This window comes from Labeo rohita, unplaced genomic scaffold (assembly GCF_022985175.1).
Source record: "Labeo rohita strain BAU-BD-2019 unplaced genomic scaffold, IGBB_LRoh.1.0 scaffold_552, whole genome shotgun sequence".
In the NCBI taxonomy this organism is placed as follows: domain Eukaryota; kingdom Metazoa; phylum Chordata; class Actinopteri; order Cypriniformes; family Cyprinidae; genus Labeo; species Labeo rohita.
Genome location: NW_026129475.1, coordinates 1 through 52,463, shown reverse-complemented (window position 1 = coordinate 52,463; position 52,463 = coordinate 1). Strand labels below are relative to the sequence as shown.

The 52,463-nt window shown below is 38.7% G+C and overlaps 2 protein-coding genes across 2 annotated transcripts; one reads left to right on the top strand and one right to left on the bottom strand.

Moving 5' to 3' along the window:
• Positions 1–11,595: 11,595 nt before the first annotated feature.
• On the bottom strand, positions 11,596–12,754 carry LOC127161114 (uncharacterized; the record flags this gene model as incomplete). Its single annotated transcript, XM_051103771.1, has 3 exons — positions 11,596–11,831; positions 11,922–12,203; positions 12,580–12,754. Coding segments are annotated over 3 exons (624 nt in total), but the record flags the coding sequence as incomplete, so codon positions are not given.
• Positions 12,755–15,982: 3,228 nt separating this feature from the next.
• Positions 15,983–36,788, top strand: LOC127161115 (vascular endothelial growth factor receptor 3-like). The gene is made up of 6 exons (XM_051103772.1): positions 15,983–16,101; positions 20,852–21,184; positions 22,723–23,001; positions 31,401–31,682; positions 35,807–35,932; positions 36,414–36,788. The coding sequence occupies exons 1-6, from the start codon at positions 16,056–16,058 to the stop codon at positions 36,485–36,487; spliced, it is 1,140 nt and encodes a 379-aa protein (XP_050959729.1). The 5' UTR covers positions 15,983–16,055; the 3' UTR covers positions 36,488–36,788.
• The last annotated feature ends 15,675 nt before the right edge of the window (positions 36,789–52,463 follow it).

Sequence of the window (52,463 nt, the reverse complement as noted above, 5' to 3'; positions counted from 1 at the left end):
GCGGCTTCATGTACAAGCACACGGCTCGCGAGCAAAGCGCGCCCATGATCATGTTCTCGCCAGAAAAACATGAATCAACAACAAAGGCTGTAACAGCGTGAGCATAACTCCAGACTGAACACAACGGTCGTGTTGATCGTATGGGAAGGTAAGCCGCAACCAGGATGGCATGGAGGGAAAGATATGTTAATCAACACACAATCCCACCGCGCTAGCTCTTTCAGAGAAATACCTTTTTTAGAAGGAAGATTCCTCTTCAAGATCGCCGTCGACGCACGCAGGGGAACTCTCACAACACTTATCTGTGTATGAGAAGGGAGAGACCGCTGCCTGTGCTGCAGATCCAACGACGAAAGAGGTGAATGTTGCCGCTTCTCACGCAGAGACGCTGCATTCGGCTCCGAAAAACAGAACGAGTGAGCAGATGCACAGGCTGCCCTACTTGTACCCGGATGGCCGGGGCGTGGCCAGCTGTGAAAATCTGCACACCCAATTTCATTGGCCTGTTTTCTATACTGTCAGAGGTGTTTGGGCTCCCAAGAGCGACCCCCTAGTGTCGTACACTACTCGACACAACTCGGAGTGTACGACAGATGGGGAACGGCGAAACTGTCACTGTACCAGCTCACAGCAGTCTGGGCCGTATTAGGCTAGCGAAAGTTTTGTAAAGAAATGAAAACAAGTCGCACCACAACAATTTCTCGCACTCGCACAAATGCTTCCAAATATATTTTGAGGTCGAGCAGATTAAATTTGCTTTAACCACGCATGTGGCAATGCATTGTTTTGTTTTGCTTACAGCCATGTAAACATGTAAACGAACTTGTGTACATGTAAATGAACGGTGCTTACACTATTCGTACTTTTTGCAACATGACAACATTTTTGTAATTTATAATCTGTATAGGGACGGTGCATGTCGTAACGTTAGGAGCTAGCGACAACGTATGATGACGTATGACAGTGTAGTAGTGGTGTCCCATTTCTTAGGGGAACATTTTTAACTCTTCCCCTTCCCACTTTGTTTCAAGGGGCAAGGGGAAGTGGCGAGGGGTAGGCAAAGGGGTAGAAAATAGAATTGGGATTGGGCCTTAATATGGCTTAATGTATTAAGGTGCTGGTCATATAATTAGAATGTCTTCAAAAAGTTGATTTATTTCACTAATTCCATTCAAGAAGTGAAACTTGTATAATGTATACATTCATTCCACACAGACTGATATATTTCAAGTGTTTATTTCTTTTAATTTTGATGATTATAACTGACAACTAATGAAAGCCCCAAATTCAGCATCTCAGAAAATTAGAATATTGTGAAAAGGTTCAGTATTGAAGACACCTGGTGCCACACTCTAATCAGCTAATTAACTCAAAACACCTGCAAAGGCCTTTAAATGGTCTCTAAGTGTAGTTCTGTAGGCTACACAATCATGGGGAAGACTGCTGATTTGACAGTTGTCCAAAAGACGACCATTGACACCTTGCACAAGGAGGGCAAGACACAAAAGGTCATTGCAAAAGAGGCTGGCTGTTCACAGAGCTCAGTGTCCAAGCACATTAATAGAGAGGCGAAGGGAAGGAAAAGATGTGGCAGAAAAAAAGTGTACAAGCAATAGGGATAGAGAGAATTGTGAAACAAAACCCATTCAAAAATGTGGGGGAGATTCACAAAGAGAGGACTGCAGCTGGAGTCAGTGCTTCAAGAACCACTACGCACAGACGTATGCAAGACATGGGTTTCAGCTGTCGCATTCCTTGTGTCAAGCCACTCTTGAACAACAGACAGCGTCAGAAGCGTCTCTCCTGGGCTAAAGACAAAAAGGACAGGACTGCTGCTGAGTGGTCCAAAGTTATGTTCTCTGATGAAAGTAAATTTTGCATTTCCTTTGGAAATCAAGGTCCCAGAGTCTGGAGGAAGAGAGGAGAGGCACAGAATCCACGTTGCTTGAGGTCCAGTGTAAAGTTTCCACAGTCAGTGATGGTTTGGGGTGCCATGTCATCTGCTGGTGTTGGTCCACTGTGTTTTCTGAGGTCCAAGGTCAATGCAGCTGTATACCAGGACATTTTAGAGCACTTCATGCTTCCTGCTGCTAACCAACTTTATGGAGATGCAGATTTCATTTTCCAACAGGACTTGGCACCTGCACACAGTGCCAAAGCTACCAGTACCTGGTTTAAGGACCATGGTATCCCTGTTCTTAATTGGCCAGCAAACTCGCCTGACCTTAACCCCATAGAAAATCTATGGGGTATTGTGAAGAGGAAGATGCGATTATGCCAGACCCAACAATGCAGAAGAGCTGAAGCCCACTATCAGATCAACCTGGGCTCTCATAACACCTGAGCAGTGCCACAGACTGATCGGCACTGCTCAGGTGTTATAAGATCAAATTAGACACACAGCGTCTTGTCTCCATTGGCATTGTGTGGATTGCAAGTGACGTTGCAGGTAGCAGAGTGTGCAAGTGGGGACTGTGACTGATATTGTATTTTAGTTTCTTTTTTCTTGTCTTCACCACCTGCTGAGAGATTCACTTAAAATAAATAAATAAATAAAATAACATAAAAAAATAATAAAAGTACTGCACTGACGTCACTTGCAGAAGTGCAGATGTGTAAGAGTGCAAGTATGAAAATGCAAGTGCATGTCTGCTGCCAGACCCTTCTCGACAGCGTGCTTCCGTAACCGTGCACGTGATTGTGTAGGAGAACGTGCTTAGTTTAACAACAGCTCAGCTGGTTGCATAGTGTAGTTAAGTTTCACTTCCTTGATGAATGATATTTCCTATAATAATAGTGTGCTAAATCATTATGTGCCTCTCAGTATATATTGTCTGTACTTAACAGTATTTACTACATTTTACTTTTTTTTTTTTTTCATTTTTTTGTGGTGCTGTTTTTTTCCTTTCTTTCTTTTCTTCTTTTTTTACTTCTTTCTATGTTGCAACACTTGTTTGTTTCAGTCTATTTTCAATCATTGTCTCAAAGGAAAATCATGGCTTTCCCCCTTTACCTGTCAATCAACCGCACACGCAATAGTAAACACACTGTTAGCAGCAAGAGACGTTTGTCCACTCAACAGTAACCACTTTCATTTGGGTCATTCTGCATTTACACTCAGACCACAGCAGGTTTCAGTTTGACTCAGAAACAGAGCTAAAAGCATATAGTGGAAACAAGATGCTTCTTGCATGAGACAAGCTTTTTTGTGTGTGTTTGTTTACTGTCTTTTATGTCACATTAAAGTGGTTTTAAGGGGATGTCAACCATGTTAGCAGGAAAAGAAACATTTTTTTCCACACTAAATCCACAAGCTCAGACATTGAGACATTTCTTTTTTCTTTTTTTTGTGGTTTGGTCTTTTTTCGGTTTTTCATTTTGCTTCTCACTTTTTTACTTAGAAATCCAGTCATCATGATAAATCATTAAGATAAAAGTACTCACTGAATGATATCTGTTTTCTGATCTAATTGCAATGTCTGCAGACCGTCATGGTTCTTGTGGTATTTTCAGCATCTTCTGTTCATTGTCATTACAGGCCCAAGGGAACAACATTAGCAGTATTAACAAAATCTCTCCTTAATTTCCAAACCTCACGAAAGAAGCTGAATGGAGAACACTTGAAGAACTGACTTGACTTGTTTATAAAATTTACAAAATTGTCTGATATATTGAAGAACTGCAGAGATTTCAGCAAACATGTGCGCTTTACACCATAAACATGAGGTAGTGTTGGGTCTGCTTGTATAGCTTCACAGTGTCGCAAGTGTGTCTCTTTAGTGCGAAAAATAACATTCGACTCATCTTCACAGAACACAGTTTGATAATCTTCCCTTTCAGTAAGGCAAAACCTACAGCTATGCCGAGCTCGAAAAGATTCAACAAATCCAAAAAGGCAGTGCAAACCAAGATTATTTTCTGTTATTTGGACAATACTGCCACGCACAAAACTAGAGGGTCCTTCTATTCCTGTGGACTACAGAACTTTTATGTCATTGACAATAGGTTCTAAAATTGAATCAAATCCATATGTTTTTATGTCTTGGGAATGAAAAAGTGCACATCAGTGTATGTTGGCTAAAGACGAATTAAATTGTGGTGGGAAATTTCTTAACGTAAAATATATACCTCCCAATTTGTGGATGCCTTTTTTTGACCCTAATGGATTGGCACATTCAAAATCATCGTAAAACATTTGAATCTGAAGTGCATTTTTTTTCAGTGGAAAACGGGGTGGCTCTTTATGTATAGTCCATCTTCAATATCACAGTAAATACCATCTTTATTAGGTACACCTGACTTAAAGTGCCCCTATTATGCCATTTTAAAGGTTGCTAATATTGTTTTAATAGACTCCCAAAACAGGTTTACATGTATGCAAGGTCAAAAAACATTTTAGTTTTCTCCAAAAATAGATTTAATTTTACCCCATTTCTAAATGATTCATAAACGACTCGTGCGAAGCAGTTCGAAGAATCAGTCTCTCTAAACCCCTCCTTTCCGTGAGCCCTCACTGCTGTGATTGGTCAGATGGCACAGTCCTTTATGATTAGTCTATCGCGTACAGCGTGTCGGAGAACGAAACGCCCATTGCCATAACTGACTGACAGCCCTGGATACTTGTCAATACATAGAAAAGATGGCATCGATTTTACCATAACAATTCCAGCCAGAGTCTGACGATGAAACGGCTGAAGTAGCTGATCGACAAGTTAGCACGGGCTACCATGGAAAGTGCTCGCAATTTGCTTTTATAACTGAACCGGGCACACCTCTATGTTGTAAACTTCAACATTGTATAATGCATTAAACGTCTTTTACACCGAGCGCGGAAAGCGTTGCGCTGGCCGCTGGGTTCAGTGCAGCCCTTCAGAGCGCAGCGACAAAAGTTAATTTGAACAACTCATTTGAACTTTGTCCGCGGTGTGCGCGCTCCGCTGCGCGTCCGCTTTGGTCGAGACTGAAACAAGCCGTCCTCGCAGGGCGGAAGTCATTAAAACGAATGGGTTTCATAGCACAGCGCTTTCCGCATTCGGTGTGAAAGCCTCTTCGTGCGCCATTCTTTATCATTACTCCAACTAATGAGACAGACAAACAGTCAAGCTGCATCAATCACAAATTGTCAGACTACAGTGGGTCCACAGCTGAACAACAGAACTACACAAGCGTGATTTAGCCGGTTAGCATGACATGTGCAGGGTTGTTACACAACATAACATACACAACTACGTATTTTGAATGATCGTTAGAAAATACAATCTTTGTAGATTCATCATCTTTTGGAAGTGAATATAAAACAGTTTTACTCACAGTGTAGGATACAGCGTCTTCCGTATAATGTACATGTAAATTTCCATGTGAGGTAAACCAATTAAGTGAGGTAATTTATGGGTGGGCAAGTTGTTCGCGATGTAGAACCTGGGTGGACATTATGCAAATCTGTTACTTCGTGACGTGTGGCCGTAACAGACAAAGATTTGAATTCCTGACGACTCGTTTAAGCAAATGTGAGTCGACTCTTTTTTTTGATAGACAATAACTTTATGTATCGTGCACTGTCGGCTTCACAACTTTGCAGATAGTTTATGTTCACATACAGCTACATGACACACTGCATGAAAGATCATATTTGAAAACGCATAATAAGGGCACTTTAAACCTGAATGAGGTCTTTGGGTGCATTAAAATGCTCTGTAAAGTTTGAAGAATTGGGACATAGGCAAATTTGTCAGTCACTGGAACTTGCTCATATAATCCAGTAGACTTGTTTTTTCTATTGTCAAATCTGACACCAAGTACTTTCTGAACAGGCTGGACAATTCCCCATTTCCTTGAAAAATATGAGTTTCGTTTAGACATGGAATTAAGTGAGGTAAAAGGGTTCTCAACTGTCTCAAATGACTGTTCAACTTCACTTTTAATGTCTGTGTTCTGTGAGGATAAGCAACGAAGAGCTGTCTCTTTTACTTGGTCCTGGATGTCCTGAACTACTTCTTCCATAGACGTAACAAATGTATTAATAGTAGTCTGACTTACACCTGCAGCTTGCAGTTGTGCTATTGCTGATGCACACATATCCGTGGTGTTTTTACTGGATATTGGCAGGGAACTGACATTTGAAGATTTAGCCACATCAATACTACTAGATTGCCCAACAACTGCTTCATGAACAGCACTATCTTGAACATGTAATGGAACTTCATTACTTGCTTCATGAACTCTATTTAAATGTTTGCGGAACCCAGAATATGTTCCAAATTCTAAACAGCATCCTGCCTGTCCACATTTTAGAGCTGATGGTGGAATTAGGTGAAGTAAAAGAAGAATCGAAGCAAGACTGCTACCCCATCCTAAGAGACATGGTTATTTTAGGGGGAAAAAAACAATCAGTAAGGTACATAATTATGTTATTAACTTGTTAAAAACCAGCTTACCGTCTTCATTTGATTCAGTGTCCACAGCTGATTCTGCACAGTGAATCAGGTCCTGAAGTTCTTGGGAGGAGTTAAGCCCCTTGCTCTGCTGTATGACTTTCTGCATAAATGTAGTTGGCCACCTCTCTAAAAACTTAGCTGCTGTCTTTTCACCAAAAAGACAAGCAAAATCCAGCTCAATCTGTAAAACCCACCAAAGCAGAAAAAAAAGCAACTAAGTGCAAATTTATTATCTTTACAATGAATAATAAATATAACAATATATCCTCTATTGTCCTTATTTCACAGAAAAATAATCTAAATCACATTAAAAACTCAAATGTTCTTACCAGGCCTTTGATATCCAAATAACGTGGAAATTCAGTTAGCACATCAGTGCATCTGCTTGGGTCATGAATCATCTTGCGACGATACTGAAATGTCTCCCTCATCTTGACCTTTACTGTCACCTCCTCTGAAGTATGCTTCATAAGAAAAACAGCTTCCCTATACTGTTCTTTGGTCAGGATAACTTCTGTGCTGGATGAAGCTTCTCTCTGCGCAGATGGGCCACCACTGAAAGACTGGGGGACACATCTACGGGTCTCTGATGGTGCGCTGTTCCTCTGAATGTTCTTAATTTTCCATGACAAGTACCCTTGTTCACTTTGAGGGTCATAATAATGTTCCTTGAAAAAAAATGTTTAAAGTAAAACAAGACATCCATCTACCACATAATTATTTAACTAATTTAATTAATTTACTTACATATCCAAGCTTTGCATATGGATCCCTAAGATATAGAAACAGGGCAATGATTCCTTGAGCATACAATTCTCTTACTTGTTTGGGTGGAGATGAGCTGTAATATTATAGAGAAGCAATCAAATATGAATTGAAATTTAAATAATTAAATATTATTAACTTTTAAAATTCACTTTTCCCAACAGTTAACACATTACAGTTTATAAAATTGCATTAACAAGATGAGAATTTGAGTGTCACAGGCGTTTGCTACAGAAGAACAAATGTCACATTAAATTTTGTCCTGACGCCTTTGTAAAAGTGCTCATTCACCAAAAAATCAGTTTTGTATTTTTCCACACCTGGAAGATCTTTATAAATTTTTGATTGCATCCAAGAGCTTTCTAAACCCCTATAAACAGAAACGCGACTACAACTTTAAAGACCCGTGTCTTGCATGACCCATGTAATGTAGTATAACCATTGTGATAATATTCCATGTGGCTATAGTGGTTCAACCTAAACTTCATGAAACTTTAAATCCTTAGTGTGTGTAAAAACAGACTATTAATATTGTTATTTTTTGCACACAAACTACTTTTCTTGCTCTATAAGAACCACTACAGTCACAAGGACTATTTCAAAGACGTTTTACCAACATTCTTGGCCTTGAAGTGGCAGCTGTTTTTCTGTCTATGAGGGGGACTTTATCACAGATATGTTCATTTGTTTTCTGAACATGAGAAAGATCTTACTCTGTGGAATGACACAGGGTTAAGTAATTAATGAAAGAATTATCATTTTCACTGAATTAACCTTTTAATGACCTTAATGATCTTTTAAAAATCATGTCCTTTAACTAATTTTGCTTTGGGCTAGGAAATCATGACCACTGGAATAAAGAATACTTAAAATACAAATTACCTGTGCTTTTCAGTCATATCTGCAGCAAGAATATTGACCATCTTTCTCCTGTTGCTGTCAGATAAGCATTTGGTTTTGTTGTACTCTCTGATGATTCCATCCCCACCAGGTTTAGTCTGCAGAATGTTTTTGACCATCTGCAAAGTTACAAAGCACAATAAACAGCACAATAAACAACCCATGTCAGAAAACATTCTGTGAACATGATTGTGTAGTCACATTGTGATTCTGCACCTGGATCAAATCTCCAACACATGAATTTGGTAAACTCGACTTAACTTTTGCACTTTAGTTTCATGCATTAACACAAAAGACACAGTGTGATATTTTCAGAAAACAAGGCACTTTCTTCAAAATGTTAATTTCATCAAAACATAATAAAAAAAAAAAAATAAATAAGTGACTAAATTCTAAATTCTTACTGAATAACATCCAAGGCACAGACACACACTCACAATTCCTGCTTCACCTTCAGCTCTCCTCTTTCTTGTAGGGCTGTCATCACTTAGAAGAACGGTGTCATCAGATTCATTGCTTGAAATCTTAATAGAGCTTTCTTCACTTGGCACTGGAAGAACATGGGTCAATTCTGTTGACAAAGAATTAACAAAACCTAAAATTAGTCTTAGTCTTGTTAATTTGAGCTAAGTTTCCCGAAGTTTAGTTGTTCCCTACAATTTAATTTTGAAAAAGTTCTGGAGCATGATTGAGCTGTCTTGGCTGAAAATAAATCTTAAAATATATCAGTGTCATTATTTTACATTTACATTCAGTCATTTAGCAACTGTCAAATGAGAACAACAGAAGCAATAACATCAACAGAAGTGCTTTAGTGGTTTAAGTCCAACAAACTTGTCTCGCCTGTCCCAGCGCAAGTACATGAAGCTAAGTGTTTTTTTTTTTTTTTCGGAAAATGTACATGCCTTATGTTTTTAAGGCATGTTTGTAAAAATATTTCAATGTCTTATTCAACTATGACCTTTGCAGGTAAAATAAACAAATTAATAAACAATGAATGACAAACTGTCAAACCCTGGTACCGCTAACAAACTTTTCATTTTTTAAATTTACAAAATTAAATACCTGTTTGTGATCGCAATGTTATCTGAATTGTGTTTCCTAAAAAACATGTTTACACGTGGCTGTGAATGTGTGCGTGGGTGTGATCTTAGACCCGGACGCGGTGGTGAAAAGTTGTATATTAAGTCACACTTAACAAGTGGATTGCATGCGCCTGTCAACAATGATCGACAAGATATGAGGCTGGTTGAAAAAAACGGCCCTTTACGATTTCTGGCCTGTCATTCGGTGCATCTCGAGCTATTTAATTCCCTGTCAAGTCATGCCATTAGCATTAGCCCTTGTGCTAATCCCATCAAGTGGCTTTGGTCCAGCGCTCAAGCAAAAGACACTAGACGCGCGTGCTTAATAAACAAATAATGGAAAAGCAGTGCAGCTCAACCTTTATACAAATTAATTTACAAAATAAACTTAAAATTTTACTTCCCAATCACAGTCAACATGCAAATACATTTTAATTAAGTTTAATTAAGCCTTAACGCGTGATGTTTTGATGCTCCCCGGACGTTTGCAAAGCACAAACAACGCGACATGTCACTTGCCTATGCTCAGCTACGTACATTTTGACGATATACATTACCATTTGAAGAATCTGGCAATAGTATCTGGAAAACACCCAAATTCGGTTGCTTCAGAACGTCCTCAAAGACATCCTCGTCTATTTCAGTGCCAGACTCATCGTAAAGCCTGGCCTCGGGCCTTCTAGAGACACTGATGCCGAACTTCACAAAGACTGTAAACGAACCGAAATAAGATTTAATGTAGTGGCAAATGCCACCGACGTTGTCAGCTTAATACATATTTATTATATAATTACAAATGCAATTACCTTCATCCAGATAATCGGAAAGTTTCAAATCGCTGTGAGAAACTTTCACATACTTCTGTTCATTTCTGAACTTAACTTTGACAAGCATCTTCACTCCTAACAAAGTATTTAGTGAGTACTTAAAAATATATGTTTTTAATTTAAGTATAGAAAGAGAAAGACCTCACCTTGCAGCTGGCATGTGGATAAAATGGCGTTTTCGTCTTCACGATGGGTAAGAGGGGAGGGGCAAAGATAATTTGATAATTACCCCCTGGGGTCCTGAACTCTGAATGTCTGATTCATCAGTGATTCACTGACATTGACATCAACACCCAGGCCCACCAGAGCAGTGAGAACCAGTTAGCATGCTGATTTTGGGAGTCTGGGTTGTAAAAAGATCAATAATTCTGTGAATTGCAGGGGAATTTATGGAACTTTTATAGCCTACTTTATTAATTGTTTTTAATCATTCTCTCAAAGAAAAATAATGAATTTGCATGTGAACATCAATCAACCAGATACACACTCTAATTAACACATTGTTAGCAACAAAAAACCTTTGTCCACTCAAGAGAAACCACATTCATTTGGGTCAGTGTGCTACTAAACTGACCTGAATTCAACTTTGACAAAGATAATGAGCAACTTAAGACTCAAGACTCCCACTGTGAATGGATTAGAAAGCCTTCAATTTTCTGACAAATGGAAAAAGGATTGCTGAGGATACATGGCGATGAGGTGTTAAAATGTATGGAAAGAGTCTTAAAAAAGGTCTTATTAAATTTATCTCCATTCTTTATATACCCTGGAGTAACAGCTCACTACCAGTTACAAAAGACACTGTAACAGTCAGTTACAGGCAATTTTAGTCACATTTTTCATCAATTAATTTCTTAAATTATCCTTTGATATTTTAATTTAACGTGTGATTCCCGTTTATATCATTGTAACCACTGGCCATGAGCTTTGGGGCTCTCACTGAGCATATTTATTTATATAGCATAGTTTATTTTATTTGAGAACAACTACAAACTGTTTATTTTATAAAGTTTAGTTTTTGAAATGTAAGTCAATAACAATATGCTGAAGCCAGAGCCAATGGGGAAAGTCTTTGCGTGATGAGACCCCGCCCCATTTTGGAGGTTCTGCCCACTTTTGGAGTCCCCGCCCCATTTTGGAGATCTCCAGTCTGCAGTTTTATATACTTGGATCTATGGGATGATGCTGGACCAAGAAGTCCTGTTCATGGCCCCAGGACTTAAAGGATCTGCTGCTAATGTCTTGTGGCCAGATACCACAGGACATGTTCAGAGGTTTTTTGCAGTATATGCCTAGACACACCAGACCTGTTCTGGCTGTTCGAGGAAAACCTAACCAAAATTAGGCAGGTGGATTTAATATTGTGGCTGATCAGTGTAAATACAGGTCTATCTTTATAACCTTGTAGCTCTGTCCTATAGCTAACAAAAGACGCTAAAGCATACATTACAGAGAGTGGATTTCAATGTTTTATTTTGTGCATTTGTATTATATAGCATTTATTTATCATATTCTTAGCCTTATGGGTGTCATATTTGCATTAAAATACTTAATCCACCATTACCATATGATAAGGATGATTATTTCTGTCTCAAACAATAGTTTCTTTACTTAGAAAACAAACAAACAAACAAAAAACATTAACATTCTTGTTTACAATATTCTTCGGCATCTTAAGATGATGTTTGTTTTCTTCTCTCCTGTTCTGGATTTAATGTCATAAACCAGAACAACAATGGCAGCCACAGCAGCCACGCCCATCAGAGCAGTGACGACTAATCGGATCACAACTTCAACAGTATGGCAACCATTGACAGTATCTGAGGAAAGAAATAAATTCTCAGTAACTATCACTAAAAAAATTAATAAATACATAAATAACATAACATATAACATAACTCCAGGCCTACCTGAACTCAGCCAGTTGAGATCATTAATGTCCAGGTGTTGAGTTTGGTTGCTGATGGGATTCTTCAGCACACAACTATAGTTATTTTTATCCTGATATTTCACCTCCAGAGGTAAAAAGAGACTACTGCTAAGATTGGATGCACTGATGCTGGACAATAAACTGTTTCCTTTGTACCAGGAGAGAGTCACATGACTCACATTTACCACTGAACATAGCAATGAACATTTTGATAAAGGATTTTGTATACAGTAACTAGAGATGACAGGAATGGGCAGCAGAGCTGGAAAACCCAAAACAAAGAATGACAGTAAGTAAAAGTGAAGCTTTTTTGGGGGATTTAACATGCTGAATCAGAGTGCAGAATTTTGTCAGTCAGTAAGTGTGTGTACTATCATTCACAAAGAGCAGTGCTGATACAGTCTTTATGTTTACTTGTATCCTAACATTTTTTAACATATGAATTACAGTAAGAGACCATAAAAAAACATTTGTTTTCAGAGACTAATATAAAGTTTATTATTATTATTATTTTATGGATAAATGAGTACTAGGAATTAACATGAGTATAAAAAGAAATGACTCTATAAAATAGGTTAAACAACAACAACAACAACAACAACAATAACAAAAAAAAAAAAAAAAAAAAATCTACTCACCATAAACAGTAATACTGTAAATCTCGGTTGGCACCTTATTTCCGACCTTGATACTTAGTTCATATACTCCACTGTGTTCATGCATGATGTTTGTGATGGTAAGAGATCCAGTGTGATTATCTAGGTGGAGTCTATCTATGAATTTCCAGTCATCACTATAATATGTAGAGAATATACCGTTCACTCCCTTGATTCTAGCGATGCGAATATTTCCAGACCTCCACTCTATGCTGTCATATCCCTCTATGTCAGTATTAGATTCAAGAGTGACAGAATCTCCAACCATTACTGATACTGTTTTCACTTCATTTGTCTCAGCAACAAATACACCTGAAGAACAATATGAAATAATAATAATAATAATAATAATAAAAAACAACAACAAAAATTGCATCAATACAATAACGTTCAATAACGTTGTTAACATTACATTACAATTAGGTGTCATGAATTAACAAATCTGACTAAAACATCATACGTGTGATTGTGGTGACGTCATAAAACGTAGCCTACTTACCAGCTAGATGAAAAAAACACAAACAGAACAAAACAAACGCTTGGATCATTTTCTTCAAACGTTATTTGAGATAAATCGCATAGTCTGCAGACGATTTCGACAGAACGTGTCTTTAATTCTGCTTAACAATCAAAATAGTATCTGTGGATAATTTGAGGTTTAAAGTCAAACAGAGAAACCCTTCCTGTCGACGCCCCTCCGTAAATGTGTTCGAGAACGCGCTCAGTTTACGCGTTCAGTTTTGCGTACGAGAACGCGCTCGGTTTAACAGCTTAGCTGGTGTGATAAATAACGTTGTCTGCAATCAATCTGTGGTTTTCAAGATATTCAACAGAATGACGCTCTTGACCGAGCTTTACGGCAGCCTTTACTTTATTAGATGCACTTTTTGTTCTATTCTCTTTGTGTTTGCATTAGATTCCTTTAACTCCTGACACACCGCTCTCTTACTTGTAGTGGTGCTGTGTTATTTCTCTGTGGGAACATTTGTTTGGTTCATTCTATTGTCAATAGTCTTAACGTAATCTGTCTTAAAGGAAAATAATGTCTGCTCATTTACCCGTCAGTCAACCGCACATGCAATGGTAAACTGGAGCAAGACGTTTGTCCACCCAACAGAAACCACATTCATTTGAGTCATTCTGCCACTAAACTGACCTGCATTAAACTCAGACCTCGGAAGGTTTCCTGATTTAGAAACTGAGCTGCTATAATGCATTCAGTGAAGTAAAAACAGCATTAAGTTTAGTAGACAGTATTAACGGCTTATTATTATTATTTTTTTAAATTAAATTAAGTCATAATTTCTAATTATGTGACACTACATTTAGTATTTATAACTAGGGGACACTGCAAATCATCGCCTCCTAGTGTTCTGAAATAAGAATGTCTGTATAATCGGTGACGGACCCCACAATTTTAAGACCAGTGCTTTAAGTGGAAAAAAAGAAGGGCCGGTGGTACTCCACCACCCCCTAAAAACGATAGATAAACAAATAAATAAATACTTTATAATTTTCATAATTCAAATTGTATGATCGTGCAACAATCAAGAAATCAGTCAATAACTAAATAAACGTCTTAAATACAAATATTGGGGAATAAGTACGTCTTGACTGTACCTGACTGTTACTACTATATGGATTCATTCAGAATCTTTTAAAGCCAAATACATGCTGAAAAAAACAATTTACTGGCATCTGGACTTAAGTCACCTCTTTGCATTAGCGTTGTTTTGAAACCACTGTTTGAATGCTTTCGCTTACTGGATCCTTGGACTTTACAGGAGTTTACTGGTTTTAAAAACTCTGATTGCAAAAACCTGCTTCTTTTCCTTTTTAAAGGATTGTTTTAGTTTTAATGTACTGATGCGTGAGCTTGGTCTCATTAAAATGCATATCAATAGCACAAATTTCTGTTTCTATTTAGCATGCTAATCATACACTGAAATTGACTTTGGCGTGCATTTGATACACGTGCAGGGTAGAGTGGGGGAAAATACCCCCTACTGTCCCCCCCACCCCCACATAACCACAAGATAAAATCAAGATACATTTTAATTGTAACTATGGACTACGTTGACAAGAATGATGTAGAATTTTCACCATGAAGCCTACACTGGTGATGTACCTGAGAGAAAATGGATTTCACTGTAAATTATCTTATTTTCATTCCCTTTACAAACAAACGTAATCCACTGCATCTTCAGCGGCTCAGATGTTGGGAGTAAATGACGACCACTATGTTCATTATTGCATCCAGCAGCACAACACCTCAGTCGCTCAATCAGAGATATTCTTGTCTAACTTACATCCCTGCTCCGCATGGAGACAATGGAGGTTGGACTATTACAGCTGATCTGAGGTAAGACACTTACGTCAATCAACTATCGAATCAACGTCAATCCACTGCATGGATTTTTATAGGGTAGATTTGTACATATACTGCCAACACACATTAATGTTCAAACAACATGAAAAAGTAAACTTAGCATCCAATGACCCATTTAAAGCTTGTTGTTTTGTAGAATATTACCCTGAAAGCACACATACATCATGGAGACGTGTATTTGACCTCTACATTTACATCTGAAAGACATATTTTTGTATAATACATATTTTGAGTGTTTGCTCATCTGCAATATGTCAGAGTGTTTCCTATTAGATGTCAAATAGATGTCTATTAGATGCCTTTAAGATGTTTATGATTTAGAATGTATGCAAAACTGACATCTTACAGATGTCTGTCAGATGTTTGTACAAAGCAGATGCTTTCCAGATCAAATGATCTTTAACAGACATCTTGCAGACGTATATGTGCTATCTGGGTACATAGGGCCTGTAGTAGGGCCTGTAGATAGGAAGTATGTTTTATTTAATAAATAAATACATATATATATAATTTTAAGCTAAAATTGCTTGTATCAGTGTTGTCAGAATTTGGTACTGCGTAACCTATTGGTGCGTAAGACTGGCAAATAGTTGGATTATTATATTATTATAATTAAAGTTGTATTAAACAAAAACAAAACAAACAAACAAAAAAAGGATCAGGCTGTGATTTTGTTAATTAATATGGCAATAAGATGCTCCTGGGTAATGTGTGCTAATAATATGCTATCACTATATGGATAAAAATAAATATAAAATAAAACCAGCATTGAGTTGTTTGTGTGATTTTGTTTTGATTCTGTTAACAGGTCACAATTAGAAGATTAATTATAAAATCATAATTTACAGCAATAACAGCTGACAATGATGACATATGGCAAATAAATCTCACTGTGTGAAAACATTATAACCCTGTCTAGGTTCATTTTGGGAAACTTTGAAATAGTATGACGTAACACATCCTCCCTCCACCTTCGCAGAATTCACGTGACTTGGTCTGGTTACGATCCCATCATTAGTAGCCTGTACTGCTGTCAATCGGTTTGGATGTGGTCAGAAGTGACATAAATATGAGGAACCATTCTCTCCTTTTGTGGGTCTTATTAGTCGTGGACGGTGAGTCACATTCAAATTAATTCGGTACTTTCGGTTTCAGTATATAAACAGGAAAAAGAAAATGCGCATTTGCTGTTAACTTCGGATTTATTTATACATGTAGCCTAATATATTTTATGTAATATTTTAACGATTATTACATGTCTACAAATATACGTAGTGCCAGACTTTGTAAATAAAGACAGATTGCTGCACCGGTTTTATTTTAGGGGTAAGTTGTTTGTGCTTGTGGTATTTTGATAGTGAACACTAGAGGGGGATAAGCAAACAGGACACATTTTACTTCTAAAAGCCAGTAATAGGACAAATAGGACAAAGTGTGTGTAGTCAATAATGTAGCATCTATGGTTTTTTTTTTTTTTTTCTTTTTAATCTTTTTGTTAGTATGTGCAAGTGAAATCTGGTCAGATTTTGGATGGACACTAAATGAAAGTATTGATTAAATTCAAATTCAAATTCAATTCAGTTCAGTTCAAATTTATTTGTATAGCTCTTCTCATTATACATATGGTTGCAAAGCAACTTTACAACAAAAGTTTTTACAATATATTTAGTAGTAGCTTACTAGTGGTGATGTGTCAAGTTGATGTACATATGGCAGAGATGTGTGGTAAAGATCAATTAATGGCGTAAACAAACAGACAAAGAACACTATAAATTAGTAGCAAAATTCAGTAGTGCTGTATGTAGTTTCAGGGTTGGCATCATCTGAAGTCCTCTGAGGGGTTGACATCATCTCTCCTTAAGTGTTCTGGATCCAGACTGGATCTTGTGAATTCCTAGTTACCAAGGGACGTCAATCCCATAGCAGAAACAGAGAACAAATAGGAACATAATTAGCGTAGCTGCTGTTCAAACCAAGCAAAGAAAGATTTGTTCAACCAGAGCTAAAAGATTAATAATGAACATTTGATCAGATATAACTGCAGGAAAAGTTTATGAGATGCATTATTTGAATGCTTGGCTAAAAAGATGTGTCTTTAATCTAGATTTAAACAAAGAGAGTGTGTCTGAACCCCGAACGTTATAAGGAAGGTTATTCTAGAGTTTGGGAGCCAAATGCAAAAAAAGCTCTACCTCCTTTATAGGACTTTGCTATCCTAGGAACTACCAACAGTCCAGAGTTTTGTGACCTTAGGGAGCGAGATGGACAGACGCGCCTTACGGGAGGGGGGAGTAATGTCACACCCCGGTAGACTGTTTTGTTGGTTTTGCCCTCTTGTGTCCTTATTTGGTCTTTCCTGTTCCGTTGCTTGTTATCACGTCATTGGTTAATTGCTCTCACCTGTCCTTGTCTGATCAGCACTCTTATATAAGTTGGTTCAGTTCCTTGTTTTTTGTCCGTTCTCATGTTGTCGCAAATGTTACCAAATGTTAGTTTGCGTCGTGTTGGATTGTGTTTTCCCTGTTGTTCCAGTTTGTTCCTGTTCCCGTTTGGATTATCTTATTAAAGCAAGTTTATAATATATCTCCTCGTCCCTGTGACTCCTTCCCACACACGACGCTTGACACCCGCATAGTTTTGTAGTCGATGTATTAGTATGTCATGATCGTCTAGGTTACGTAGGTAACCCTCGTTCCCTGATGGAGGGAACGGAGACGTTACATATGGGAACTCGCCTGAGAGACCAATCATCTCTGAGCCTTATTCAAAAGACCAATGAACATTGGCGAGTGGTATTTGCATGCCGAGCCACTCCCCCGTACATACGAGTATATAAGATGGCGGCATGCAACCACTCATTCAGGTTTTTGCTGAGGAGCCGAACTGCAGCCCGGCATCAGCGCGATGTAGGGTCGTGGCAGGGGATGTAACGTCTCCGTTCCCTCCTTCAGGGAACGAGGGTTACCTACGTAACCTAGACGTTCCCTTTCAGTCGTTTACTACGACGTTACATATGGGAACAGACCCATGGAACAGGCCACGACCTTGACGCCGCGTTACGCACAGACCCATGTGCTGACAGGCGGACGTGTCAGCAGACGGATATGAACATAACCTTCCCAACGCCCTGAGGGCCGATAGAGGGGCCTCACAGGGATGCCAGTTGTTACTGAAGCAGGAGTTGTGGGGGGGGGAGCACATGAGATCTCTACATGTGGAATGAAAGTAATTCAATATATTCAATATACCCCAAAAAAATCGTCCAGCCTCGAAGGATCAGCCGGAGGTGTTTTGGGCACCTCCAGACCGATCTCCTTGGCGGCTTGGAGGAGCATAGCCGACAGTTCGGCGTCCTCCTCAGACGGGGCGGCGACCGCAGAGGGGGCGCCGACCCGCCGACCCGCCGAGCCGTCCGCTTCACCCTCCGACTCTCCCTCTGATGCTGCAGCAGACATCTCAACCTCCTGTGGAGCGCCAAAGGAGACACTCGGCCCAGCGTGAGGGGAAGCGAACTGCTTTGGCAACTCGACGGGACCACGCGGTGGTGCAGAAGTCCACAGGGCTTTGCTGGCCGGCGGAGCATTCTGCACAGTCACCTGGACGTCCCCCAAGTGCCTCGCCGCGGTAGCCGAAAAACCTTGACGGCTCAACGACTTACCGCGGGAAGTCGACGAGAGGAGCCTACTGGCGAACGAGCGGCGGGACTTTAACGTGGCCGTGGTCATGCGTTCGCAATGGATGCATGAACCATCCGTGAAAGCTGCCTCAGCGTGCTCTCGGCCCAGGCACGTGAGGCAGTGATCATGTCCGTCCAGCGAAGCGAGGAAACTTCCACATGCAAAAGCGCACGGCCGGAAAGACATACCGGGAAAATGTCTTCCACAGCCGTGAGAAATTTACTCTTTTAGAATCCCGGTTTGCCCAGGGAGGAACCGCGGCACAACTGTGCACTCAAATGGGGGCTGCTCGCTGGTATGCAAAGGCTTGTATCTGCCCGCAGGATCTTGCTGGCGGCTGCCAAACGCTCTTTTAGAAACAGCTCTTTTAGTTCTTTTGGCAGCACGCCAGCGGAGAGAGTATAACTCTGTCAGGAACTCTTTTCTTTTTTTTTTTTTTTTTTTTTTTTTTTTTCTTGAAGGGCTCGGACATAGAAGGCTCCGAAGCGAAAATCTGAATGAGTGGTTGCATGCCGCCATCTTATATACCCGTATGTACGGGGGAGTGGCTCGGCATACAAATACCACTCGCCAATGTTCATTGGCCTTTTGAATAAGGCTCAGAGATGATTGGTCTCTCAGGCGAGTTCCCATATGTAATGTCGTAGTAAACGACTGAAGGGGAACTATAGTGTCGAACGCAGCACTAAGATCAAGTAAAACAATGAAATGCAACCTTGGTCTGATGCAACAAGCAAGTCATTAGTTTTATTTTATTCTTTAAGTGTAGTTTCTGTGCTATGATGGGACCTGAAACCTGACCAAAATTCTTCATAGATATCATTTTTTTGCAAGAAGGAGCACAGATAAGCAGATACAACTTTCTCTAAAATTATAGACATAAACGGAATATTAGAAATGGGTCTGTAATTTGGCAGTTTAGTAGCGTCTACTTGTGGTTTCTTAATAAGGGGCTTAATAACCGCCAGCTTGAATGGTTTTGGGACGTGGCCTAAAGATAACGATGAGTGAATAATATTGAGAAGCAGTTCTTCTGCTACAGGTAACAATTCTTTCAGTAATTTAGTGGGTATGGGATCTATTGCAATTACTTTTATTATCTATCTATTCCATTTATTACTTTCTTAAAACAAATCTGTTTATTATTATTATTATTAGTAGTAGTAGTAGTAGTAGTATTTCTTTTTGGAATTCTACTGCCACCTCGACATTTCCCTAGTTAATGTCTTGGTGGTGTTACAATTCATTCTGGTCTGTAAATGAATGTAAAACATTTCACTATTAAAACTGGCACAGTTCAAGGCCAGTTATGGTTTATTAACTGACTTGTACCAGTTATGGTCCATATGTGACCCTTGCCTGTAATGCAGATCTGGACCATCACATGCCTGTCATTCTTTGCTGTATGTGGACCTAAGAAAAAAAAAAAAAGTTTTTGTGGATCATAGCTGGGCAAGGAAAAAAATTACATGGGTTTTCTTACAAAAGTTAATTTTTCAACTCAGTTTTTAGCGTTTTTAGGGAAATTTTTTTACAGATCTGCTATTATTTTAATCTTAAATCTGTAATTTAGCTGTTTGAATAGATTTGGTAATGCTTTGCTAACTAGCAAAGGACACTAGACAGATTTAAATGTCATGTTTAGCACTGCATTGCAATGTGCCCCACTATTAGAATTATTGTTATTCCATTTTATTTTATGTATTCACCTAATTAACTTTTTTTTAATTCTATTTGGAGGAAGGTGAAGAAAGACAGAGAGGAAAAACTTTAATGTTCAGAAATTATTGTCAACAACAAAAATGAGAGCCAAAAAGTGTTAGGCTATGCTCCAGTAGTACTCTGTACTATTCATATGAAATACTTTTAATTTAATTTAAACTCAGATTTGTGTATTTGTAAATGTTATTGTGTGCATGTGATCTTCGTGACGCATACACATACTTTTTCACTGTTTTTTCTGTTCTATTCTGCACTGAATTGTGGGATCCTGAATAACTGCAATTCTTTCTTTGCAAAACTGTTTATTTCGTGTAAATTGTTTAGTAAATGGAATGAACATCTGTTACAGTGTTACAGTTAAATACATATATGTAGGCCTTTAATATGGGTTTAGGAGCATATGTATATGGAAATCCTTGCAGCATTACAAGTATAATGTCTGTTTAAAAATGTTTTTCTTCTCCAGGTGTGTTTGGTGCTGCTAAAGTGAAGTCAGTATTAGTGATGGTAAGTGATTCTCTCACTCTAAACACCAATGATACTGAAACACAGGGAGCGGATGAGCTGGAGTGGAGGATTCAAGGTGATAAGACTTTCATAGCACAGATTGATAAGGAACACACTACTATCTCAGTACCTGGGAATGAGGAAGCACCATTTAGAGGCAGATTGAAGCTGGATGAGAAGACTGGATCTCTAACCATAACAAACATCAAATCCACAGACTCTAGAGTTTATGAACTAAAGATTAAGAGCCGCGCTGACATCATATACAACACATTCAGTGTTACTGTTCACGGTAAGTAACTCAGTGTGATCATTTTGTTGATTAACTGTCTGTGAAGATGTATTGGAATAATCACAACAATACACAAAAAAAATCCTGTTTGAACTAATTTAAGTTCCTCAGATGTTTAGAGCAAGATGTTATCATATCTGCGATTGTACAGGGACACTTACTTAATAAATAACATTGCAGATTTTGTGATTTCCTGATAACTTTGCTAAAAAAAAAAAAAAAAAAGCGTAAATAAGTTATCCAACATGTATCACCCATGTGAAAAACTAATTGCCCACCTTAAACTTAAAATGTTAATAGCAATATAGGCTATAGAGTTAAATTTGACAAAAATTCACATAATCACAAAACCACTTTTATTTTCAGGTTTAAATTCAAATTTTGGGTCACAGCTGTTCATACAACTGACCACATTAAAATCCTGTTTGTTCTCCTTGTGTGTTCAGATAACCTGATTTGATTATTATTATTATTATTATTATTATTATTAATCAAGAAAGTAGTTGTGGAAACAGGTCTTCAAATAAAGATTCAGTGTTAGTCTTCAAAAGTGACACAGACTCAGAATTTGATCTTGTTCTTCAACATGATTTGACATGTTCCAGTGAGCCTCAGTGGAAGCAATCAGTGGAACATCTGACCGTCTGTACCAGGGTTTACAAAAGTGGTGGTCATAAGCATTTATGGGTCTGTAATGGAACGACAAGTGGTTTGTTAGTCAAAGAAACCTATCAAAAATCATGTTAAATTAAAAAATAAAACACTTAAAATAACTTAAAACACTTACTAAACAAAATATTTTTTGGTTAACTGCAAGCAAGTAAATAGATCATTAACAGACAACAAAAAATAAAAATAAAAAACATGCAACTGTTTTGTTACATTTTTAAAATGTTAACTTAAAATTGCAGGGTACTTCAAGAAAGTATTCAATATTTTGGCTGCCAGAAAAGATTGAGAGTCTAAATTTTAAGTCACAAATTTTCATGGTCCCAGGCATTTCTGCCCCATAGTACATGCACATTTAAAAGTGTATATACTATAATGACTTGCAGCCTAAGAGTAATCTGTTTTAAACCATTCCTATTTGTTCACCAGGTGTGTTTATTGTAGTCAGTGGCAGTGATGGAGGGAGATTCTGTCACTTTATGTACTGATGTTACTAAAGTATTGAGATATGATCTGATAGTGGAAGTAACCTGTTAACTAGCTCAAACCCGAACTTGACAAACTAAAACAGTCACAGAAAACATGTGGACTACATAATAGATCACATTATAATAGTGTCAGTTTGATGTTCCAGTATACAATACTTTTCAAAAAACTGATGTGCATTTGTAGCAACTCACATTCAAATCTGGCTCTATTTTAGTATGGAATGCCCACTTATAAATAGCCAGTCAATTCTAATGTATAAAACCGAAACCATGACATGATGATTTCAGCAGTTTAAGGGATGTTAAGGTGTTAGATTCTGAGTCACTCTGTCAGTCTCTTAAAACTTTTCCTGTTTGTTCTCATCATCTGCTTGTTGTCAGAAAAAGTGAAGTCAATATCAGTGATGGAGGGAGATTCTGTCACTCTACACACTGGTGTTACTGAAATACAAAGAAATGATCGAATAAAGTGGATGTTTGGAGATAAAGACACCCCCGTTGCTGACTTCAATGGTCCTGTTGACGGGAGAAACATTCATTTGAACAGTCAGACTGGAGATCTCACTATCACAAACATCCAAACTCATCAGTCTGGAGTGTATAAAGTGGAGCTCAGCACCAGCATTATGAACTTACACAGGGAATTACATATTGCAGTTGGTAAGTATCTCAAACTTTTTATAAGGTTGTAAGATTCTACTAGATTCTACAATTATGTATATAATTACCATATTTTGACACTGTGATGCCAATCAACAGTTAAGATGATCAAATGAACAGGCATTTAATGCACAATAATAACGAGACACATTTGTACCTGTGACGCGGTCAATGACGAATCTTGAGTCGTAGGATCCATATGCAACGATTTATTGAAATCGGACAAATCAAACAGGCAAGGGTCAACAACAACGGACTGGGGCAACGAAGGTAAATACAAAGGGGTAGTCAGAGTCCATGCAAAGGGTCGGGGCCGGCAGCGATCAAGAGCAATAGTCCGTGGGGATAGCAAGGGTCGACAAAAGGCAGGCAGCAAAGGTTCACTAAGAGGGGTAACAGTCCGGTTGACAACAGTAAAGGCAGTCCGATAAATAACGCTCAGGATTGAGGGCATGACCAACAAAACTTCGCAATGAGCGCGCCGGCGAGGCACGCTGAAATGGCCGCCAGAGCGGATGTGAACCGCGAGACCCGGAACCGGAAGAGAGTGGCCCCAGGCACGGGATTGTGGGAAATGTAGTCAGTATTCAGGAGAGGGTTCCCGCTGGCGCGGGACGGGAGGAGCCACAGAGACCGCGCTTGTGACAGAGCCCCCCCCCTGCGAGTGCCTCCTGGCACGAGGAGGCAACCGACGCCGGGGTCTACCCCTGGGTCGGGGCCCTGGCCGATCCGGGTGAGCAGTGTGGAAGTCCACGGTGAGGGAGGGATCCAGGATGTCTTCGGCGGGCACCCAGGACCGCTCCTCGGGGCCGTAGCCCTCCCAGTCGACCAGGTACTGTAGGCGACCGCTCCGGCGTCGGGAGTCCAGTAGAGTGTTGACTCGGTAGGCCTCCTCGCCATCGATGAGCAGGGGGGCTGGTCTCTGCGAAGCGGTCTCGTCTAGGATCCCCCCCCCATCCGGGGGGCCAGCGGGCTTTAACAGGGAAACATGAAAGGTTGGTGAGATGCGGTACTCGGGTGGTAAAGCAAGTCTAAATGATACAGGAGTGATTTGACGTACAATCTTAAATGGACCCACGTACCTGGGGCTTAGTTTCCTGCAAGGTAGACGGAGGCGCAGGTCCCGGGTCGAGAGCCAGACCCATTGGCCGGGTTCGTAGGTCGGGTTGGGTCGACGTCGACGATTCGCCTGGGCCTGGGTTCTGCGGACTGCTCTTTGCAAGTGCACGTGGGCTCGGTTCCAGGTCTGTTCGCTCCGTCGGAACCAGGAGTTGACCGCGGGCAAGTCAGATGGCTCTCCTGACCAGGGAAATAAAGGAGGTTGGAACCCTAGGACACACTGAAAAGGTGTTAAGTTAGTGGATGCTTTACGGATAGAGTTCTGGGCGTATTCGGCCCAGAGGAGGTAACGGCTCCAGTCCTCCTGGTGGTCGTGGCAGTACGAGCGTAGAAACCGGGTCAACTCCTGGTTCAGCCTCTCAACCTGGCCGTTGGCCTCCGGATGATATCCTGACGTCAGACTTACGTTTACTCCCAGAAGACGGAGAAAGTTTGACCAGAGGCGGGAGGTGAACTGAGGGCCGCGATCAGACACGATATCTTCTGGGAGGCCGTAATAGCGGAATACAGCATTGCAGAGGGCCTCAGCAGTTTCCATGGCAGTGGGTAACTTCGGGAGAGGGATGAAGCGGCAGCCCTTAGAGAATCTATCGACCACAGACAGAACAGTGGTGTGACCCTGAGAAGGAGGGAGGTCTGTGACGAAGTCCACGGCTATGTGGGACCAGGGGCGCTTGGGGACAGGTAAGGGTTGCAACAGGCCTGCGGGTAACTGACGTGGGGTCTTGGTGGTACAGCAGGTGACACAGTTCTTGACAAAGCTTGCGGTGTCATGGCGCATTGTGGGCCACCAGAAACGATTGTGTAGGAGATCGAGTGTGGCCTCAATACCTGGATGCCCCGAGCTGGGAGCGGTGTGAACCTCGGAGAGGATGCGTGAGCGAAGCTCTGCGGGTACGTAAGTGAGGTTGTCAGGACATTCTGCTGGAGGCGGGTCTTGGGCCTGGGCCTCGGTGATTTCTGTCATGACGTCCCAGGTGACTGGTGCGACAATTATGGACGCTGGAAGGATGGACTCTGGTGGATGGATGGCATGGTTAGGTTCGTGTATACGAGATAGAGCGTCAGCTTTGAGATTTTGGGACCCAGGACGGTAGTTTATGGTGAAATCAAAGCGGGTAAAGAAGAGTGCCCACCTAGCTTGTCGATGGTTAAGGACCTTGGCCGATCGGAGGTACTCCAGGTTCTTATGATCAGTCAAGATGACAAAAGGATTACAGGCCCCCTCCAACCAGTGCCTCCACTCTTCTAGTGCGAGCTTAATAGCGAGGAGCTCACGGTTACCCACATCGTAGTTCTTTTCGGCTGGGCTGAGCTTGTGGGAGAAAAAGGCGCAGGGGAAGGTCTTTGGAGGTACTCCCTGTTTCTGAGAAAGCACAGCCCCCACCCCTGTGCTTGAGGCATCGACTTCTACGAGGAAGGGTAGCTGAGGATCTGGGTGACGGAGGACGGGAGCTGTGGTGAACCTCCGCCGAAGTTCATGGAAGGCACTCAGGGCGTCAGGTGACCAGGTGAGACGGGTTTGGCCCTTCTTGACCATGGCTGTGAGTGGGGCGGCAACCGAGCTGAAATTGCGTATGAATCTTCGGTAGAAGTTGGAGAACCCTAGGAATCGTTGCAGCTCTTTGAGGGTCCTGGGCTGGGGCCAGGTCTGTACGGCCCTGACCTTAGCTTCATCCATAGCCACACCTTCCGGGCTGATGATGTACCCCAAAAAGGCAATACTCTGCTGATGAAACTGGCATTTCTCCTCCTTGGCATACAATTTATGTTGGACAAGGCATTGGAGGACTGACCTGACGTGCTGGACGTGTTCGGTATAGGAGTTGGAGTAGACCAGAATATCGTCCATGTACACGATGACCCAACGGTTCAGCATATCTCTGAAGACATCATTAACAAAGGCTTGAAAATAAGACGGACTATTGACCAGGCCGAAGGGCATCACCCGGTATTCATAGTGACCCGAGGTGGTGGAGAAAGCCGTCTTCCATTCGTCGCCTTTTCGGATGCGGATCAGGTTATAAGCTGAGCGAAGATCTAGCTTTGTGTAGTACCTTGCAGACCGTAGCTGTTCCAAAGCTGGCGGGACGAGGGGTAGAGGGTATCGGTACTTAATGGTTAATTCATTCAGGGAACGGTAATCGATGCAAGGCCGCAAACCTCCATCTTTCTTCTTCACGAAGAAGAAACCAGCTGAGAAAGGAGAGGTTGAGGGACAAATGAACCCCTTTGCTAGTTCCTCCTTGATGTATTTCTCCATAGCCAGGGTCTCTGGTTGAGATAGTGGAAAAACACGACCTCGAGGTGGTGACGCCCCCGGTGTTAAATCAATGGCACAGTCCCCTGGCCTGTGAGGTGGTAATTCAGATGCCTTGACTGTGCTGAATGCCTCGAGCAGGTCCTGGTATTCCACTGGGATGGAGCTGAAAGGTGGAGGTGTGGCTGGTTTGGGTGGTGTTTGAGGAGTTGGGTGGATGCAGTGTTCCAGGCAGTGCGGAGACCAGTGGGTGATGACTCCTCTAGTCCAGGAGATGGTGGGTTCGTGACGGTTAAGCCATGGATAGCCTAAGATGAGGGGTGACTGTGGTGAGGTTATCACAAAGAACCGGATCGTTTCCTGATGACCAGGTTCAACACGGAGGGTGAGGTCCTTGGTGACGTGACTGACGCGGCCCGTCCCTAATGGTCTCCCGTCAAGGGCGGCCACTGCCACACGGTGAACACAAGACAGAACAGGCAGACGATTAGCATGCACAAAGTCCTTGTCAATAAAATTACCGGCAGCGCCGGAATCAATAAGAGCCTTGGTCGGGACTGATATGCCGTCTGAATTAAGCGTTACGGGTATCTCACAATGATTCAAACAGGCTTTAGAAGCACTCACCGAGGTGGGAGGTCGTGGAGGACGAGTCGGGCAGGTGGCGCGGATGTGACCCGCCTGTCCGCAGTAGAGACAGAGGTTGTTACGCAGTCGACGCTCCCTCTCCTCGATGGTGAGTCTTGTCGTTCCCAGCTGCATAGGCTCAGGGTTAGCGGTAGCCGACGGCTGTGGCAGAAACGTGGCAGGGAGACTCCGGCTGGGCTTGCGAGACCGCATTACTTTGTCGATCCTGATGGAGAGGTCGATGTATTGATTCAGTGAATCAATCATCACGACAGGCAAGCTCCACCTGCAGATCCGTGTTGAGTCCCTTGCGGTAATGCAACTTGAGAGGACCGTCATTCCATCCACTTTGCGCTGCCAGTGTTCTAAAATCCAGAGCATACTCGGCGGCCGTGCGGCGTCCCTGCCGCAACGCCATGATCTGCTCCCCCGCCTCGCTTCCTTCGGGAGCAGGTTGGAAGACCTCCTTAAAGCTTACGAGGAAATTAGCAAACGTGGGGTAAGTGGATTGCCCGAGGTCCCACACCGCGGTGGCCCACTCGAGAGCCTTTCCAGTCAGAAGCGAGCAAACAAACGCTATCTTTCTCTCGTCCGTAGCGTAAAGGTTGGGTTGTTGATTAACAAACAGAGTACATTGAAGCAAGAATCCCTTACATTTGTCTGCTGTTCCATCAAATTTTTCTGGGAAGGCAAGACGAGGGCTGGCGGCGACAGGCTGAACCGCTGGGGTTGGTGCAGGTGAAGGTGGAGAAGTGGCGACGGGAGGTGCAGCTACCTGTAATCCTTGGACCGCTCGCACCAACTGCTCCGTCAGGGCGGTGAGCCGATCTAGCTGTTGCTGGTGCTGGGTTAGCATGGTAGCTTGAGCAGACATCTCCGACGCGAACTGTGAAACCGTCGCTGGATCCGAAGGCGGCGAAGTTTTCTGTGACGCGGTCAATGACGAATCTTGAGTCGTAGGATCCATATGCAACGATTTATTGAAATCGGACAAATCAAACAGGCAAGGGTCAACAACAACGGACTGGGGCAACGAAGGTAAATACAAAGGGGTAGTCAGAGTCCATGCAAAGGGTCGGGGCCGGCAGCGATCAAGAGCAATAGTCCGTGGGGATAACAAGGGTCGACAAAAGGCAGGCAGCAAAGGTTCACTAAGAGGGGTAACAGTCCGGTTGACAACAGTAAAGGCAGTCCGATAAATAACGCTCAGGATTGAGGGCATGACCAACAAAACTTCGCAATGAGCGCGCCGGCGAGGCACGCTGAAATGGCCGCCAGAGCGGATGTGAACCGCGAGACCCGGAACCGGAAGAGAGTGGCCCCAGGCACGGGATTGTGGGAAATGTAGTCAGTATTCAGGAGAGGGTTCCCGCTGGCGCGGGACGGGAGGAGCCACAGAGACCGCGCTTGTGACAGTACCACTATTGTCAAAGACTATTGACAATTGGCATACAGTTTGGATTGGCGGTATGGTTCTGTTCTGGGCAAGAACTCCCTGTGCATCCGTGCAGCCTAGCATAGATAAGAGCAGAGAGAGCAGCAATAAGAGCACAATAAGGGGTGAACAGAACAGAACAGAACCAGTATAAATGTATTGCAGATATCATCAATGTTCACTTGATTTAGAATTTCAAGGATTTAATGTAAACATTTTTAAATTAGTCAAATTCAAAAGAGAATCAGAAGGCAGAATCCTGACTGAACAAAAGGAGGAGTTGGGGTTGGAGGAGGGTAATTTTCTATTGAGCAATGCGAAAGCTGGTGACAATACTGAAGGATCCATATGGGTGCTATGATAGGTGCCGCATCCCTAGGTAGACGTGGATCAGCTGTGAGTCAGCTGATGCGAGCTTGACTAACGTGACCTGCCAGAACTGACGCTATGCTTGATTTTCAATAATGTGAATTACATATTATTTGCATTATACCGTTAATGCATTACATATGCACACATAAGCTTATTTTGACCAATAACATAAACATTAATTTTTATGATTAATCATTATTTATTTATTTATAAATTATCCAACCCTATCATAAGATAAACTAATTGGCACTTTAAACTTAAAGGGATCATGAACTGAGAAACCAAAATTCCCATTTGATATTTCGAAATATAAGAGGTCATCCTTTCACTGGTGAGTTTAAAATATTCTATCTGACACCCCAGAGTGAGTTTTTTTTTAGGCGACCGTTATTTTAGAACGTTCCCTTTATTGTTTCCATGGCGACGCATCATGATTGACACCGCAGCCACTATAGCGCTATATGACAGACGTATCGCTTTTATTTCGTTTTTCCTTTTTTATTCAAAATATTCACACACTTGCTTACCATGTCTTCAACTATCTGATATTCCGATTCACGAATACGTGTAAATGAGTGTATTTTACCGTTTTAAAACCTTTATAAATGATCTGGATCGTGATCTATAACGTGAGATGGGCGCCGCCATGTTTGTTCGCGCTGCCGTTCAGAGACTCCTGTCAGCCGGATTTACAGCACGTAAATTCACCAGTTACTCCCGAAATACATGCAAGTAAGTAGCTGGTGAACTGGGAAAGGAATGGAGTGAATTATATCATTACTTACATTATGTGGATCTGATATAAATCAAACACGTCGGCAAATTATAGTTAAATGGATTGTTATTGCTGCTTCCATAGACATCAGTGTGTATTTTACAAACTCTAAATGTATTGTTTTACTAGTACTTATGTGTATTTAAATTCCTGAAACCTAAAATAAACGTAAAGTCGTTGAAAACACTGCACAATTGTGATTATATGACAAGCGCAGCAAGTGTCTCTCTCTGTCTCAGCGCCAGCCAACGCGCGAAAACACAGTTTGAATTTGGCAGTTGCGTGACGTTACCGAACGTTCTAAATCCCATATGTGGGACCGTACTCCCAGGGGCACAGAAAATAGAATCCCATATGTGGGACCGTACCGCTCAAAGGGTTAAAAAAAAAAAAAAAAAAAAAAAAAAAAAACATTAAGTTTAAGAACTCAAAACTTTCTCATTAGTCTAAAAACATAATAGTGTAGTTAAGAAGATCAATGCCTGCTTCTGCATTGCTGCCTAATTAGCTGCCCACCGATTCACACATCTAGTGTGAATAACAAGATGCAAACGCAGGTCTGCTCAAAACCAAACAATAATGATTGCTCCAAATACAACAAGACACTGTACAGTGCCAAGTTGTGGAAAAACACATTGCCTTTACATTGCCTTTCTTCAGATCCCAACATTAGGAAAGAGTGAAGTTAATGAAGTTTCGGACCGCGTCAGTAAGAACTTGGTTCTGTGTTACTTCATTTTACCATGGCATATTTACAGAAAAAAAAAAAAAAATACACAAGATTTTCAGAAAGATTGAAACTAAAAGACGATGAATTTCAGCACTTTAATTAACAAGCAGTATGAAATCTCTAGATAGACAATCAACTGAAATGGTTATAAAAAGAAGGAAAATTTTAAAAACGAAACAAAAAAAATAAAAATTTTAAGAGATCTTTAAGCCAAATATTAAAATCATAACCCAACATTCTTAAATACTATAGAGTTTACTAAGCCTGCAGGAAGAAGGGGAGGATCACAGGGGCACAGACCCGCCGCCTTAAAAGCACACACCACAAGTGCATGATGAACAAATCATTAACCAGCAGCTTTAAAAATGTGTAGTGAATAATGAAAATAACTCTGTACTCTCAAATCAATACCCATACAGTGCAGGAAATCTCATGCAACCATGCAGTAAAGAGAGGAAAAACTGGGACAACTGCAGAGGAAAGCACTCCCATGGAGGCTGGTTCCTAAGACACAAAATGAATCCCCCTTTACATAAAGGGGAAAACTCGGTTGGCACAAACATCTTTAACAAACTAGATTATTATAAAATAGAGATAAAATACAAAACATTACCAATAAAAACACTTGCCATGATGCAAATCCAATAAGGCGTCATAAACATTGCAAATACACAATCCACATAATCATTACTTCTGAGTCTACAATCCGCCATGCCTATTCAAATAAAGCGTTCCGAGGAGGGGGTTAAAACAGAACAGACAATAGCCTATTTCTTCTAATTTATGATGTTTTTGTTGTGAAAATCTTGATATCATTATAATAATAAATAATATTTTATATAATAATAAAAGGGTAGTTCATGACCATTTTAAAATCTTCACAACAATATATAGAGTTAAAAATGAAAAAAAAAAAAAATAATAAAAAATCACATAATCACAAAAAAAAAAGAAATTATAGGTTTAAATTAAAATTTTGAGTCACAGCTGTTCAGTGGTTCTTAGACTCAGTTTATACTACTGACCACATTAAAAGATGAATCTCTCAAAACTGTTTCTCTTTGTTCTTCTTGTGTGTTAGATAAAGTAGAGTCCATATCATTGATGGAGGGATATTCCGTCACCTTGCACACTGATGTTGAAGTACAAAGAAATGATCAGATCCAGTGGAAGTTCGGAGATCAGGGCATCTCCATTGCTAACTTGAATGGCCCTGTTGACGCAAACTGGAGAAACATTCATTTGAACAGACAGACTGGAAATCTCACTATCAGAAACATCCGAAGCGATCAATCTGGAGTTTATAAAGTGGAGGTCAACACCAGCATTGTGAGCTTACATAGGGAATTCAGTGTTGTTGTTGGTGAGTATCAAACTTTATAAGATTCTGGTAAGGTTCTGTTAACAATTAAGTTTACACTAAAATAAACATAATGTTAATATTAAAGATACAGTCCAAAACTTTTTTTAATTTTTATTTTCACTTGTTTATCTGGTGCCAGTCCTTGAAATTAATATATTTAAATGTTTATTATACAAATTTATCTTCTCATTTCATGAACCATTCCTATAGCCTAAACCAGGGGTGCTCAACCCTGTTCCTGGAAATCTACCTTCCTGCAGAGTTCAGCTCCAACCCTGATCGAACACACCTGAACCAACTAATTAAGATCTGAAGGAGCACTTGATAATTACAGACAGGTGTGTTTGGTCAAGGTTGGAACTAAACTCTGCAGGAAGGTAGATCTCCAGAAACAGGGTTGGGCACCCCTGGCCTAAACAGTAGAGCATGGCGCTAGCAACACCAATGTCATAGGTTTGATTCAAATGCATATAAATTATACATTGAATAAGTCAGGCAAAAATCTTTTGATAAAATTGTGATAAAATAAAATTCTAAATTTAATTAACAGTTCTGATTGATCTCAGCCTGCCCAATGTAATATTTTGGCCAATGTGGCCCCGTTTCGCAAATATTCCTCACCCTTTTCTAGACCAGTCAGCTGTGAGCAAAATGAAATATATCTGTAATAGATGTAATAAATGTAATAGAGCCACTGCCCCTTTACCTCTCATTCCAGTAAAAACAGTTGTCAGTTAAACCATTTTGAAATACAAAATTGCCTGGCTATTGCTGATCATGAAAGTGCTTTCCAATTGTGTGGTTTAGGCAGCATAGCAATTTAAATGATGAGATAGATGAATAGATGGATGGATGGATTTAAGAACTTTTTTTGTTGTTGTTGTTGTTGTTGCTGTAATGACAGCAGCACTTGAGCTACATGAATAAAATTTTTAAAATCATCTTTTCCAGCATCTTGAGTTTTAATGACTGTCTCTTCACAGAGTCACATACCAGTGTCATTATTTTACCTACAATAGTATTTTAGTCTCCCAGAAAAAAAGTGCAATTTGTTTATTTTCAAGGTTTAAAGATTTTGACTCACAGATTTTCAGTGTGGTTTAAGACGGATTTACAGCAGTATTAGAGAATTATTTGTTTTAAACCATTTGTTTTTGTTCTCTTCCATGTATTTGTTGTTGAGACAGAGCCATTATCAGTGATGGAAGGAGATTCTGTCACTCTATACACAGATTTTACTGAAGTACAGACAGATGATCAGATATTGTGGAAATTTGGAGATCAAGGCGACCTCATTTCTCTCTTAAACAGCGCAGCTGACTCAAGATGGAGTAACACTGATGTGAATAATGAGACCGGAGATCTCACATTCAGAAACATCCGAATCGATCAGTCTGGAGTTTATGAAGTGGAGGTAAACAAAAGCAACAGCAGTATGATCTTACGAAGAAAATTCCATATTGTTGTTAGTGGTGAGTACCTTAACTCTCTATAGTGTTTTAAAAAATATATTAGATTCTATAGACTTTGCTCAGTCTGTTTTTCCAATCATTTTAAATGCCACAAAACTGGACAATTTTAACAAATCTTTTTGATGATACAAATCATTTGTGATCTATAATCAATCAGTCAATCAATTAATTAATCAATCAATAACATCTCTGTTATGTATAAAGAAAACAAACTTTAAATTCTTCGTAACGAACCCATGTATTCTGTTCCAAAAGTATTTTTCAACAGCCTTTCACAATTGTAGAGAAGATGTTCCTGATTTTGAAGTGAATTTCCTTCACTTTAGGTAACAAAGTAAAAATGTCTTTTAAAAACCTTTGAAATACGATATTCCTTTTACCAGGAAAAGAATAACATTGTTTTTCTAATTAGTGATATCAACACTTTGTTATTGTGGGGGGTGACAGTTAAGGGGTTTTAACACAATGATATTAATAGATGTCACCTTATATCAGTTATGACAATACTCAAAAATGGATTTCTGTCTTGAAAAATAATCCTTCCAGAAGTCAAAATTAGACTTTATTGAAAGAAGACAACAAAGCCAAAATGGCTGCAGAAAATCTTTTTACTTCTACTCCTTACATTTTTACACAAATATCTGTACTTTCTACTTCTTACATTTTCAAAACATGCTCGTTACTTTAGTTTTAATCTGCATTTGGTGGATCACCATTCAATTACGATGATATTCAAATATCTAATTCATGAATCGGTTAATCTGTACTGGCAACGCGATTCGGCTCGCGCGCGCTCCGCGTCTCCGCCAACCGGTTTCTATCAGATTAATCAATGCGAGAGACTCGAGAATGAAATGGATCTGAGAGGCAAAACTATTGACCAGGACTTAAAGTGCAGGTCAGTTTCATCTGTAAATAGGCTACTGTAGTTTTGTCTTTGTTTATTTAGTTAAGTGCTAGCAACTCTTATAGCATATAGCAGCCAGAGGATTAATAATGCTGTAAACTACAAACCCGATTCCAAAAAAGTTGGGACACTGTACAAATTGTAAATAAAATCCGAATGAAATGATTTAAATGATTTTTCAGTGATTTCCAAATTTCAATATTTTATTCAGTATAGAACATAGATGACATGTCAAATGTTGAAACTGAGAAAATGTATCATTTTAAGAGAAAAATAAGTTGATTTTAAATTTCATGGCATCAACACATTTCATAAAAGTTGGGACAAGGCCATGTTTACCACTGTGAGGCATCCCCTCTTCTTTTTACAACAGTTTGCTAACGTCTGGGGACTGAGGAGACAAGTTGCTCAAGTTTAGGAATAGGAATGTTGTCCCATTCTTGTCTAATACAGGCTTCTAGCTGCTCAACTGTCTTATGTCTTCTTTGTCGCATCTTCCTATTTATGATGCGCCAAATGTTTTCTATGGGTAAAAGATCTGGACTGCAGGCTGGCCATTTCAGTACCTGGATCCTTCTTCTACACAGCCATGATGTTGTAATTGATGCAGTATGTGGTCTGGCATTGTCATGTTGGAAAATGCAAGGTCTTCCCTGAAAGAGACGACGTCTGGATGGGAGCATATGTTGTTCTAGAACTTGGATATACCTTTCAGCATTGATGGTGCCTTTCCAGATGTGTAAGCTGCCCATGCCACACACTCTCATGCAACCCCATACCATCAGAGATGCAGGCTTCGGAACTGAGCGCTGATAACAACTTGGGTTGTCCTTGTCCTCTTTAGTCCGGATGACATGGCGTTCCAGTTTTCCAAAAAGAACTTCAAATTTTGATTCGTCTGACCACAGAACAGTTTTCCACCTTGCCACAGTCCATTTTAAATAAGCCTTGGCCCAGAGAAAACACCTGCCGCCTTCTGGATCATGTTTAAATATGGCTTCTTTTTTGACCTATAGACTTTTTTTTGGTGGATTGTGTTTACCGACAATGTTTTCTGGAAGTATTCCTGAGCCCATATTGTGATTTCCATTATAGTAGCATTCCTGTTTGTGATACAGTGCCGTCTAAGGGCCCAAAGATCACAGGCATCCATACTGGATTGTAATCAATCCTCCAAAAAACATGGTTAATTTTAATAAGAAAAAGAAAAATATAACTCATGATAAAGCAATAACATGTTCAGCATAAGAATTTTTAGCTGTGGCCTAATGGTTAGGGATTTGGGCTTGTAACCGAAAGGTTGCAGGTTCAAGTCCCAGGTCCAGCAGGGATTGAAGGTGGGGGGAGTGAATAACCAGCGCTCTCTCCACCCTCAATACCCTTGAGACCCTTGAGCAAGGCACCAATCCCCCAACTGCTCCCCGGGTGCCGCAGCGATAGTGATATGGCTGCCCACTGCTCCGGGTGTGTGTGCACGTGGATGGGTTAAATGCAGAGCACAAATTCTGAGTATGGGTCACCATACTTGGCCTCATGTCACATCCTTTCCTTTCCTTCCTTTCCTTTAATGTTGCAACAATTGTCTTAACGGTCACCCCTGAGTGCACTGTAATCACTAATGGCTGTCTCAGTTTACCATTACACTACCAGATCTTTACTCAGGTTATATAATGCTGATATTTCTAGTGTTTATTATAGATCAGACATACATTCACACTAATGACTGTCTCTCTTTATCATTACAGTGCCAGGTCTCTCTTTAGCTGCTGTAGCAGGGATTGTTGTTGCTGTTGTTCTGCCAATGGCTGCAGCTGCTGTTGCTGGTGTCGTTTACCATCGCCACAAGATCTCTAAACTAGAAAGCCGTAGGGGTAAGTGTGGTTCAGTACAGACTAATGTTGCTAAAAAAAAAAAAAATCTATCCCATCTAGCAAATTGTAATTTTATTGACTCAGAAAGTAAGGAACCAGTCTGCATAAGAAGCAATTGAGTGTGGATGTAATAGTGATATTTAATAAAACACAAAAAATTGTTTTGTTTGTTTGTTTTTATTAAAAAGTAAATGTATTAAGTGGCACTCCTAGGACTCTGTACATCACATGTATTGGTCAAATAAGAGTGTATTTTTTTTTAGCAATTATTCAAAAGCTTAATTGTTTAAACAAATAGTTTAATTGATACAACATGGAGGTCTGACTCTGTGTTAATAACACTCAGCATTTAATGTGTTAATATGGCTTCATTAGTAAATTTATTTCAAACTGTGAATACAGCATTTTTAAAACACAATACTGTATCATTGCAGATTTAAGACTTTGTTTTTCTCTTTTTAATTTCTCTGTTTTCTCACAGATGCTAATGCTGGTGAAGGAACTGGATCAGATGTTCTTTTAAAAGATAAACCTGAAAACAACAGTAGTTCATAGTCACTGTAACACTCAAGCGCTTTTGAGACAAAGACTTTCATTTGATTTGGCATAAATAGAAAAACATGCTTTCATTCCTTATAAAGTATGTAACAGTTTGATGTAACAGTTTCACCATTCACACTGATGCTGATCATATTATGTTTTAATGTGGCATGCTACACTGTAAGATGGCTTGTTATTGTCATACTTGTACTTTTTTTTCAGAAATAATCTCAAGATAAACTTGAAGCATGTATGTTTTTATTCTTGTTTGCTATTTAATACTATTTTTTGAGCTTTAATTATTCATTCTTATGTGTGTGTGTGTGTGTGTGTGTGTGTTTTTTTTTTTTTTTTAAATATTTGATTTCTGGAAAACCTTGTAACAATATACTATCTGTAGATGGCATATTGTGTTCTTTTTATTGCTATTTTAAAGTAAATCTGTCTCTGTCATCGGATGTAAATATATATAACTGATATGTCGTCTGAATTCAGAATTAATCTGTTTTCACGAAGGCAGCAGTGTAGCTTTAAAACTCTCATGTACAGCTTCTACAGATGATCTTGCTGAGTACAAATTTAATTCATGCAGCTTTAAAACCACTGTTATGACATGAAAAACACCAGGTTTTTCAGTTCTCACTGCGGAAATAAAACTTTTTTTTTTTTTCAATAAATTATGTTGTATGTTTGTATTCAGGCAACATGCTTACTTTGTTAATGGGTTTAAAGATTTTATACAACTCTTGAGAGACTTTGCACTGGTTTGTACAGAGTAAGAACTCTTTGATTAGTTCGTTTAAAATGACGATTCCAAGACCACTCTGATAAATATGCATTTCTCAGAGTCCTTTTTCACAGTCTCTCATTCAAATGTCCGCTGATTTGCAAGTGAACATATGCGACAATCCGAATCCAGTAACATTTACACATAACATTGTTCATGTAAACTGATATAAAACAACATTATACACAAAATGCAACAAATTACAATATCCTCTTGACTACCAGGGATTCTAATAAGTTTTTTTTTTTTTTTTTTTGTGATTTTAATACATTTTCATGTCATTACATTGTTACATTACAAGAGAAAAAAAGAAAAGAACATTTTTGAAAAATGACATTTGATTCATATGTTATGCTACATCCTCTGTAGAGGACACCAGGACTTTAAAAAGTCATATAAAAAAATAAATAAATAAAAAATGAAAAATATTAATAGACATAAAATTAAAAAAACAGTGGGATTTTTTTTTTTTTTTTATCACAAATCAATTTATATTTTTATACCAATTTTTATATAAAGATAATTCACAACTTTATGAAATAGAATTATAGAATATGCTATTTTTCTTTATGCAAAATGTGTGTAAAATGGCCATAAACCCCATTATAAACAATGTGTCTATAAACGCACGTCCTGATTTTGCTGAGTTAGATGTGTTCCTGGGTCAATGTTTTGTTGACCCTGGGACAACTTTTTAATCCAAAAATTTAATCTTGACCACTTCCCTACACCTAAACCTAACCTTAACCACGAGTAATCCCTAAAATCAGAGGAAATGATAGATGCATAACACTGATGTACAAGCACCAAACACTGATTGTAAGCCTAAACTTCACAAAAATTATAAACTGTTTTTTCAAATCTGATCGGTTAATCACAATGTTGTTCCAGGGTCAACAAAGATGTTGATCCAGGAACATGTCGGACTTGGTAAAATCAGGTTCTGCATCTATGAACTGTATCTAGTTTGCATATAAATGTGTTTTTGGGGCAACATATTGTAATAATGGGAGTAATAATTGGTAAGATTTTCATAATGATATCTAACATTTCATAGCAATATTGAAATGTAATTTCTTTCTATATTCACTTGTTGTGTCTCCCAAAATGTGTAATAAACATGCTTTAAGTCCCGGTGTCCTCTACAGTGGACATGTAGGAAACTGATGTCCTGTTCCATAACAAAAAGTCATATTTTGATTTGAAACCCCATAACATTTTCCTGAGATGTTTAAAAATTTTAAAATTAGTCAGATTTAAATGAGCATTACAAAATATTATCATATTTCCATAAGGGTGTTAAATTTAATCACTAAATTAATGTCAGCCATTTTTAAAGGCCAAGGAGAGGGAGTAGTCATGGTGAAACTTCCAAACATTTGGTATCTCTGAAAAGCCCTTAAAGTGCTCTGTACAGGACATCTAGATTTAAAACTGTGACATGTAAGTTCTCAGTGAAATCACTAAAAACAAATGTCCTCTATAAAGGACAAAACTCCATAGCTGGTAGTCAGGAGGATATGAATTACTGTGTGCGCCCTCTTAGACCATGCAGATAACTCTATATCAGGCTCTGCCATTAATGTTTCTCTGCCTCCATTTTAGATCAACCCATAATGTAATGGTCCCATGCTCAACTTAACCTAAACATGTGATATTTTACGCTTCAATAGTGAATCCTTCGTAAAGAACCCATAACTTTAAACATTTTAAGGGAGCACATTCTCTGCTTATGACCTTGAATATCACATTCATACATTTTTAATCAAATATTTTAAAACAATAAATGAACTTAAATCGATATACTCGTCTCTGTGAAAAGCATGCCTTTGACATTTACAATGTGGATAATATCAGTCTGATTGAAATACAAAAGCAGGATTACTTCAACATATTTTATTTTATTTGCGACACTGCAGATGTATATATTTCTCCCAGTCAGGTCAAGCTAAAAAAAAATACCACACAATAAAATCTGTGTGTGTGGTTTGGTTTATATACTGGTGGGAACTTAAATGAGATCCACTTTTTTGATCTACTTCAAATGTTGGCTATTGTATAAAATAAACTTTTCAAAAATGATTTCTGAAGTAATACAGTGTAAAAGCCAGAGAGTTTGGTCATTGTTTCTGAAGAAAGTGAAGAAACATTGTTCTGTAAAAACATGTGTAAACCACCTCCGTTGTTTCAGATTCCTGTAAGATAAACACAGATATAAAAGGTCAAAGGAGAAAAAAAAAAAACAAACAGACCTGATGTTACAGATGCAGTGTTTTCAGGAGTTTAAATGATTAAGTGATTAATAAATTTGCTGAAAATTCATTATGAGGATTAATAATGCTTTGTACTTCATTTTGGGTTGTAAAAAGAATGTCTTATGAGTCAGATTTTGCCGTATTGAATGATTTGTTATGATTTTTAAATTATATAAATTAAACAATAATTTGGTTTTAATAGGTTTTTATACAAAAAAAGTTTTCTGTGTTATTTTCTGTATCATTCCCACATTTTTCACTGGTCCATTGCATCAAATATCTATTGGACTGTTTTGACAAGGTTTGGTATTACATTTAAATATGTAATTTTTATTGTTATAATTGTGATTTCAAGTTTATAAATGTAGATATCAAATCCAACTGAAAAAAAGGTCTTGTAAAAAGCTATCTTTAGTTGGTCAAATGAAAAGCAGTAATATAAGTGGAACTCTGTAAAATTCATCTACTGTGTATAAAAAAAATATATTTTTTTTATTTTTTGTTCAGTGACCCTTTCTGCAGGTTAACATCAAATAGAGATGGTGAGATGTCAAATTATCCATGTTATCCCTCATGAATGAAAAGTCAAAAATGTTAGTCTTAAAAAAGCCTTTCATTTTACTACAAAAAGCTGTTTTTGACCTTCATTCTCTGTTAAAAGCCTATGTCATTTTAACACTTTAATGACAAAACATTAATAAACTAGGAGAACAACTATTTTTAAAAAAAAAAAAAAAGAATTATTTATTTCTAAAAATTAGAATTTGTCTTAGTGTCACAAACACCCCAAAGACAATAAATGCACAGATTTTAAAAAAAAGAAAAAATAAAACTAAGATGTCACTTCAGGTTTTTTTTAAATACATATAAAGTGCTGATTTACAAAGTCTTTTGTCATTAATGGGGAGAACATTTTTTAAAAATTCATGAGGCAGATTGCCTGGTCAAAAACTGTTCTTGTACCTGGCTGTCCTGGTAAATGGTGCTTTGTACCAGAGCATCATTGGGAAATAAAAAGAATGTGATATGAGTCAGAATTTCTTGTATTGAATGATGGTGTTGTGTTTGTGTGTACTATGGATGTTGTACAAAACAACTTGGAAGGTGGGCAAAAATAAAACATTTAATAGTGCCAAATTTGACCTTTGTTTTATGATTTGATGTATCATTCTATTATTATTCACTGGTGGCCAGTTGTATCAAATCCATCTAGGTTGGACTGTTTTGCCAGCTAGGTCAATTATAACTATTATATTTAAATATGTAAATGTTATCTAAATACCTGAGTTTCAAGTTTAAAAATGGTTCACAGTACAAATGCGTTGACATAGCTCATGCTTACAAGTCCTGATATGACAATGAAAAGCAGTAATACTAACATAAGATCTGTAAAATCGAACAGAATGTGTATATTGAAAAATGACAGTAATAGAGCAAACGGTATTGGTTAGATTTATTTTGTTCAGTGACCCTTTTTGCAGGTTTACATCAAATCAGAGATGGTGAGATATAACTGTGTTTTGTGTTGTGTCTCAATTTTTAGGGAAAGCAGGTCCTTGAGGCTGGTGACTGTAGTGTCATCTGCAAACTTTAGGAGCTTGACAGAGGGGTCAGTAGAGGTGCAGTCATTGATGTACAGGAAGAAGGGCAGTGGGGAGAGCTATTTGGATGTAGAACCAGCAACCAGGCTACATTTAGTGTTTTTTTTTTTTTTTTAAGCCATTGCATTTAGACACTTCATTGCCCTCCCACAGCCCTAAATTGACATTGCTTGATTCATCAGTGACATAACTGTTATATTACCATGATGTCACAGATTATGTGGAAGTGCGGCTGTGCGGGGAAGATTGCTCATTCGTCGAACCGAATAGTTATGTTTTTGTCGGATAATCGCTTTTTTGTAATATTTTAAATTGATAGCATTTAAGTAGTATTGGTAAAAAACAAACAAACAAACAAACAAAAAAAAAAAAACACTTCACTCATTTTGGCGCCCCTTGGGATCGGCGGCGCCCTTAGCATTTGCCTATTTCGCCTATGCCACAGGCCGGCCCTGGTTATAACCAATGATGCTCTCGACACTACAAATATCTTATATTGTGTCTATGTGTGGCGTTTAGCATTAAGTGAATTTTCACTGTCTCACGCTGTATCTATTTATATATTTCTTTATTAATATCTTAACATATTATTATATCTTTTCTTAACCATTTGCACACACACAAGCATTATCCGACTCTCCTCCTGACCACAGACGCAGGTTTACAAGCCACTTTTTCCTGAGCTTTTCAGTCAATTTCTTGCCTTTCCCCCCTTATGAACAACAAATTTTCATACATGATAAAATCTCTTTTGTGGTTTCTCAGTTTCACCGATTTAAGCATCCATAAACAACGCAAACATAGGCATTTTAAATTTCTGCTAGTGATTCCTATGGAGAAAAATCACTTCCTGCCCTTCAGCTGCATTTCGCGCCACAGTAATGACGTCATGTGCAAACAACCTATTGTGGATATAGGCTTTTTGCCGTATCCAAGGAAACAACAATAGCATAAAATCAATAAGAAGATGCCGATCAAGGAAACTAATAGCAGAGTTAGGTAGCATCTAGTCGTATTGCAGTTTTCTCGATTGTTAACAAAATGTAACTAATTTTAGCTGGCTCATACTCCCAAACCATTCATTAAGTTCTCAAAACAAAGACACATTTCTCAAAAGGTTTAACAATGAGTAAGTTAAACATTAAGTAGCAAAACTGATGACACACCAAACAGAATTTCTGCATCCAACAACGGAGAGAGGATTAAGGAATCATTTACATGGGTATTATACTTACAAATACAGTATAATTACATAGTACAGTAACAGTACATTAGATGATGGAAATTTCACTATAAACTGTAGCACATGTTGTACAACTTCAATAGTGTGACTTGGCAAAAAATAATGTGTACCCTTTTTATTTTTATTTATTTTATTTTTTTTGTAATGTGTATCCTACTGTATTGTTGCAGAACTATAGAGATATAGTCTTGTGTCAGGAGACCAAATAGTACTGCATACTAGTACTGTATACTATAATGAAATTTAGCCAAATGTAAAGAGGATGCTGAATTTACTTTTTTGATTTAATATTTTACTGTATTGTATTGTGGTGTATACCAAGTTCTTACACAGTTCTTTGGTATTTGAACTTTTCTAGTGCTTTTCATCTGCTGCAAGATTACTTTACAGTAGTAAAATGAAAATAATTTTTCCCCAATAGTTCCCCATTAAATCAACAACATTAACATCTTAAACTTGCACTAAACACGATTTATACCATCAAGGTAGTAATTTAATAAAATCACATGTCTTCTTTAGTGCTACAAGCTCAGAAACATTTATAACCCGTTGAAGTTTTCTTATATTATTTATTGACTTGGTGCCATTATGGATATTGAAATGTTATTTATTTTCCATTTTAAACAGTAGAGATGATTAGGCTACTTAATGGTAATGCAATATTTGTGAACACAGTTGTGTATGTCAGACTATAAATCCCCAAAAGCTACGCATAGGGGCTTACTTTGGTGTTGCCACCCCTGATAGACTCCATGCCACCCCTTTGCCACCCTAAAAATAATTTTCTAGATCCGCCCCTGTTTAGGCCATCATAATCGATCATGGCTATTAAACAAGAAGAAGGCTATTAAAAAAAAAAAAAAAAGGGGCGTTTGGCCAAGCTAAAACCACAATTTCTAGGGCAAGAACCAACATTCATATTTGTTCTCATCATTTTCCATCATAGGTAAACTATTAGGCTAATATCTTAATTAAAACTGCCTGTACATAGCTTTACAACCTATTAACTTTAGTTTGTTAAAACATTGTGCCCTTTCCTGCTTACTAAGTCCTTATTTATATGATTTAGAAGCTTCGACTTTTTCCCCGTAGTTTAGACAACATAAATTAGCAGAACGAAGTATTCAGTAGTGCATTAACCGTGCAATCAATGCTGTTGTTTACATTGGAGTATTGCCACTATGGTCACGCATCCAGGTAACTGACCAAATCGTGATGCAAGTGCAAAACCCTCTATAGCTTCGGTGGCTGAAGCCCCTGATTATTGTCAAAATAATATAGATTTCAATATAAATTCAGCCTTGTGATAATAATAATAATAATAATAATAATAATAATAATAATAATAATCCCAGTTAGCAAATTTTCTTTGGCCCGGATCTGGCCCAAACCTACAGCTAAAGTGTGGCCCAAATTAATTTTTGTTCGCCGGGCCAAAATCGGCCCATATGTTTTTAGCCAGAACTGAACCAAACCAGAGCCATAACTCCGCCTATCATGAGCCAAGTAATACATTTTTATGTGGCCCATATATGGGCCTTGTGTTTCATTTTAGTAAGGCTGAGTTCTGTTAAGACCTCACTGCCCTAATGTGGCCCACATGCAGCTGACTGCATATGTAAAATTTATATCATCTAGAGAGTAAATCACACACTCAACAACAAAAATGTAAATAAAATAATTTACTTTTGTCAGTGCAGGTTAAATGCGCTTTACAGTTGCTCAGTATTGAGTTAGAATATTCTTATAAAAATATATCACACATATATTTAACATAACAATTTGAGTTGGAATCATTTTTTCAAGAATATAAAACAAACACACTTAATATTCTAACCAAAAACTATGAAATTGACCAATTTGGAATCAATTTAAGAATATTCAACAGATATACTTTTAACATTCAAAAAGAAAATTATGAAATGGACAAATCTGAGTTGGAATCCATTTTCAAAAATATTCAACAGATATACATTTAGCATTAAAAATATATATTAAATGGACAAATTTGAGTCTGAACCAGTTTTTAAGAACAAATAACATTAAACTTGAGTGTTGAGAAGCGTAATGTTGAGAAGAGAAGAGTTGCACTGTTGTTTATTCATTCTCTCTTTCCTCCCACCATCTCGGTCTCCAGACAGGTGCAGCCACTTTATACAGTTAATTTCAATGTCTTTATCTGAAGCCCGTCCAGTCAGTGGATTCTGCCTGACAGCACCTACAGTGAAGAGAAATTTAATAATTATTATCAATAGTACAAACTGAAAGGTAGACCTGCAGGATTACACTAAAAATCAAAATGCTGAACAGTGTGGGATAACCAAATACATGTAATCTGGTTTATATAATCAAGTTGTTACATTTTTATATACATTTTCAAACTATACTTACCTTTTACTTATTACATATTATTCACACAATGGCAACAAATTATTCATGATTATCTCATGAATTCTTTTTCATCTCTTTAAAATTTTCTTTCCTACTGCTAATATAAAGTCTTCAAGTTTTGTTGACATTCACACAAACAGCATTTACTAGGCTAAACTTGCCTCCTGGGAATACAGCATTTGACTTGAAATACTAAAAATTATTAAAATTTTCTAAGTATTTTCTCAACATTGCATCAAGTACTCATGATTGGCGGAGTTATGGCTCTGGTTTGGTTCAGTTCTGGCTAAAAACATATGGGCCATTTCTGGGCAGGTGAACAAATACTAATCTGAGCCACACTTTATCTGTAGATTAGGACCAGATCTGGGCCAAAGGAAATTTGCTAACTGGGACATCTATAGAAAGCTTGACATGTTGTCGATCATTTGAGTTTTTGAAAACCGCTTAAAATGATTAAAAAAACGGGACTATGAAATCGGTATTACTATGTTACATTTTAAGAAATGTAAGATGATTTTTCTAATTGTTTCGACTGTTATTTTATGTCAAAACAGCCTGTATGTTTTACCACACCAAAGAGCAGTAAAAAACACTGAAAACGTGAAAAACGCTTTATAAACGTTTTCACAAATCAATCTCTATCTAAAATAAGTGATTTTGCATTAACCCGGATTGCGTGATTATTGAAATCGGTCGGAGGGCTACGCAAACACCACATTTAACAAAGAAAAAATGATCTAACTCGACGCTTTCCCAATGAAACAAATAACTAAACATCTAATAACTATAAATGCTGACACATAATTATGAATATTCAAATAAAATTACTTTAAAATGCCAAAATATCCCTTACCTGAAGCACTTGTGTGACGGAAAATCTGTGAGGGAATTGCCGCCTTTCGGTCAAACGGACGCGGTAGTCGTAGCAACCGAGGTGTGGCCTGCCGGACATCAGCCAAACTTGATGTGTTTTCCAAGTGTAATCCAAACGTTAGCCTGAAGTCGATGTTTACCAGTGATGCGCGGGTAAATGTATAAACAACCCGAACCCGACCGACGTTTTCAAATAACCCGCCCGCAACTCGGACTGCAAAAAAGAAAAAAAGAAAATATTGTACCCGACCCGCTTCCTGACCCGCAATTTTTTTCAAATGGTGCGCTCGCTGACGTGGTGCGCTCAGAGGTGCGGCGGCGAGAGCAGGCAGTTCTTCTTCTGTGCTTTTTCTGAATGCTGGTATAGCCTAGTGTATATGTAATAAAGGCTTGATTTATTCATTTATTTCGTTTCATTTTCTTAATTAAGACGCTGCATGTGTTTTTCCAGTCTAATCGAAGTGTGCGTCTCTCCCCCGACTTTCCCAACAAAAATCCCACCCCCTCTCAGAAAATACATAAAACTGACATTAGCTATATGCGTTTAACCTATTAAAATGATACAATGGCATTGCTCAGTTCAACGTGTTGGGAAATCGAGAATTTTGTCCCGCGTCAGCATTTATTCAACAGTTAGTTGAATATAAATACTACTATATAAATTACAAAGGTTTAATTGGCATCTTTATTTCAAACGACCCGACCGACCGCGACCCGAATATCATTAAAAATATTTTTGGATGACTCGTAACCGCGGGTGAACGCTCATTTCGGATCAACCCGCGCATCACTGATGTTTACCAATGTCAGCCATAGCTAAACCTTACTTGGTTCTAATGTGTTTGTTGTTATCTGGACCATATACCTCAAAATGAGCTGTGAACCAAGCAATAATTACCCGCAAATTCGAAACTTATGGCAAAACATATATGGTAACAATCTGGCCCATATCTGTTCAGCCATGCCATATCTAAGCCATATGTGCCACCTATTGGCCACATTTGGCCCAAATGTTCTTGTTGATTGTCGGACCTTTGACTGTCGTTCTCGTCTGGGTGGATAGGACAGTGCTTAAAGGGTTTGCAAAAAAAGATGAAATTTGTTGTATTTGTGTTCAGGTCACATGCTGTTAACAGAGTTGAAGGTTTTACGATATGATTCTGAGAGAATTTGTATGATGCCAAAATCACCAGTTGACTGAAACTAAAAAGCATGCTGACACATTCCATGTTGAAGGAGTTTCTCATGTTTTAATAACCAGATCAAATATTTTGTTTTGATCAAATGTGGATATCAATATCAGTCCAAAGGAAACCCCAAAATAGTTCACTTCAACAAATGTAAAGTTTATATAATTTAAAAACAGTAATACATTATAAAGCACAGGTACAGTTACTGTGGTCAATCTGGTAAGGAAACAGATTCAGAGATCATTGTTCTGTGGTAAAACGTGTGTAAACCACCTCTGTCATTTCAGATTCCTGTAAGAAACACAAAAGAAAAAAATATAGCTGCAAGCAGCAATGAGACGGGCCCTCGCCGCCAGCGCATCCACAACCCTGGTGCCATCAGAAAAAAGGTGCCCAGCGGGCACATGCATTGACAGTAACAGCAATGAAAGGGTTAAAATCAAAATGCTTATAAGTCATTCTGATACACTGAAAATTAGTGTTGGGTTCGAGTCCACCTAAGTCGAGTCCGAGTCGAGTCCGAGTCTTTTACCAACCGAGTCCGAGACGAGTCCGAGTCCAAAATGGGCCGAGTCGGACTCAAGTCCGAGTCCCAAAGGGCCGAGTCCGAGTCGAGTCCGTCCGAGTCCAAGGAAACACTACTGTCAGTATCTTAACATTGTTTTAATCCAGGGGTGCCCAAACTCGGTCCTGGAGGGAGGTGTCCTACAGATTTTAGCTCCAGCCCCAATTAGACACACCTGAACCAGCTAATCAAGCTTATACTAGGCCTACTAGAAACCCCCCTGGCAGGTGTGTTGAGGCAAGTTGGAGCTAAACCAAGGACCAGGGCCGAGTTTGGGCACCCCTGATTTTAACCTTTACAACTAGAAAAATGCAATGTCAGTTGAAATTTAAGAAAAGCAAACCTCTAGTGGATCTTGCCATTTTGATTTTTGATTTCACAACATCTCATAAGTGTCCATGCTCTGCTTAGCAAACTTAAAGTCATGTGACAGAAGTTATGGCTGATCTATGTAATGTGACATAGAGTGAAAAATTGTAGGGCGAGACTTGACTTTATTCATCGATGTAGTAAATGTATAAATTCAAGGGTGGGGGTAAAGGAGTAGGTATCTTGGTGAATGGGACCTTAAGAGCAGAAAATGCACCACTTTTATTTCTGATTGTGGCTGTGTGTTTTGGGTTGTATATGACTTTATTTTTTTGAATGAAAATGAGGCTATTAGGGATAAACCTAGTCTTTACAATGACACACACTGTGTATAAAGCCCTACATATACTTTCCATAAGTCACAGCAAACTCACACCTGTTTTATTTTTGAATGCATTTATAGTTACTTTTTTTTGTAAGTTTTTTTGTAAGTTTTTTTTTTATGTAGGTCTATATAAAGGTTATTACAGAAATAGACTACAGACATTTCATGAAGTAATAAATGTTAAAATAAAACACTGCAAAATCTTCACTGTATACATTAAAGATGATTCTTATTACAGTTAATAAGTCAAGAACAGTGAGTGATTTTCTCTTTTTCTTTTGTTGTTTGATTATTGTTTGACGTGGTCGGCTGCTGCAGGTTTACGCTGCACATTTCAAATATTTTGACGCATCAGTATTTTTCCCAGCTGTTCAGGTTTACTTAAGACAAAACCGACTTCATTTACATGAATAGTCTCCAAGACGAGCATGTGTGTAGCAATAACAGAACCTATTAAAAGCGAAAGAGAACTTTGTATTCGCACACTGACTGAGAGGCGCGTTCTGTGATCGCGCTTTGAGTGTGCGCGCACTAGTGATGCGCGGATGGCGGTTATATCCGCGGGTCGGGTGGGTCGGGTAATAAAAAAAATGCATTCTGATTATTTGCGGGTGGATCGCGGGTGGATGAGATGAATCAATAATGAGGCAAATATTAACTACATTTTCTAAAATATGAACCTGTTCTAAACACTTTTTTTCAGGCAAACGATTTCATTTTTGTGTGTGTGTCTGTGCGTTCACCTGTTTGAGAAGTTGTGACAGAAAAAAAGACATTCCAGATCAAGTTTAAAGGGAGTTACGCCTGTGTTAATGCTATTGAGTAGGGTAATATTTAGTGGTATAGTGCAGTACCTGCGGATACCCATTTTTTAATCCGTCGGTTTTGAGTATACCCACTTTCCCTCTAATGCGCATCATTCAGTATTGTCCTGCATTACCCAAAATCATGACAGGCCACCATTTCTAATTCAATCATATGTGAATAAATGCAAATATTCGCTCAAAACACATAGTAAAGACGGAAGGGAATGTGGCGCCGGCTTCCTTTGAAATATGTTTGATGATTGCGCCTGACACGCGCCCGCTCCATCCACGCCAGCACCAGATTTGCCGAGTGGTAAAATTAACGATTATTATTGTTTACTAATTTGAATCAGTACATTATAACGAAAACAATACCTTAAAAATGAAAAGAATTAGATTTTTATGATCTGAAATTTCTTAAACTGGTGATCCCCTGTAATCTTTTGTCCAAGGATCCAGTAGACGTTCAAACACCCAACTGATTTCATCAGAGAATGCGGGGAGTCACGTCCAGATGTCAGTTAACGTTATTCTTTTTAGCGCGGATTTGTCTTAAAAGCACGAGTGATTAAGCTTATATAAGTGTGCAGCGATGTGCAGATCAGCTGAATCAATCTGCTGTTAAAATATAACCATCCATTCATCATATCATCATGCAAAACTAAGAATAAACGTAAACGACGATCGTGTGCGGTTATCTAAATCAGAGAAAGATATAGTTGCGAGTGGGTGGCGGGCGGATAATTTATTTGAAGCTGCGGATTCGGGTGACGTTTGAGCTCATCCGCGCATCTCTAGTGCGCACATAAACCCGTCGGCTTTCAAGTAGCTACTGGACAAGACTTTAGTGATAATGCATCGAGTCAGTGACATTTCCGTCAACTGTCTCTGGACTCGGACGGACTCGGGATATTTTCCGAGTCCGAAACGCTTGAGTCCGAGTCAAGTCCGAGTAAAAATGCATCCGAGTCCCTGACAAGTCCGAGTCGCCTAAAAATTGTACTCGAGACCGGACTCGAGTCCGAGTGCGAGTCCGAGTACCCCAACTCTACTGAAAATGAGCTGAAAAAGATTCATTATCCTATGAGGTCATCTTGTGTTTATCCTTGGTATTACAGTCTTCATCTGCTGGTTTACTATGGAACGCCATTGGGGACAATACCTATTATATGAAACGCGTGAAATCTGGACGCATTAACACGCAAAGTTTGTACGCGTAAATACGAAGTATATGTTCGGGTGTCGCGTCAGACTGCACAACAGCCAATAGCGTTGCTCTATTTAGGATTTAATTTGCATTTGTGATGGGATGGCACGTTGCTGTATACGTATATAAACATCAGACGACATTTCTTTTCGTGAGGGATGACGTGCTGTTAGGTAAGCAAATACCTATGCAAACGTCACACGTAACATTTGTTCGTGAATGAGATCATAATTTTACGTTGGCATGTACATAGGCAAGCGTAAAACTTTAGAGTCAATGATGCATTTATACGTTGGTTGTGATGTCAGTGCTGTGTCATCTCATCCCAAGTGTAAATAGCAACAGTTGTGGATTCAGTAGACATTTAGATGCTATTTACTTACAAATAGTGAGAGATAACGTTACTATTTGCTCCTCAGTATTGTTGTGCATTAAACATCCTGCAATATAACTGACAGTAAATCATTATATTTATAAAACAATATTAAAATCATGGCAACCTATTGAGATATTAAAGAGCGCTACCCCTAACCTTACCCTAAATGTAACTTTTATGAATTAAGATTAATTTTAAGTCAAATCATTTTTATTGAAAACAAATGCGTTTATTAACTGTAAAGTAATAAAAAAGCGCTGTCAGTGGGAATAGAACCCCGGTCTCCCTTTACACGTTACGCCACAGAAACCGCTGACTAGAGGTGACTTTTTCCACATATAGGGTAACATTAGACTGGCCTAGTGTATTTAGTTCTGCCAACAAGTAGGCTATTTGCAGTGGACACCTCGAATGTATTAATCAGAGGGGAAATGTGGTCGTTGGATCACCGAGACCACTCACTTTACCTACAGGACAAATTCCTTTACCGTTACAAAAGAATACACTCTAAACCCGGATAAGTTGAATTTACTTAAAAAATTGGAGGAAACTGGTTGCCCTAAAAAATTTAAGTAATGTAAAGTTTATTTAACTTAAAATGTTTTGTAATATGAATTACAAAGGTCATTTCATTTAACTTAAAATGTTTTGTAACATCATTTCATTTGCAATTATTATAACTATTATATTTAAGTCAAATATACTAATTTCCAAGTTAAATCTATATCAAATGTTTTATTTTTCCAATTTGTTAACCTAGAAAATTAAGAAAAAAGCAAACAAATAAAGGAACATTAATGCAATTTTCCCTTTTATTTTAAATCAATTCAATTACAAATATTCAATTGAAAACACAACAAAACCATTTTTTCATATCCTGAAAACATTTCCCCATAAAACATGGGAGAAAAAAAAAAGTTCAAAAAGATACTAGTTCAACAAATTAACTTATCGTTAAGCACACAAACAAGTTTTCCTCAGAATCGCAACAAACAGCATCAAAACAATATGTTTTTTCCACAATCTGAGTTCACACTATTGGCAATACTGAATTTTAGGTGTCAGCTCACCTTTTCCCGACAAAAATATAAAAATACTTTTCATACACTTAGGATAGTCCAGGTGTAGGCAGGGAAATCAGTCTGAAAACAATGGACATAGAAGGCCTGAGATTGGTCAGTTCATCCATTACCAAGCTTTCTTCCAAGATGATTCCCACTCTAGATGAGGTGAGCTGTGAACTTTCTTGATCAACGCTGAGGATTCTTACTGAAGTCTGTCTTGTCAGCTGCCTCCTAACAGAGGAAGAAACAGAACGACAAATACATTATCAAGTCAGTTAGACAATGCTGTTGTTAAATACTCAAAGTCATATGCTGCCTTCACACCATGTCATAATTACTTTAATTCTGAGAGGACAACATTGTGATGTTCAGCTTGTGAGCTGTTCATGTCAATAGACTGGGAATTGCGCTTTTCTATGGCAACACTATCAATGTCTAAATTAATCTGGAGCAGTCAGATACAGTGGTTAGGTGGTACAGCTCTCAGAAAATTTCCAGTTTACAGATGGTAATTAGACTTTAGGGTTTACGTTTAATTGTACATCTACAGAATATTTAAAGTAAAATCCACATACAAACACTACTGGCATATGGTCAGGAAGATCGGTGTTATTCAGGAAAGCTTGTAAACAACAGGAATGAGTGCAGGACAGACTCACACCATCATCATTATGAATAATCTTCTGACACACACTGTGCTAGTCAAAGTGATCATCCTCAGAACAGGTCTCAGTTAACCCACGACATACAGTTGATCTTGAACTTTGGTGTGAAGGTGGCATAAATGTGAACAAGGAAATTGTTTTGTTCTTGAATAATTTCCATGTTTGAACAAAGAGACAGGGTTTCACAGACAGGGCTTAGCTTAAGCCAGGACTAGGCCTTAGTTAAATTAAGATACTTAAATAGCTTTTATAAAAACACCTTAAAAACATT

Excerpts from the sequence above, each read along its gene's own strand:
- LOC127161115 (XM_051103772.1), top strand. The coding sequence starts at position 16,056 with ATGAGGAACCATTCTCTCCTTTTGTGGGTCTTATTAGTCGTGGACG. Across the intron at positions 16,102-20,851 it reads GGTCTTATTAGTCGTGGACG|GTGTGTTTGGTGCTGCTAAA; the intron begins GTGAGTCACATT and ends TTTCTTCTCCAG. Across the intron at positions 31,683-35,806 it reads GGAATTCAGTGTTGTTGTTG|TGCCAGGTCTCTCTTTAGCT; the intron begins GTGAGTATCAAA and ends TTATCATTACAG.